This window comes from Aythya fuligula, chromosome 12 (assembly GCF_009819795.1).
Source record: "Aythya fuligula isolate bAytFul2 chromosome 12, bAytFul2.pri, whole genome shotgun sequence".
NCBI lineage: Eukaryota > Metazoa > Chordata > Aves > Anseriformes > Anatidae > Aythya > Aythya fuligula.
The window spans coordinates 18,581,690-18,652,032 of record NC_045570.1 but is presented as its reverse complement, the minus strand read 5'-3'; the positions used below and the strand labels follow the sequence as shown (position 1 = coordinate 18,652,032).

General features: G+C 47.9%; 4 protein-coding genes across 4 annotated transcripts in view; 3 read left to right on the top strand and 1 right to left on the bottom strand.

Annotated features, from left to right (window-relative positions):
- The window catches only part of FOXF1 (forkhead box F1), a 3,083-nt gene extending 326 nt beyond the window's left edge, over positions 1-2,757 (top strand). Inside the window, exons 1-2 of the mRNA XM_032195876.1 lie at positions 1-737; positions 2,597-2,757. The exon at positions 1-737 is cut by the window's left edge and continues 326 nt beyond it. Of these exons, the coding sequence (XP_032051767.1) occupies positions 1-737; positions 2,597-2,757 (898 nt within the window). The remainder of the gene's footprint in view (positions 738-2,596) is intronic.
- A 10,192-nt stretch (positions 2,758-12,949) lies between these two features.
- Positions 12,950-29,199, bottom strand: MTHFSD (methenyltetrahydrofolate synthetase domain containing). Its single transcript, XM_032195636.1, has 8 exons — positions 29,145-29,199; positions 28,863-28,966; positions 27,686-27,799; positions 26,981-27,094; positions 24,821-24,911; positions 23,943-24,055; positions 23,655-23,780; positions 12,950-15,610 (listed from the first exon to the last, which is right to left on the bottom strand). Exons 1-8 carry the CDS (start codon positions 29,170-29,172, stop codon positions 15,089-15,091), a joined length of 1,212 nt encoding a protein of 403 aa, XP_032051527.1. The 5' UTR covers positions 29,173-29,199; the 3' UTR covers positions 12,950-15,088.
- A 6,240-nt stretch (positions 29,200-35,439) lies between these two features.
- On the top strand, positions 35,440-37,313 carry FOXC2 (forkhead box C2). Its single transcript, XM_032195652.1, has one exon. It carries the CDS (start codon positions 35,806-35,808, stop codon positions 37,264-37,266), a length of 1,461 nt encoding a protein of 486 aa, XP_032051543.1. The 5' UTR covers positions 35,440-35,805; the 3' UTR covers positions 37,267-37,313.
- Positions 37,314-44,091: 6,778 nt separating this feature from the next.
- Positions 44,092-45,030, top strand: FOXL1 (forkhead box L1). The gene has a single exon (XM_032195331.1). It carries the CDS (start codon positions 44,092-44,094, stop codon positions 45,028-45,030), a length of 939 nt encoding a protein of 312 aa, XP_032051222.1.
- The last annotated feature ends 25,313 nt before the right edge of the window (positions 45,031-70,343 follow it).

Sequence of the window (70,343 nt, the reverse complement as noted above, 5' to 3'; positions counted from 1 at the left end):
GCAGAGCCGCTTCCCTTTCTTCCGCGGCTCCTACCAGGGCTGGAAAAACTCGGTGCGCCACAACCTCTCGCTCAACGAGTGCTTCATCAAGCTGCCCAAAGGGCTGGGCCGCCCGGGCAAGGGCCACTACTGGACCATCGACCCCGCCAGCGAGTTCATGTTCGAGGAGGGCTCGTTCCGCCGCCGGCCCCGAGGCTTCAGGAGGAAATGCCAGGCGCTGAAACCCATGTACAGCATGATGAACGGGCTCAGCTTCAACCACCTCCCCGACAGCTACAGCTTCCAGGGCTCGGCAGGAGGGCTCTCGTGCCCCCCCAACAGCCTCTCCCTCGAGGGGGGCTTGGGCATGATGAACGGCCACTTGGCCGGCAACGTGGACGGGATGGGGCTGGCCGGCCACTCCGTGCCCCACCTGCCCGCTAACGGCGGGCACTCCTACATGGGCGGCTGCACCGGCTCCTCGGCGGGGGACTACCCGCACCACGACGGCTCCGTGCCCGCCTCCCCGCTGCTCGCCGGCGGCGGCGTGATGGAGCCGCACTCGGTCTACTCCAGCTCGGCCTCGGCGTGGGCTCCCTCCGCTTCGGCCGCCTTGAACACGGGAGCTTCCTACATCAAGCAGCAGCCGCTGTCGCCCTGCAACCCCACGGCCAACCCGCTCTCCTCCAGCCTTTCCACGCACTCCCTCGACCAGTCCTACCTGCACCAGAACAGCCACAACACCGCCGAGCTGCAAGGTGAGGCGCGGACACGCGTGGGGAGAGCCCCGAGCCCGCCGCGACGGCTCGGCCGGGGGCTGCCGGCGGAGCTGAGAGGGGGATCGGGGACAGATTTTAGGCACCCCCCCGCCCCGGGAGAGGCCGCCGTGCCCTCGCTCCTCTCTTTCTTTCCCGGGGGAAGCGGACGGCCCCACGGCGGTGCTGCCCGGGGCGGTTCGTGCCGTCGGGGCTCGCCCCGTTGCTGCTGCGGGGCCGGGAGCCGCCGAGCCCGGGCTCCGCTCCCCCGGGGCTGCTCTGCGGCCGGAGCTGCCCCGGGCCTAGGGCTGGTGGGCTCGGGAAGGAGCGGGGGCTGCGGGAAGGCGAGGCCAGGGATGGGTGTCGGGGGTGCCGGGGCTCGGAGTGAATAGGTAGGAGAGCGCAGAGCGGTGGGGACGGAGCAGGGAAGGGGCGAGGGGGGAGGACGAAAGGGTGCCGGCAGCCCCACAGAGACTGACGGGGAGCTCAGCTCCTGTTTTCGACCTCTATCGAGGCCTTAGGGTTAGGGTTATCGAGGGCTCCGGAGGCTCCCAGCAACGTCGGAGGGAGAAATGGGGGGCATTTCCCCCTTGGGGTGCCTACCACTCTGTTCCTCCCGGCCCCGGCCCCCGCCGCCCCCACGATCCGCTCCTCCCGGGGCTGTGTTTTCCTCGGGGCTGTATTTTCCAGGCCCGCCGCCTCCCTCCGGTCTCCGCTCCTCCGCCCATACGGAAGTCGGAGGCTGGGGCTCCCTGCGCCCCGCAACTTCGGCCCGGCCTCGCCCCCCCCGCAGCCCCGCTGCTGCTGCCCGGAGGAGGCTTTGCCTTGGCCCGAAGAGGAGATGTCGTTTTTTACGGCCTCTGCTGGACCACGGAGGCCTTGTGGAGGGCCGTGGAGGCCGGGGCTGGCCTTCGTGCCGAGGCCCAAAGTCCCCTCGGGGAGGCTGTCGGGGTGCGGGGAGCGGGGCTGGGGGCTGCGCAGCATCCCCGCGCCTTCGGGGGAGCGAGAAAAGCCCCGCGGGCAGGCTGTAAAACAGCGGCAGCGGGGCAGGAGCGCCGAGGGAAAGGCGGAAAGGCGCTGGAGGGAGGACAGCGAGGCCTGGCCCGGGCACAGCGCCGAGCAAAGCCGAGCCGAGCCGAGCCGGGCCGTGCCGGGGACAGCGGCCGTCTGCGGGGTCCCGCCGGGCTCCAACTTCGCTCCCCGCTCCGCCACCGAGCCGGTGGTTATCTGCCGTACACAGCTCGCTGGGAAAGACCTTGAACGAACCCCAGATGGCTGGAAAAAGGAGCAAAAAGCCGCCCGGAGAAGGCGCCGGGGCCGCCCGCGGCGTGAGGCCAGCGGCTTCCAAAAATCGACCGGGTTCCCAGCGCCGTCCCGGGGTCCGCGGCTCCTTCCGAGCGCACCCCAAGACTTCGGGGCCTTTTTACGTCCCCAGGCGGCTGCAGAAAAGGCAGGAAAAAATCCGCCCTCGGCTGCTTTTCGCCCTCGGCCTCTCCGGCCGCTTTCTGGGGCCGGCCCGTCGGGGCTGGGCTGAGAGCGGCCGCATTGCCCCGCTCCGCACCCCGCGGGGAGCGCCCGGCACCATCCAGGGCGCAAAGAGTTGGTGGGAAAAAATAAAATCAAATCAAAGCAACCCGAGACAAAACCCAGACCATCTCCTTGAAGTCTCCTCGGGCCGGCTAAGAGAGAGCCGAGGCCGCGGAGGTTTCTTCGGCGCCACCTGCCCTAATATTGAGGGGCAAAAACCCCAAATTCCCAACCGGGCTGTGCGAGGCGTGGACGGCGGCTTCTCCGCCGTGCTCAACCTCTTTTACTGACTGTACCCACGACGGCTGACACTTCTTTTTCCCCCTGTCCCGCAGGCATCCCGCGGTATCACTCCCAGTCTCCGAGCATGTGCGACAGAAAGGAATTCGTCTTCTCTTTCAACGCCATGGCCTCCTCCTCCATGCATTCGGCGGGCAGCGGCTCCTATTACCACCAACAAGTGACATACCAGGACATCAAGCCGTGCGTTATGTGATACGGGGCGGAAAAGCCACCTCCCGGGGCCGCCGAGGCCTGACCCGGGCACCGAGCCCCCCCCCCGGACCCTGGGGGCGCAGGGGGGTCTCTCCGGGCCGGGAGGAAGGGCCGGGAGCCCCGGGGACCGCCGTGCGCGGCGGCTGAGCACCGGCCCCGGCCCCAACACGTGTCTTCAATCAGAGACGGTCTCTGCCTTCTTCTGCTTCTCCGCTTGGGTCGGCTTGGGGTGAGAGGAAAAGCAAAAGCAGCCCCCCGAAAACAGCCACCGCTGTCGCCTCCTCACCCGAAATCCCCGACTGCGAGTTTGGGTTAAGAGTTTGACAAATGAGGTTTTGATTATTTCCTTAAAAAAAAAAAAAAAAGAAAGAAAGAAAGAATGAAAGAAAGAAAAAGAAAAGAAAGAAAGAAGAAAAAGAATTTGCTAACCATGTTTTCTAAGTCAGTGCATTGAGCGATGCCACCACCACGGTGGGTAGGGGCAGAGCCGCCTCGGGCCGGGGGCTCCAGGGACCCCCCCGGTGCCCGCAGCCGCTCCGCGCTGTCCCCCCGGTCACCTCCGGGCTTCCCGGCCCGGCCCTTCGGTCCCGTCTCACTTCGAGCCCCTACTTCCGAGAAATATCTTCTTAGTTTTGTTTCTTTGCCGGCAAACACACAGCGGGCAAAAATCTCTCAGAGGGATTTTTTTTTAACTATATATATAATTTTTTTTTTTTTTTTGCCTGCATAAAGACTGCAGGATCAGACCCTATGCAGAGAGAATAAGGCACTTTGAAAAGAGACAGCCATGCTCATTCTGTTATTTATTCTACATTTTTTTTGTTGTTGTTGCTAATAATCGAGACACGAGTAGTCTCAGTTGATCAGTATTAAAGCGGTGGAGCTCTGTTGGCAATATTTGCCATATAGATTTTTTTTTTTTTTTTTAGTTAACCTTTGTAAATTTTAAACCGATCATGGTCTTTGTGTAAAGACAATCTTCCATATGTTTTTATAGAAATATATATATAATGAAGGATTATTCCCCTCCGTCCCCCCTCTTTTTTTTTTTTTTTTTTTTTTTCTTTTTTTCCTTTGTACAGTTCGGTGTCACCTATTTTAATTTCTTTCTGCACTGTATAAAATTGTAATTATGTGGTTGGTTTTGTTTTTGTTGGTTTATTTTTTTTTCACCCTGCCCTTTTGTGTACGTTTCGTCCCTAAGGATAAAAAAAAAAAAAAATCGAACCGAAATAAAACATGTATGTTATTTGTACATGGGCTTCACGACTGTATGAGCAGCAAATAAACGAGCATGCGGTGTAAGACGCGTAATTATATCTGAGGAGTCTGGGGGCTCCGCGGGGCGCGGAGGGGCCGCCCGGCCGCGGAAACTTTCGGGTGTTTGGGGCAAGAAACCCCGAGAAGAATAAAGAGAGGAGGGAGGCAAATCGGAGGCGATTTTTATTTTTATTTTATTTTTTTTTGCTGGAGTTATCGCCTTGCCCAAGGAGAAAGCGAAACGCGGTGCCCGACAGCAATTTGCTTCTTGCTCGGGGACGTGGCGGGTCGTTGCGGAGCCCCAGATCTCGGCTCCTTCTTCCTCCTTCTCTTCCTCCTCATCCTCCTTCTCCTCCTCGGGGCCGGCCGGGACCCCGGCGGCTTCGGGCACCCGCGGAACCTCCGCGGCAAGGGGAGAGCGGCCGCGGGCCGGCTCGGCAAAGCCGCGTCAGCTGGGGCAGCGCCGTGGAGGCGCCCCCAGGCTTTTCCCTCACCATGGGAAAAATTAAAAATAATTTAAAAATCAAAATAAGAAATTCAAGCGGGTGAACAGGGGGCTGGAGCGACTCCCGAGAGGTCACCGCGCTGCGCTCGGCAGGGACAGACCCGCACCCTCAGCGCCTGTGGGACAGCGGGTGGCTGGGGATAGGGACAAGGATGGGGACAGGCTGGTGGCTGCGGAGGGGGGGTTTGTTACCCGCTCTCCCAAGGCAATTCCCCTTTTACGATACCCGGAGGCCAACGCGCCCACATCAGCTTACACTACGAAGCCATCCATAGAGCAAAAACAATAAAAACCGAGATGCATACGGCTAAATCTGATCCCTTCGTCGGGTATTTCTTTCTTTTTACAGGCAAATTAGGTTATGGTGTGCTAATTAGCCCAGCTTTATGTAATGAGCTTAATTAAAAGGAAACTCAGCCGGTAACAAACCAACAAAATATCTAATTGTTCTTCTAATTAAGGCAGGTGGGAAAGGCTTTTTCAGAGCTGGTGGAGGCCTCTCTCCCAGATTTTTTCTTCTTGTTATTGTTTTTGGGTGTTTCTTTTTCAAGGGTAGGTCTGGGTAGGTCAGTGGTGATCAACGTGCAACATTTACTGGGGTTCCACTGTTTTTACGCCTTTCTGGACAGATCCTTCCCTCTGTTCCCTGCACTGTTGACCGTCCCTGCTGGAGGTGAGCCGTGCTGTTACCATCTTTTTAATGTACAAGCTGAAGGCTGAGGTTTCGCTCCTGATGCACATATCTGTGCTAGGTGTGGTTGAGATAGAGGCTCAGGGTGAGGAGTTCAGTCTCTGCCAAGTGGTTTTTCCTTCCTTGAAATCTCACTATCACTCCTAAGATTTGTTTCATCCTTCAGATTCATGTTGAACTTGCTCCTCTACGTGTACTATCGATCTGCTCACAGCTTGGTGCACGCAGGGGATGGAAAGGGCAGACAAACACCTTGCAATCCGTGGGTCCAGGCCGAGCAAGGTTTGCTATCTGGTCCCCAACAAAGGTTCTCATGATTCATTTTTCTCCCTCCCATCAGTTCCCCTGCCCCATGCCGCCAAACCTGGAAAAACAGAACCACCGCATACCGTGGACGCCACATACTCCTCAAGCCAGTGAGCGCAGTCTAAACAGGCAGCTCTCCATCTCAGACACCTCCACCGGGGAGGAGAGGATGAAACCCTACGGGCTCCTGTCCCTAGCCCTTGTTCTGCACGAGACAAACCCGCTTTTTCCCTGCACGTGGTGTCCCAGGGGATGGCAAAAAACCTAGCTGCTATCACAACCGGTCCCTTTGTAGCAGCAGCTCTGCGTGTATGTCTTTGTGGTCGGGTGGGCTCTGCTGGGAGGCGAGGAGAAATAAGCTTGTTCAGAAACACTGGTGGAGCCTTGTAAGAGGAGAGGAGAAATAGGCTTGCTCAGAAATATGGTATTTGCTCACGTAACGGCCTCCCCCTGCCCAGCTCTAAGCCGTGGTCAGATGATGTGGCTCCACTGAGCATCGGGGATCTGCTCAAAATTCCCCATCACCCTCTGCCCCATCCATAGGTGATAAAACTACCTGTTTTTCTTTGGTTTTGGTGTTTCTACTATAGGAGAGTTTCTCACTGCTAATACCCTGCAGTGGTCCGTGAGCTTTATACAAAGCTGTTGTGCTGAAATTCGGCGCGCAGCAAGAAACAGGCCTGGTGCCTCCGACCAGATGTGGCACAGGGGAACCCAGAAATCCCCAGGCACCAGGGCCAGGTGGTGCCACTGCAGAGCGTTTGGGTGGCAAGAGGCCTTGGTGGCCCCGATGCTTCCCGGGTGTTTCCTTCCCCTGCCACGGAGCTGGATGTGCACGCTTACTGCCCTGTTCCTTGCACGCTCGTGTGCGCACGAGGGTGGGGGGGGGACACACAGCGGTCCCGCACGGGCAGGGCGCAGAAAGCCCCCAGGGTGCGAGAGCTACACTTGGGAACCCCACGAGAGGCGGTGCGAGTCTGAGGTCCCCGCCGGGGAGGGGGTGTCGGGGGGCGATGCTGGGCTCCTTTGGTCGGGGGGCGGCACCTGGGGAGGGGGAGCGGGCCCGGGGGCGGCGCGGAGCCGTTCCCTTGGCGGCAGCGCCACCTGGTGCCGCGCACCGCGCACCGCTCCGGGAGGCGTCTGCCCAACCCTCCGTGCGCCCTGCTGGGGCGGGTGCTGCAGGCTTGGGGGTTTCTTTTCTTTTCCTTTCTTTTCCTTTTCCTTTCCTTTTTATTTTATTTTATTTTATTTTATTTTATTTTATTTTATTTTATTTTATTTTATTTTATTTTATTTTATTTTATTTTATTTTATTTTCTCCTTCTGCTTTCTGGTAGCCGGAGGTCCAAAAGAGAACGGCCCTTTTCCTGCATCTTCAAATTTACCATCGAAACTTTGGCGCTTCAGCACATCGGACAAACCATCTTTATGGGATGCTCCTGGGTCAGGCCTGTTCTACCCCCAGGTGGGGCAGATGGGGATACATGGCATGGAGAATCCCATGTATACTCAGCACGTGATGCTCTTGGTTGGGGGTGGTTATGCAGACTAGCAGAAAACCAGGCACTTTGGAGACTTTGCTGGTGGAAACAGATCCTTTGAATCTTTAACGGGTATTTAGAAGGCCAAGTTCTAAGTTTTGTCTGTACTTTTTAGCAGGTGAAGGCTCAGATCCATCAGGATAATTGGGTGCCTGATTTCTATATTGAATCCAATAAATTTGGAACCTACATGCATCAGTGGACATCAGTGACAGTAATTTTCACTTTTCAAAAGGGGACTTTGACTTATTTTGGAAGACCACATGCTTTCAGAAGACCTAAGCTGGACATTTGCTCACTTTCCATGCATGCTTACACCCCTAATTCCTGCCTGATACCAATTTCTGCAGGAAGACAGTGCTAGGGTTGTTCCTGCAGGCTTGGCATTTGTATGTTTGTGCCAAAAAATCTTTGGCACTGGCAGTCAATCTCAGGGACATAAATGATGCAGGGGAGAGTGTGTCTGGCTGACAGAGACCCCCATGATGAGCAGGAGATGCCCAGAGTGCTAGCAGCAGCTCTGCAATCGTGAGCTGATGTTATTCATAGCCACAATTATCAGATTGGCTCAAGAAGTGAGGAGAGGTATGCAGCTCAGTTGTTTTTAAAAAAAACTTTCATTGCCAGTACTCCTCCTGCCCAGTAAGTAACTAAAATCAGAATATTAGTAAGGAACGATAAAAGAAGGAATAAAACTCATTGTTACTGATCTTCCAGGATGGACAGCTGTCTATTTGCACAGGCTTATGAGAGGTTCTTTGAGACCAATTCCCCGTTATCTGAGGCAAACATGAATCTCCTCTTCTCAGACACTTCCTGCAGGATCTCTGAGAGATCCCCAGAAGCCTGCAGGTCAGAGGTTGAAATTCATGGTCACAGGCACATATATCAGAGCAAATGTCAGTCCTAGAGATCAGATCTGCTTGATCAAGGACTGAGATGGGTGGATATTGGCAGTGCCACCTCACTTCAGTGTTTCTTACAGTGACATAAATACTAGAGGCTGGACATAGTCATTTCTTTATTTGAGGCAGCGGGAGTTGAAACACCCAGAATGGTACAGAAAGTGCAGTTCTGTGGCTCAGCTCAGCTTCAGGCTAATTACTGAAAAAATAAGCAAACACACCTGAGAAAGCAGTATGTCAGAGCCTGGAAAGTTTTGCAGGGACTTAGAGTACCAAGAGTTCACTTGGAGCTGGACTTATTACAGTGATTGTGTTCCTATATGGTGGTAAAGAAAAGACGCTGCAGATCAACTACCTGAGTAATCGCTTCCTTCAGAGAGGTGGAAACACCAGACTTTGGAATCTGAGCAGTGCAAGTGCCTGGAAAGACTCTGAAAACATGATATCCCCCTGGAAAAACTGTAAGTATTACTCTTGTCTGAATGATTAACTTTATTCTAACAGATTGCTCAAAGATACTAAGGAGTGGCAGGAGTGGATACACTAATGCCTAGAAATGTAGAGGTTTTTGCAACCTTTCATGAATGTTTCACTTCCTTCCCTGCCCCTTTTTTCCTCTCATCTAACAGTCCTGAATGTTTGCCTTATTTCTTAAAGAAAAAAATTGCCCTGCTTTAGCCCCGCATGTTTCTGCATGGGAAGGGTGGACCACAACATAGTTGATCTGCTAGACCTCTGGAGGAGGCACGTCTCAGGGAAAGGAGCTCAGATTCTGTTCCCCATCTTGTCTCATGGGGTGAGAGCGCAGTGATTTATGTCCCTGGGCTGGAGACAGGCTTGCAGTTGAGTGCCTTGACTGACCAGAAGGCTCTTCTGGAGCAGGAGGATCCAAAGGATCACAGGATCCCCAACCACAGCAGGGCTGTGTGGAAGCAGAGTGTCTGCGAAGCTGCTGCTCCGTTGGGAAGATACAAGATGCCCACCTGTCATGTAGAAGAAGCCAAAAGGTCACCACGCTGTTTTTCTTTTTTGAGGGAGAGAGCTTCTGATGAGTTTCTAACCTGTCCCGCCAGTTGTTTCCCCAAGTGCTGGGAATTACCAGTCGCATCTGATCTAGCAGGAGCCAGCTCTGCCTTCCTCGTTTTTCCATCTGTAAAACGTGGATGTTACTGGGGCCACCATAAAGATTGACTAGATAGGTCCGTATCCTGAAGTCATTTCTCCCAGTGACTTCAGTGAGATGCCCAGCCCAGAACAATGGCAGGATACACGACCCTAAACATTTCTGCAGTGCTTTGAAAGATGAAAAGCAGTGACTTTTCTACCTATGTCAGTGGAGGGGCAGAGAAACTTTTCATGATGTTTACAGCAGACACTGCAGACATTATACATGAAAACATGGGAAATGGCGCACTTTTCTTGTATAGAGATAATCTTTAATAGATGGCAATGAGGAAATAGAGGCATTCATACACAAAAGCCTACCTCACAGAGGGGTACGTTTCCCTGACTAACGTGGTCACAGCCACAGATGTTTCCTCCAGAGCCAGAACTGCTGCATGGGGCTGTTCCTTCTAAGGAACCGGAATGAGAGAAATCCCAGCGCATGCTTTTCCTCCCCCTCCTCAACCCTTGCTGCAGTTGTAGAGAAAAATGCAGAGCCAGTGCTAGATTTTCAATGGAAGCATTTTCCTAAAAATGTTTGTTTCTCCCTTTGGAGCACTATAAGATGATTAAATTTAAAACAAAAAAAAAGACATGACTTGAAGCCAGTATTTAACCATCCCTTTCCCCAGATATTTTATTGGTCTCCAATGATAATGAGCTAAGTCCTCTGTCCTTAAAAACTGCTTTCTGGGAGGGAACCAGGGACAAATGTGAATGGAGGCGCTGGAGGGCTGGATGGGGACCTGGCTGTGACACAGGAGCAGGATTTGCTGTCTTCCCACCCTGATGTTGAGACTTTTTCTTCCTTTTCTCTCCATGGAAACAAACAATCTCTGACTCTTTGTCACTCAGAGGAGACTCCACAGCAAGATGGCTTGTTTACTCGCTGTTGTCTTTGGTGGATTGAAGCTGTGTGGCCTTGTCCTTGTTCCAGGAAATGCATGGACATAGCTGTCTGAAGGAAAACCCTCATGATTGTATAGTTTTCAGTGCCGAGTGGCATTTAGCCACCTCGTTTTTATTGTTAGCAGATCACAATGCTGCCTCACTGCTCTGTGCCACACACCATGCTGTGACTAATATCATTCAACAAAAGAAAAACCCCTCCAAAGTGACCATGTTCTCGAGCCTAGTGGAGCTGGTGGAGGCTCCATTCATCCGATACTGTTTTCTCTTTGCATCTCTCCCACAAGTGGGGATAGAGGAGGAGCAGAGGGGGCAGAATCGCTCTGGGAAGCTCATACACACGCTGTAACACCTAGGGTGGTCGCTGCCGGACTCTGCACCCTCTCAGCTGCCATGGAAGTTGAGCTGGGTTTGCTCACGCTGACCAGCCTCTGGAGCTGTTCAGCATCTTTCCCCATTGAACCCTTAAAAAGAGGGGCAGGCAATAACAACATCCTAACTTGTTTGTGCCATGAAAGGAGCTGGAAAGAATGCATCGAACCACATGACAAGCGAGGACATCAGGCTGCACAGAGAATAGAAAGACCTCATTTTTAATTACTTCTGAACAAAGTTGGCTCAGTAAAGTATTTCCCATTGTACTGCTGAACTTTTCTTCTCATCGCACAGCAGTGAAACACAGGCTCTTCTGCTGCTGCAAGTGAACTAAAATCAAGTCTGTGTTAGGGATCACTTCATTTCCTATTAAATGCAGACTGCACATCTATCACAGGCATTTTAGACTTCTTTTTCTTCAGCACCCTGGCAGTTCTTTCTCATTGTAAATGTTTTTATCATGAGAGTCATAAAAAGCAAGGATATCCCACCATTCATACAGAAGGAGGCTGGGGGTTAAGTGCCTAGAAGTACATTCCCTCCATTGTTCTGGGCATGAGCGGTCACCAAATGCAATTACAGAGAACAGGGTTGAAGCACTGAGGCTTTTGCAGCCCTAGACGAGTGCTTCAGTCACAGCAATAACAAGGGACTGTAGGGGCCAATATCCACCTGAGATTAGGCACAAACCCTATCCATGTATACGTAGCCAAGTTCATCCTAGGTGCTAGCAGCAGGGCCACAAATATAACCAGCAGAAAATGAAGAGTTATTACTTTAGTAAGGGTTCTCATCTTTAAAGCTTGTTAATTCAGACTGTAAATTCTTCAGGGCATGGACTTTGTGGTTTGATTGTTGCTAAAATATCTTGCGTAGTCCTGATCTGGCCAAAGTGAAACATAAGCAGGCTTCAGTTCCTCGAGTTTCATTATGAGATCAGAGTCTAAGGATTCACTAAAAAGCATTACATTTCAGTTTTGTGGATTCAGAGAAAAGTCAGAAGTGACTCATGTATAACTGATGTCTTCCTGAGCGTGCAGAGAGCCTGAAACAATAGATCTAAGAGATGCAAACTACCCCATTCACTTTTTCTTCAAAATCTGCTGTCTCCCCAAGTAGAATTTTGGTCAGCCTGCAAGAAAAAATCCACATCATACAGCTAGAGATGCCAGAAAGCCATGTAGGCTTGTGCCTTGGGCAGTCTTACATTACTTAATTAAACAGCAATTTAGCATCTTGCATTGAAATGTCTCTTAGCTAAAGATGAGCAACTTCCCAAGCGGCAGTAAGGGTACCATCCTTGTCACTGCTTCTCTTGCTGGCCAAGACAGAAATCACAGTGACTTCAGCATGTGCAAGGTCAAACTCCTACTGAAGATGTTAATATAGCTCATACTGTCTGGAATGCATTGTATACCGTGGTGTACCTCACAGGTTAGCTTGTAGAACAGCTTTGCTGCAAGTCATGCTGCTTTTTTTTTTTTTCCTTTTCAAAATGTAAATACTTAAGTTCCTACAACATCACTTCTGGTTCTCACTGTGGGAATCCTATGTCAATCCGTAGATGTGCTAGGACTCATTACAATTTTTCATTTCTAAAAGGGCGAGGTTATGTTCTTGAGTCATATTTGCCAACAGAAAACCCTGGTGAAAGTAAAGTACCCACCCTAAGCCTGCAGGACTGTGGAGACCACACTTGAGTTCTGATGACTGCTGCTCTGCCTTCATATAACAACCTCTTACTACTAAACCCTCCACAGAGGCTCTGAACCCTGGTGAGCTTTCTGTAGCAGCAGGTTCTGTTTTCAGCAGCTGCCTGTACTAATTTGTTCCTGCATGATGTTGTTCGTTTGTCATCTCTGCATTAAGAGCTTGTACCCACGCTAGCTACTACTGATTTGCTGAAGCTGCTGATACAGATGGGTTTGCAGTGGGCTGCCAAACTCTGACCTGGAGCAGCTGCTACCTTGAATTAAAAACAAGTTTTAATGACTTTATTAATGACTTTACGATGCCAAGGCCCAAAGGACCTTGCCATTTATTAACAACCTGGATCAAAACTGACTATTTAAATTGGATATTATCATAGCATCAACATTATTCCAGTTCATTCAAACTGCTAATGAATGGTCCATTATCTTAAGCGTATAATAATTATTTTTCTTCTCAGAGCCTAACTGCAGTTACATATCTCTGTCTAGTTAATATCTTCGCAGTAGTGTGGTTTGGACTGTTAATTGCCTTTTGGGAAAGTAACAAGTTATTATGTATTGCTGTGAAATGTGGCCTCACAAAGCATAAGACTGAAAAAAGTGACAGGCTGGAAGATAACTACAAAGATTGGCTACATGGATATAGATCTAGCACAGCTCATGCTAAGGAACCACAAACATAAATCCCCTGGCATAATGTAAGATTTTACTAGCAGAAGACAGAGAAAACTGGTATGAATGCCTTTTTTTCATTACCTTTGGAGGTCAGCTGACCTGGAACTATATGTTGTGGTTTCTGGCGATCAAAAAACCAGATGACCAAGGTTAGCATAAAAAAAATATCTTAGGAATACCTTCAAGTATTTATTTACACATGAATACAAATCATTTATCACTTATAAATTTCTTTTGACTCATTCTGCCTCAGTGAAAAGCAAAAAAACCACATTATTTTCCTCCCAAAAAACCCTAAGTGGTCATTCTTATCTGCACTGAAACTTCAGAGATTAAAAAAAAAAAAAAAGAAGAAATCGGAGGATGAAATTCTCACAGACCATAGAAGGCTGGTTCAACCTGCAATATAACAGGGGAAGTTCAAGACAACTGAAGTTTTCTCTGGCAGAATAATGCTTTTTAACTGCTGAGGTCACCTGGGCGTCATCACCAACACAAGCAGTATTGCAAGAGTCAAAAAGAACATCACATGATCATGTTACTTAATTCGCCATCATTTGGAAGGGGAAGGCAGTGATGTGCAATTATTTTTTGTTTTTCTTTCCTCCGCTTTCTAAGCCAATGATGTAATGAGTATGTTTCAGCAGTAGCATAACCCCTGACTCCTATCCTTGAAGCATGCAACTACTGAAACAAGATGCAGAGGCCCCCGAAGTGCTCATGTCTGAATTCATACAAAGTGACACTGAAAATAATTTTGAGCTGGAGGAAAAGAGAGCTCAGCAAAGCACAGCACTACTTCTTCAGAAACCTATCCTACGTTGACCTTCCAGGAAGTTGAAGCAATGCTTTCCTTGAGTCCCTCCTGTGCAGAGCACATGATAACAGAGTTTTTTATTTAACTGTATGAAATGTCTGACCCTTGAGGCATAATAATGTACTTAAAATATACTTAACAGTACCCTCTGGCTAAAAAGAGTTTCCAACTTATACATTAAAAAAAAAAAAATCCATTTGGATGCTTACTTTGACTATGTGCCCAGCAACAATGGCAAAACTGCTTCTGTTTAGAAAGGATGGTTCAGCCAAAATTCAGCTTGTTTTTCAGGAATGAAGAACTGAACAAAAATTGTAATAAAAGCCATACCACATAAATCATCATTCTCCTCTACACTGGAAGTGTTCATGTGTGTCTAAAAACTTACTTTAAGCTAGTAGTTGATAGCACTTCTGCAAATAAAATTTGTCAGTGCTGCTCCCTAATGCTCATCACTGTCTGCTGCTGTGGGTGCAGGAAGACCACACTGGTGGTGACAAAAACACAGCAAGAACGGGCTTTGCTGCTATCTCCAGCAACTTTTCAAAGAACTAGGACTAATCATCAACAAGTTTTGACTGTGGTTTGTCTGCTTTTCATTTCCACTACAATGAGCATCTATTAATGTAATTTCACAGAGGCAATGGAATCACACCACATTATAAGAGACAAGACAATCAGGAAAAGAATCTGTTTTATAATTATCTACATCCATCAAAAAGGCACCTGAAGTGTTTTGGGGGAGAAGTAGGGGAGAAAAAAGTTTCCTCTCCCAGACTGAAATAAAACATACAAAGTTTAGAGAGGGCTGAATTAACAAAATAAACCTGAGAAGGGGGCTACCTTCTCTTCCACCTGATGTTAATAGTTATTACTAGAACGTGGGGGCTGAGCCAGTGTTTTTACAGCAGTTCTTCAAGAGCACAAATAGGCCAAGGTCCCTTCCCCCATTTTTACGAAAAATATGCTGAAAACTCGCATCAGGCAAACACCGTTTCTTAGTAAACATAACTGTAACCTTTAAGACAGATTTTCTGCAGCTGGCTTTAAAGCTCGCAAGTACAAATCTGCAGGTACAATCTGTAGATGACAGAACATAACCACCTCGCTCCATGTGGCTGCGCACAGCTACCAAAGGGCAGGTTTTTGATCCAGGCCTAACAGATGTACACTCTGAACAGCAAATCAAACCAGGGCCAATGAAAAACAAATATACGCAACGTGGGTAGTTTGTGGACAACCATTTAGAGAAAAGGCTCCTCTGTCATCCATCTTGACAAACGCACTTTGCATGTACAACTGCAGGAATGGGGCAGGCAAGTCAGCTGTGAGATGTATGCCTCGTTTGTTTGAAAAGCTGGCTTTGTCTTTGTTGTTTGGCCTGCAGAGATCAGCGCATATACTAATAACCTTGAAAACTTAGGTCAGCTTCTTGCAAAACAATAAAAACACGCCTTTTTTTTTTTCTCCATTCAAATTAATTTCTGACTATTGATTTCTACTTGCCCTTTGTTTCTCTGATTCTTGGCCAGCTCAACTCGCAAAGTATTACCCCCAAGGCTCAAGCCTTTCAAAGAGGATACAGCACTCTCTGCAGCTGCTTTATCCTTGTAATCGAGAAAAGCCCTGTGCTGTGCTCCCTGCCAATTCACTTTTAAAGGAGTTGCATGGAATTCCCTTAAAGCATATTTCAGCTCGCTCACTCTTACGTTGGGAGGTATGTTCCCCACATACACAGTAGTAATCGTGCCAGATCCCTCTAATCTGGGACTTAAAGAATCACTTTCAACATACTGTTGTCCCAGTTGAGCCGAGCCCATTGCAGCCTGTGGTCTTGTATTTCCAGGCATTGCCTTCTCATTTAACGCTGCTGACTTGTTGGTGTTTGCCAAGTCTGGATGTTCGTCTTGGAGGGTAACATCCTTGCCTGTCTGTTTCTCTTTGTATCGAAGACTCTTTAGGATGGGGATTTTTGCCAGCATCTCATAGCTGACCTAAAAAAGGAGGAAGACAGATACAATTATGAGATTTTTCTTCCAGAAAAAGATGACCATCAGGGCCCATTTGTACCATAAAAAGAGCGGAACTTTATTATATTGCTGCCATTTGAAGTGCCAGAGCATTCACAATGCTACTAATTGTTGGCTGGATTCTGAAGATGCTCCCTAAATACACACTGCAGGACAAAAATAAACATTAGTTACTCTTTAAGCGAGCAGTACAATGTAGATCCAGCAGGAAAATCAAAACCAAACCCAGAGCTATGTGATTTTGACATTTATTTATCAGGGCGTTTTCAGATTTGCATTCTCATTGTTATCCCTTAATATTTGCTTTGACCAAGGGCCTGTGCTCCTGCTCTGGCAGAATCTTACATGCCTACAATTCATCAGACCATCAGGCACTTTCATTCTGCAGACCTCCTTGCTTTCTTTTCCCCCCAAAACAGGATATCCCGTAGGCTGGGTCATACAATGGGGAGGGACCATGGTGTTAGCTTGCAGCTGGGGAGCGTGCCTTGTAGCGGGGCTCCTACGAGTGTGGGCCCAGCTGGAGGCACGTTCTCTGGTTGTGGCACATCACCACAGCCCCTCTCTTGCCATTTGACCTCACACACCACCCGCAGCTACTCATCAGATCCCACACCACTCTGCTGGGCTGGATCACAGAACGGAAGAGTGTCCAAACACTTACTTCAAAACTGTGAACTCTCTGTCCCTCCATCCAGCCCCAGTTCATAAGCAGCTTTTCTGGAAGGGCTCTTCCTCTCAACAGCTGAACCCTATCCATCTCAGGCATGAGATGCCCCAGGCTGCACTCAGTGACTGGCAGGAAACGCAGTGGTTCCCTAGCTAATGTGGTCTAGCTCTTGGCTTGCAGACTGCAGTTGGAAGCAGCAGTAATTCGTACTTGGCTGCTGGACAAGCAGAACATCCATCAACACAAGATCCAATTCTTAAATTTAGGGAGCAAAACAGAGCCTGGGGAAGTGATGCCTGAGCTAGCAGAGTCCCAAGCTAGTAGCCCACACAGTGCGAGCAAGCCACTCTCGCAGGGTGTTGTGCTCAAGAGTATGAGCCACGACCTCGGCAGGCTGTCCTGGACCAGCACCAGTGTACCCTGGCCAGAATATACCTGCAGGGCTCAGCTCAGAGCCCCTGAACTCCCGGTTCTACAACGCTGTCCAGGGGAGCTTCGATCTGACTGCACCACAAGAAGTCTAAAATTCACAGATCTCTAGGGAAAGGAACCCAACTTTGACGTGACTGGAGTAAAATTGAAGACAGGGTGGGGGCAATGCTAGGCTTAGGTAACAGGAAAGGCAGTCAGCAGGAGTTCCTTAAATGTTTCCAGGCAGGACTCCTCTTCTGAGGAGCAAACAAGTAAGCTTGACTTCAGGCTGAAATTAAATACATACATTTCCATACAGCCCAGCTCCGCCTCGTTAATATAATATCAAACAGCAGAACAGAGCTAACCATCACGGGCAGAGGCAACCTCCATTCTGCCACACTGCAGACCCAGAGTCAAGGTGTTTGGGATCAGGCCCTTTAAACAAGCAAACTTTACGGCTGAGAATAATTTCTGTACAAATCTGGCCTGATCTGGCAGCCAGTACAGAGAGGCAAGGACTTCCTCTGGGGTTCTGGGAGCCTCAGCACTCTGAAAGGTACATGCCATTTTCAGATTTTGAAGACTTATTGCTCTGTGGATTCCTGGACTAATTTGTTTTTCTCAGCCAGGAATTCAGACTGCTGGGTTTGACGGCAAACTCCCCTTCCCTGGGCAATACAACATCAAACCAATGGCTGAAGCCATCTTACTTTGTTTTTACTGGCCAACAATTAGGAACATTTGTTGTCCTCTGTCAAATTTATATGTGAAACGTAAGCTCTATGCTAATTAAACCAAACAGGAAAAACATTTTTCTATTCTCATGCAACTAATCACTCCTGGACCCAAAGAACAACCTTAACCTATTACCAAGTGTGTGCACAGTTCCTTTCGCCCTGAAATTAAATTCAGCTCCTAAGGCATGGATGGGGAGTTTAGCAAGAAAGAGCAATACTACCAAGAGCAAGTCCTCACCCACTTAGCAGATTAAGGGAATCGTTGAGCAGGGCCATTCAGAGGATGGAGCTGGAACTCCCAGTCTATGAAGGACAAACTGAAGAGAAGATTTAGATAATCCAGGGTCAGCATACTTTCTAAAGGAGAGTTCAACTGGCCAGGCTGCAGTACAGTCTCTCTTCTCACTGGAGTGACCAGCAGTTTTTGGTATCTGACTGGAGCTCCTGGTTCAGGATCCCTGCAGCTTCAGGTAGATCTACTTGCAGTAGCATGTATGTCTTCAGAAGGACTATGAACTGATTTTCTATAAGAGCTGAAGTTCTGATCATCAAAAAACACCACAAAATGAGCCTATCATTACCTGAAATGCAGCCCTGGGTAGGCATACTAGTGAGAAACCTCTAAGCAGCAAAGACAGTTGATTTGGCACTTAGATTTGTTTGCAAAAAAACAAACAAATAAAAAAACCCACCAACCAACCAATCAAAAAAATACATTAAACTAGTTCTAATACTGTCAACTGACATCCTTCTGTCACAGAGTGACACAGAATTTACCTTTAAGACTATTTTCCCTGGAGTCTAGGAGAAATTTTCATCTGGGCCAAAGCTTTCAAATCCTTCCCTATTTTTCGCTCCTTTTATGTCAAAGAATGGCAGAAAAACTCAGTTTGGGAATTCAGAATATCATTTCACCACCTTTTTTGGGGCGCAGGGGGTGAGAGACAAAAGGGCAAAAGGGGCAGTGGGTGGCACAGGAGGGGAAAAAACTTGCTCTGCTCTGTTGCAAAATACCAAACAAAAGAACTCCTTTGTGGTAGTACAATGTGTTGCTAATTACGATCACGAAAAAAAGTTTCTTTTGTCTTGTGAGCTGGGGAGGATTGCAATGATTTATTTCCATGTGGAGAGAGTCCAAAGATATTCCTCCTCTCTTTCAAACAAGCTGCACGTTTCTTGGTCCTGTGCCGGCTGGTCACTCCTCCCTAGCCTTGCTTAGCACTTAGAGCTAAGCCAGGACACAAGGGACTCGGGCTCTGCCCCGTGTTTTGTTGATCCCATTATGCAGACCTGGGCAACCCCAGTGGCGGAAGCTCCTTCCCTCGCTCCCCCTTTCCCTATAAAGTCAGAGCCAAGCCATTTATTGATGTTTGTAAACTTCGTATTGAGTGTTGGGATTTAGATGATTGGCTTTGGCAGCGAAGCCAGCTGAAGAAGTTTCCTATTATCCCTTGACCACCAATTCCCAGGCCGCTTCCACGCTTCAGCCTTCTGGGGTCGGACACCAGAAGTGCTTCTGGGGCTGTGCTATGAACTCAGTAACTGAAGTGATTCAGGTTAAAAATAACTCCACCAAAGGCAATTAATCATTTAACAATCCTGCCTACTCCCTGCCATGGCTGGGAGAGCCTTGGGGAAAGAGGACAGCAGGGTAGATGAATTCTTCTGGCACACAATTACCGGGCTATGGGAAAGGAGCTGAGAAGGGAAATGTGGCCCCTCTCTGACAGAAACCTGAAGCAAACAGACTCTGGGATGCTGCCTGCCAATAAAAATCTCCCAGCACTTAACCCTGAGCATCCACTCTTACGACACCTGGTTTGGTCCCAAAACAACGTAGTGGCAGATGGACTTCTGGAAAGCCTCTGCTGGAACGTCGGGGCTCTCCTCAGCCACTGTTATTCCAGAAGAGCGAATGTAGCCACTTTCAATATTTTGCTGGAGAAAATGAAAGATGTGTTTGTCCTCCGACAGAATGAGTAATGCTGACCCCTGATACAGTGCAGGCCAAGCCAAACACCACTTTGATTTCCCTGGCAGCAAAGGCAGTGCAGTTCTGATGTAGGGCCCATAAAGCAAGGACAGTTATAGATCGCAGAGGATGCTTAGTCTGTTATTTAATTCTGCTTCTCATAGCAACCCATCTGGGCACACCAAATGATAGAGGAACACGTGGCTCCCAATGGATACAGGTGTTGCTGCCCTGCCCTGCAAGGCCAAGGGCAAGACCAAACGATCTTTAGTAGAGCAGATCTACCAACCCTTCCAAGTACCAAGGCTGGAATGCCAAAAATGTTTACAAGATTCATTTCTGCCCACGCTGGGGGATGCCTGACCCAAGACTCCTCATAAAGGCCTCCAGAACAGAGCCCACTTCTCATGTTGTCTCCTTCATCAGTTGCTTGTTTCAAGGAGTGCACTGCTCACAGGGGTTTAAAGCACAAAGCCAAGACAGCTAGGACGGGCCAGCACAGTCGAACATTTTGTGCAAATGAATGATAAAATGTCCAAATATGTGCACGCAATCCGAGGGCATATTTCTGGGAGCTGGCAGCCCATGAAGTCTGCGAGCGTCCCTCAGGAGAAACTTATGCAACCCACATTTGGAATCCATCAGCAAAAACCGAGTCCCTGGACTCTGCAGCAAGGGTCAGATTTGCAAAGGTGTCGAGATGTTTAACCATGCGTGGAAGCCTGCCCTGCTCACGCCATCCCTCAAAACAAGCCCACCCCAAAAACAAAACAAAAAGCCCAAGCTAAACCAACAGTAATTTTTTTCTGATGGCAATGTGTCCCTGCTAAAGGTTTTGCCAGCTTGATTGCGTGAATTTTTTGAGCTCTGAACCAGCATTATTTTACTTCCCAAACATTCTATCGCAGACCCAAATCAAAAGCTGTTTGTTGTCAGTGCCTCTCTGCCACTGCATATTAAACTCTTCCAACATCAGACCCAGGGATGCTCCTAGTTCATTTCATTTTGGGAAAATTTTTTCCTACTTCTATAAAATTCTCAGCAAAAGAGTGATTGAAAAAAACACAACAAAAAAAACAGAAGGAAATGCTTGCTAGAATCTAGTGATTTTTCTACCAACCATTCTCATTTCCCTCTTCATACCCCCAAGTATTTTAATTGGTCTGTACAGTTTCAATTTAAAATAAGCACAGCACAAATAACTTCACAATTGTGACACACATAATTGACAGCATCGCAGATAAAGATCACAGCTACCCATACAAAATGCTAAATGAGAAAGTAAGTTGGTTCATGAATTTAGAGTTCCCAGAAACAATGGGTTGGATTTTCTAGGCAGATGAAGCCAAATAACTCTCCACTGGTATCCAAATAAAGTTTTCCAGAGTGCTCAGCTCTTAGCGGCTCTTGCTGCCCTCCAAGAGCACTTACACATTTTTCAAACCCCTCAACTCCAGTGCAGAAAGCTTACCTGTATACAAGTTCCAGTATCACCTTCGTAATTTAGACGTGTTTCTAGAGTGCCTAGCACTTATTTTGATAATGCTTCCTTGGTACTAACACTGTAGCTCTTATACTTCCTTTGAAGTCTTTAAAAATCAGCATTTCTATGACAAAAATCATAGTATGTAATTATTTGCACCTGTTCCCATACTTGACTCACTACTTCCTTCCTACACAGCATGTAAGGACCACAAACACTCCAAGAAAACACAGTGCCTCTTTGAGCACAGAAACCTAGCCTGGAGATACGCATTTTGTTTACTCTGCAGGTACCCTTTTACCTCATTATGAGCTGAAAACAGAGGGTACCTATTAATGGCTATTTATCCTAACAGCTTTAGGAAAGCACATCCTTTGCAGCAATTCTTAGCAGTAATCCCGTGTTTGCAAACACCTTTAATTCATTTTGTAAGTCATTGTCTCGGCTTGATCCAGTGAAGGATGATTTTTTTTTTTGCAATGTACTTTACACATCACCCACCTTAAAGCAGTTAAGCTACTTTCTGTTGACAAAACACCATATTCAGAAGTGGGGTATTTATTTACTGACTACCTCTTGATTCGTTTAGTTTTGCAGAGAGGAACAGGAATACAACAGCAAAGCCAGGATTTGAAGAAGAAAAGGATGAGAAAATAATGTAGTAGCATCCAGGTAAAGCTGATGGACAAACACTTAAATAGCCCCAACCAAATCCTACCTTTTTAACAACCTGACAATTAACTAGACCTCCCACCTCCAAGACCCTCTGTGCAGGAGTCGATCACAGTTACCTCCACAGCCACAAACAACATGTATACAAGTTGCTCAGTTCCCTGTGCAAGAATAATGCTAAATTCTTTCTTCTTCATACAGAAAACACTTTGTTGTTGTCCTGAAATAACAGAAACATAATTATCGCCATTGACTAGTGTTCTCCAACATTATCTAGTCAACACAAGCTCTGAAGAACAGCCAAAAGCTGTTTTATATGTTAAATTAACACTCAAACACTTAAAGCTTGGTCATGTAAAGAGCTCTGTTCTCAGTGAAAGCTGTAAAAAGTTCAGTGAGAGCTGCATTTTTCAGACACCACCACTAATGCAGGGATTACTACAGAAAAAAAGTTTCACTACGAGACACAAACTAGCTGAAGTCAATGTGGTGCAGGCTTTAGATAAAACTCTACTAAGCATCTCCTCAAGCTTTAGAAACAAGGGGTTGAGACAAATATTTTGTAAGCTTTTGAGCAACATTCTGTAACACAAATCTTGACTTTTTCTTTGCAAAGCAAAGAAATGCAAAAGAAACATTGAATTTGATAAATTGCTTGGGGATTGACTTGACTTTCTACCAGTGGCAAAAAACACGTGGAAGATTCAAGGGCCCCTGGAATAGACTGTGCCCCAGACCCTTAAATAATGTTGCTAGCAAAAGGAAGGAGACAGGAGGTGGGGGGGGAAGCATTAGCAAGGCCGCTTACTGAGACTGGTCTGACACTAAGAGAGACAGACTATAATCAAAAGTATGTTGGCAAGATGGATGGAGCACAAGGAATAGGCCTTCAAAACAATTACATTCAATAATACCCTAAAAATTATAATTCAAAAATAATTCAATGGAAAAAATGCACTAGAACAGAGAAAGCTTTTATTTATTTAATTTTAACCTCAAATCCTCAACCACAGTCAGGGTAAATCACTCTCTCACCATCGGAATAAAAATAGTACTGGCTAGAATTGTTTGTTGTAGATACATTACCTTAACAAATGCAACTTTTTACTTTGTTCACCGCTTGCCAAACAACTGATTTCCCTAGAAGTATTCAGCGGTATTTCTCCAGAGCTTTCTGCAGAGAAAGGGTACGCTATGCCTCGTTTTAACATTTATACTGCTACCCAGTCATGCAGGATTAGGTCTTCTCCCTAACCGGATGGCTTTTTGGAATGAAAATCTAATGACAAAGAAAACGTTTTCCCAGAATGCAATTCCAGTAGAATAATTTCCTAAATGCTTTTCCAAAACCATTTTTGAAACCACTGAAGTTTCTGACAATTACCAGAAGAAAAAAAAAAACAAAACACAAAGAACTCCAAATGCATAATACAATCATTGTCAATAAATAATGATACGTGATTTAAAGCAGTATTAAGTCACTGTTCCTCCACCTGAAAACGAGCTCTGTCCTCTGGAAGCCAACCCCATACATTCGCTATGTAAACAGCAATGTATGAGCCACTAAGTCATGCTTTTCTTTTAGAACTGGAGCAGCAAGTATTCCACCCATTCCGCACAATCTAATGCCATAAAGTTGTCTCCAAAGTACTGCCTTCATAAATTGAAGGCAGGCAGTTTTATTAAGCACTCAAGAATTAGATATAAAACAAAATGGAGAAGTCCCTCGTCTTACATAAGCTGTTATATTGCAAACAACTACAAGAAATGATGCCTCTCTTAAAACTCCATGAACGATGGTTTTGGCAACTCTCACCCTATAATTCATTTGATACCATAACTTCAGCTTCAATAATATACTTCATCACTATCACCATCTACAAACCACTGAACATTTACACTGTATTTTTGTTTCATTTAACAAACACATTTGCTCCTCTTCCAAGTATTTCCAAAGTAACAAATGTGTTTATATGTAATTTTCCCTACGGGATTAAAAATGGAGAAATTATCAACAGAATGCTGGTACCAGTAAGCCATTGTTAAGAGAGGTAACTTGCCTTATGCCATATTATTCCCTGTGGTTTCGGTCGTTTGCAATTAGTCTTGATAGTTCTTGTTGGTGTGAGTATATAATCAACGGTTAAATCATGATCATCAAGAAGCTCTTCTGCTATGTCAAGCACCTACAAGAAGCAAGAGATTGGTTAAAAACAAATTCATTAAAATTGTGTATAATTCCTGATGTCATGTAACGTGCAAATCTAGTAGTGACCCTGGAAACAAAGTAAAGGTGCTACCCCAAAATCATTCCAAGTTGTCACTTCAGAGCAGATATTTTATCTTACCTGGCAGTCATGCACAATAGTAACTACAGGTGTCTCCTCCTTCACTGCTCCCATTGACACCATCATTGCATATTCCATGTCTGCATAGCCTTCACCTTTTCCAATTCTCCAGCCTAAAACACACAAGAGTAAAAGGTGATGGTAGACACAAACAGCACAGTGGAAAGAACGGTAACTGTCAAAAGCATGTGATTAAACTCTGCAGCCTGCAACAGATAAACCAAGCAGAGAGTTATAACTTGGCAAGAATTCAGATCAATGTCTTTCACAAAAAGCAACTTTACTTGGAATTAAAACTGAAATTAAAGTTAAACATTAGTTTCAACAAACACTTGGAAGATGCCAGGATCCTTCCACTGAGAACAAACCAAATCCAATCTAATTTGGTTAACACAGCAACCTATTTACCCACTGTAATTAGAACCACCTACTCACATCAAGCACAGTTTAACTTCATGTAAGTAAAGAGGAATCTGGGTCACATACAAAGTGCGTTTTATTTTTAGGCAATGGGTGAAGTCAACAGTTTTTCACCACCAACGGTTCTTCAAAAGACTACAAAATGCAAAATCTGATCCCCAAATAGGTACTGAATCAACAGCTGCAACTGAGTAATTCTCCTGAAGGCCAGAACAGTGGCCTGCATGCTCTAAACCACACTGCTGCCTGCCCATCAAGTCTCCGCAGCATTGTTGTAAACCAGGCATTGAATCTTCCTGCTTGGACTGGGAGCAGTGATTTGACACACAGAAAAGACAGAACTTAAGGCCACAATTAAGCTCCAAGGAGATTTTCAGGTCTGCCAAAATGAAGATGTAACACTGCGAATCACAACCTTAACACCCTCCTCCTGGAAAGCTTACAAGGCTTTATCTTACCTTTTTCGGAGACAGCCACTGATCCTACAACAACCAAGTCCACTCGTACTTTCCCATCAAGACCTACAGGCACACTGTATTCTTTTATACCCTGCAAGAAAAACATAGCTTTAGGTTCACACACTGCAGAGTCTTCCAACCAGTGAGGCCGAAATCCACGGTACTTTGATAAATCCAAGTGACTCCCCATGTTTCTAAGTGTTTCTTCCATGTATAGCCAAGTTGTAAATGTCTGGAAAGGGATTCCCCCTAGGGAATCCTAGAATACATTTTCTACTACAGTGACAAGGATTCTGGCACACGTCAGGCAGAGCTAAGGGAGGTGGGCCATTTTCTAAACAAGGCTGCTTTTTTAGGATCAAAACCTTACATTTGAAACCCTTGATTCAGCATCTATTTCTGAAAATGAGGGCAAATGAAACTTACCCTCCCACATAAGATATAGATTCATGTTCACGAGCAACGCCAGAGCAGTACAAATTCTTAAATTAGCTCTCACATACAAATCACAAGGTTAATTTAGACAGACGGCTACAGCCTGAAGACGTTAAACTGTACCCAAAATGCACAACAAGGTACAGATGCTGGATTACTCTCTTTTTCACACTGTATACATAGCACTACCAGCATCTCCAGACCCAAATCTTTAAAAGCACATTCTCAAGATGCCTGTGTGTTCCCTGAGACTGTATTCCTCAACGCTTTGCTGTGTGATCACCATTCAGGATGTACCACTGCCAAGCTAAGCTATCTTTACCCAAACTTCCTAACTACAACACCAATGAACAGAAAAACACATTGTTCCTGACAAGTGAGGAAAAAAAAACACCTTACATAGCCCTGTCAACCTTCTTTAATTCCTCTTGCCCCCTCGCCCCCTTCAGGATCCTCTCTAAAGGACACATCCTAATAAAATTCTGTCCAGAGTTGCAGAAATTAAAAACAGAGCTTTATTTTAGTTTTCCAACATCAGACGTTTAGAACTTAAAGATATCTCGGTATTAATTCACTCTTAATACACGTATACAGCATAAAAAATCCTCTTCATGCCAACTCAACCCTGTGCTAAATTAATCCTCACAATATAAAAACCAAACATTTTCAGGATGAAGCATAAAACCAAGAAAATTGGTAATTTTTGGATGACTCCAAGTAATAAGGCTCACCATCCACTTCACAGCAGTGTGCCAAGATCAGTTTGCACAGTGCTTTGTCAATATAAACTGCTAATAGCATTTATTCATTAGTAAGCCTGTTTGGGGAAGAAACAGACGTGGTGGTAAGATCCTAGATCAGGCATGAGGCCTGAAGCAGGTCAAAAGAAAGGTCCCTTTCAAAAAGGTGCTCTTCAATCCTGAAAAGCTTAATTAATAACCTTAATAGAACTTCCGACAAAGAAAGCTGCTACTAATTACCATCCACTTACAAACCTCAGTTATATTCTAGGTTACTCTAGAACTTTATTGCCTTCAGCAGGAGATAAAGAAGAAAATAAAACTATATAGCAAAACTATTCCTTCTGTAAAGTTAAATTATGACATCAAATGATGATGCATGTAAACCAACATAGGTTTCTCTGCCAAGTGACTTTAGCTGTACAGTATGACATTTTAACACCAGAGGGCAGCAACACACCACGTTTCAAAGAAAACCACCACGCACCCACTACATACACATTATTTTTATACCGTCAGTTGAGGCAAAACACAGAATTACTGTTTCTTTAAACTTAAGACCGTAGAAGAACCGATCTTTCCTACTGAGTAACTCCTAATATTTTATTGACATGATCAGGCAAAAACCATAAACACTAAAATACTCCTTATAGGCTTTACTAGCTTAAAACTGCAGAAATAATAAAGGAATAATATTTATGAAGCTTAAAGATCCAAGCCACCTATGAAAGTTGTTCATAATGTTCCAAAAAGCATTCACAAAATATACTGTTCTATTCATAAATTAAATAGACCTGAAAAAAATAAGTTGCATCATGACTTAAATACTGCCAAAAGATGTGTGGATGTGTACACAACACCAGGGGCAACACACTAACAGAACAAGCTGTCAGGTAGCAGCTTGTATTCCAACTCCTAGTTGGACTGTCATAACACAACAATCTCCCACATGCTAATTCAGACTTTGCCCATTTTGTGTCCCTACTCGAGACGTAGAACATATCCGCAGGATCTCCTTGGTGGCACCTGCAGGTGGAACAATCCTATTGAACAGGCCACTTCTCAGCCGCGGGGTGGGAACCAGCAAAGTCTTCCTTGCCTGTGAAACAGAAGGAGTTACCACATTAAAATGAGGCGGGCTTGTTTTACACCAAAGAAACATTTTTACTGCCCCATAGATCTCCATGTGGCCAGTCATCTTATTTGCTACGAGTTGTTAGCATCGGTGACTGTGTAGTGGTGGTCGATGAATCCTCTACACTACAGTACAGCTACAAGGATCTATTTAAAAAATACAGGGCAAGACACGTCTGTTGGTCTAAAGTATGTGTGCACAAATAAGCTACTCATGATAGTAAGCTAGCAAACAGTCATAGGTCTGACATACATGTATGTCCTGTGATAAACGTGTGGCAATTTGAGGCAAGGCCACCTGACGTGTTTCTGGGAATTACACCACAAAACCATGGGAACAGCTGTCGGTCTGCAGAAGTGCACTACTTTACCAAAACTCTATGTGCACCTTTGTAGTTTGCCCAAAAGGCAAGGACACAATGACATAATCAGCCCTGTGGAGCTCAGGACTGGTAAAACTCCTGCAGGAAAAATGGCAGGAGTTGGCCACGAGGTGCTACCAAGCACCACACTGTTGTCCCACTCTCCTCCTCAGGGGTGCAAGGCGCTCAGTTACCTGCAGTGCGGCTAGCCGAACACCTTCCAGAGGCTTATCAGGATCCACTTTGATCACACTTGCTCTGCTGAATGCATCGAGCTCTTTAATAGAGCAGCAAGCCTGGTGGGACCCCTGTGTGAAGAAAGGAATTGGGAGAGAAGGGAATGCATTCACTTACTTCTAGTGTTAGAAAGCGAGCATTCTTCTGGGGAGCATCGGGATTTATTTTTACAGTACTGGCAGCTTTGAACTCCTGTAAAGCCAGAAGCCTTGTCGCAGCATGAGAGGCACCCTGTTTTCATAAAATAACCGTACATCACCAAGGAGTTCAAAGCAGAGAGGGGAAATTTTTTACTCTTTCATCCTGTAGAGACGCTAACTTCCCCAGATTTGAAACACGAGGGACACACTGCTAATTTTGTGATCTTCTCTATGCAAAGGAAATGCGTACCAACAGTGGCTGAAGGCTTGACTAACATCTTGCAGGGCACAGAAAAAAAAGGGGATCCGGGTATGCTCACTTTGCCTAAGTCGGCCTTGTTCACACCTGATTCAAAGCTGGAGGGCAATTTCCCTACTTAGCTGACAAACACAAACAGGTTCCTTTAAACACAAGACACAGAGGCTGGTTTTGGAGGAACCACTTTTGGGACGAGTCTCTCTTTGCAGAAACTATATGGAGCTCAAGAAGTTAAGTTCTTAGAGTGAGGTGCAAAAACCCAGTGAGGCATGAACAAAACGCAGCGCACACCTGCCACGGCATGTCTGTGGGAGATGATGGAATGGCTCGCGTGGGAAGGGACCTCAAAGATCATCCAGGTCCAACCCCCTGCCATAGGCAGTGACACCCCCCAGTGGATCAGGCTGGCCAGGGCCCCACCCAGCCTGGCCTTGGGCACCTGCAGGGATGGGGCAGCCACATCCTCTGGGCACCCTGTGCCTCACCACCCTTACAGTGCAGAATTTCCTCCTAATACCTAGTATAAATCTTTTCTCTTTCAGTTTAAGACCCTTCCTCCTCATCCTATCACTACCTGCCCAAGCCGAGCCCCCTTCCACCCTCTTTTTCACCCCTTGTAGCACTGAAACCCTGCAGCGAGCTCTCCCTGGCTGCTTCCCTTTGGCAGCCTGCACACCCCCAGCCCCTCCTCACACCCCTCACCCCCTCCCCACCCCCAAACTCACCCCCCCTCACCTTGAAGTTGGGGATGCGGCCGTGCACGGGCCGTGGTGTGTCCGCCAGGCCGCTGCTCTCCAGGTAGCCCCACACCAGCTCCCGGACGCCGCCCTTGGATGTCCCTGAGGGGCCGGGGGGGCAGCGCTCAGCCCCCACCGCCCCCCTCCCCTCTCCCACCCCATCCCCTCAGCCCAACCGTCGCCCCCCAACGGTCACCCTCGCGCCCCCCCGTGACGTAACGCGCCCCCCGTGACGTCACGCCTCGCGCCGTGACGTCACGCCCCGCCCCCCGCCGCTCACCCACGCGCGGCCCCGCGCCCCCCTGCATGGCGGCCAGAGCCGCCCACAGGAGGGGCTTCCGGGTCCGGCTTGGCTCCGCCCACCGCTCCGGGAGGCTACGGTGGGGCGGAGGGGACAAAATGATGTGAGGGCGAAGGGGAAATGGGGGGGAATGGGATAGGGATAGGGATAGGGATAGGGATAGGGATAGGGATAGGGATAGGGATAGGGATAGGGATAGGGATAGGGATAGGGATAGGGATAGGGATAGGGATAGGGATAGGGATAGGGATAGGGATAGGGATAGGAATGCCCCCAAAACAAACCCCCTCTCCTGCCATAGCCCCCTCTGCAGTGCTACGTGCTGTGAGGAAAATGCCAGCCCCAACCCAGGGGCCTTTTCCCAGGACGTGCCTCAAAATCCCAGCCATGTCCCCATGCCTTGCCAGCCCCCGAGGGGCTGCGTCTTGACGTAAAGCTCAGAGCAGAAATCAGGGAGAGCTTCTGTACGGGAACAGCATGGCACAGCCCCCAAGGATCCTATAGTCTTCTTTTCAGTCATGTGTTATACCTGGAAAAAAAAGCACGCTTCTCATAAAATAAACTCCCAAATCAATTATTGAATCAGTTATTTTTCCATTTGAAGTCACCCAGTCATACATGAAGCACAACCCAGCCTTTACGTGGCATTCCAGGCCCACCAGCACCCACAAAGCACAATTCGCTCCCACATTTAATGGGACAGCAAACGATTTATTCATCCGATTTATTATTTACGGGACGGACGCATTCCCCAACCACCCCGAGCAGAGCAGAGTGGGACAGGAGGGCCGTGGGAGCGACGAGATGCAGCTTTGTCTTAAAGCCTGTCAGAAAAGGATGGGACATGGCTTTGGGGTTCAGTTTCTGCTCTGCTCAGCTCGGGCGCTGCCTATACACGTCCACGGCTGGAGCTGACTGTTGCTCTGCCAGCCAAAAAAGCGGAACAAATTAGGATGCTCTTCTCTGAATAGTTGCAGATGTATCGCCGGGCAGATGCAAGCGCATTTGCTTTCTGGGGCTGCTGTCGGTTGCTGAGCTGTTTTTTTCACAGTGCAAAGCAAAGGCCACGGCTCCGCTGGGCCTGGGAGCCTTTCCCCCTCCAACGATGTGTTTTTCAAGCTTAGACCGATACTGTGGACGTCGGCTAAACGTTGTGGTGTGCCTTGGGCTTCACCTTCACACTGAAACCCCTCGTCAGCATTTGGAGAAAGAACTCAGAGCCCTGGTCCCGCAATGGGGTGCGCTGAGGAGGAGCCTTTTCACTACCTCCGAGTGCTGCTGGAGCCAGTGGGAATCCGTCCAGGCATAATAGACCACCCATGTGGAGCTGGGCCTAAATGTTTGAAGCTCATTCCTCCACTTCCTACTCACGGAAAACTCCCAGCGACTTTGATATCTCAGCGGGGAGTTCGGGATTGGGCCTTTGGTGAGCCATTTACGGCCTCTCTGTAAGCCAGCCTCGCGATTTGCGCTGCCGGCAGAGGAAATGGAAGCGTCGTCCTCCATCCCGGGAGGGCACAGGGACCTCACGTGGGCTCACCGTGCTGGGACACGGGGTGGAATTTAGCTCTCCTCATGTCCATTGGGGCTGCAAGAGCCAGCACTGTCCACTGTTGCCCCAAAATCACCGCCCTGCAGCTCCTGGGATGGGTGCAGCTCTGCCACACTCTTCCTCCTCTCCTCTGAGGAAGGGAAAGCAAATGAGAGCAACTGCATCATGATAATTAATGCGTTAGTGGTCAGGGGAGGCTTCCAAACCACCTACAGCTCCCTCCAACCTCCCTGCAGGCCGCTCAGTCCCACATGTGGATTTGCCTTCCCAAAATGAGCTGTTCCTGCAGCAATCAGGATACTTTGCCCTAGGACTCTGCTGCTGGGTGACATTTATTTCAACTGCTTCAATTCTCCGCTTTGATTCCATGGCTCTGAAATCCTGTGTGCTCCAAATTGCATTTCCAGGGCATCTTTTTTTTTTTTTTTTTTTTTTTTTTTTTGTGCAGCCTTTCCCATTAGCTCTCACAGCCTCACGTGGCTCGCACATATGTCACTGGGAAGTCCCTTTGTAGCAGGGTCACCAACACCCCGTGTTACTGGAGTTAGTCCACTCGAGGTGACTGCATCACTTCTAGACTTCATTTTGCAAAACTGAATAAAAAACTCTGGTTTGACCTCTAGAAAGAGGTAATAAATTGATCCAAGCATTTCATACGGAAGACAAAGCTCTTGCTTGCAGCACTCACAATTTATGAAAACCCTAAAAAAGGGAGTGCCTGCCTCATGCAGGCTGGGATTACAGACCCTGGGGTGCACTGCAGACAATGCAGAAAGAAACTCCTTGTGCTGCAGCAGTCTTTTCCTGGAGTACAGACTGAACATGTAAGGGCAGCCACAGAAAATGGACAAAATGTACCCCAAAATGAATGCTAATCTATGTATGTTTGTCTTTCAATATTGAAATTAAAAATCAGCTGCAAGTTTTTCAGGCAAGCTGTTTTGATGATAAATTCATTCTTGCAGGTGCATTAACTGGGGTATTGGCAATTTGTATTTCTGACCACTGTGAAATGGATTTCCACATGTGAATAAACAGCCTGTGACCGAGTCACTGCACTTACTAAATAACACCCCAAAGCAGGGTTGTTGGGGCTGGTGTCTTGGCCTGGACCAACCTGCCTGAGCCCAGCATCCCTACCCGCTGCTGCAAATAGCCGTGGGGTTTGTGTCAGTGCCCTGGTGCCCTACCTGCGGTCAGTCCCCAGTACAGAGGTGACACTGGGGTGTGAGTGTACAGCCAGGAGGATCAGTGGGGCTTTCCGGGGTGGTGCCACTGTTTGCATTGCCAAGGCAAAGCTTTCTTTTTCTTTTCCTTTTTCTTTTTCTTTTCCTTTTTCTTTTTCTTTTTCTTTTTCTTTTTCTTTTTCTTTTTCTTTTTCTTTTTCTTTTTCTTTTTCTTTTTCTTTTTCTTTTTCTTTTTCTTTCTTTTTTCTTTTTCTTTCCTTTTTCTTTTTCTTTCCTTTTTCTTTTTTTTCCTTTTCCTTTTCCTTTTCCTTTTCCTTTTCCTTTTCCTTTTCCTTTTCCTTTTCCTTTTCCTTTTCCTTTTCCTTTTCCTTTTCCTTTCTTTCTCTTTCTCTTTCTCTTTCTCTTTCTTTCTCTTTCTCCTTTCTTTCCTTCTTTTTCCTTATCTCTCTCTCTTTTCTTCCTCTCTTTCCTTTTCTCTCTTTCTCTCTTTCTTTCTTCCTTTCCTTTTTTCCTTCTTTTTTCTCTTTCTCCCTGTTCCCTTTCTTCCTCCCTTTCTCATCTTTCTCTCTCCCCTCTGCCACTGTCCCACATCTGCCCGTTGTTCCTTCTCCATTCCCTTTCCCTCTCACACTCCCTTCCTCTTTCTCTCTCCCTCTCTCCCCCCATCTCCCTCTGCTTCTCCTTTCCCCCTCTCCTTCCTCCCCATCCCTCACCCTCCGGCTCCTCTCCCGCAGCACAGCTCCGGCTCCCACGGGCAGCCGGTGCCGGTGCGGTGCTGGACGGGCGGTGCAGAGCCCCCGGTGCCCCCTGGGGGGCAGCACACGCCGCGCAGTGCTCCCGCCGGGCAGGTGAGCGCCCGCCGGCACCGGGCAGCGCCGAGCACCGGCACCGGGCAGCGCCGGCACCGGGCGGCGGGGCCGGGACGGGGGGGAGCCGGGCTGGGAAAATTCCCCGACGGGAGGCACCGACGGGGCTGAGGCTCTCGGCTCCGGGACAAAAAGGCAAAGAAAAACCGGCAGCAAAACCGGGGGGCCGCTGAACTCGGGCAAACGGCGCTACCGGAGCCCCGGAGGGGGGAGAAAAGAAAAAAGGGCCATGCCCGGGGGGCGAATGCTTGCCCCTGCCTGGTGCCTGCAGGGATTCCTCTCTGCTCTCCCCTCTTTCGGAAGCATTTTTTTTTCATAACGTTGATTTTTCTTTTTTTTATTTTTTTTTCCTCCCCGCGGTTGAAGTTCGGGCTTTTGTGAGCTTGTTGTTAGTCTCTCTAAAGTTCCCAGCTGCAGCGAGCAAAGCCCCGCGGCCGCTCCTCGGTTTTCTGTAGCAATTCATCTCGGTAAAGTTTTCAGCTGAGGAGAGGTAAGATTCAACCCAGGTTATTTCTCGAGAGCGGAGCAGGCTTCTAGGAAGGGACAGCTCTAGGACGCCGCAGGACGGGGTTGCTTTGGTCAAGCTTTTGCAGTTAAAAATTGCTGGCTTCTAAAAAGTGGCATTGTTTAAAAAATCCCGTGTGCTTATGTAGGCTTAGAAAACGCCCCAGTTTTTTAATGAGAAATATGACTTCTTTGAAAACTGAAGATGAAAATATGAAGTCGTTCGCAAATTATTCCAGAAAAAAAAAAAAAAGTTTTCTCAATAGTCGTAGATTAACAAAAAATATATATATATATAACCAGATCTCGCAGAGTTTACTATTTCTTTTCTCCCAAAAATATCCTGCAAGTTTGCACAGTTGATGAAACCCTCCGGCTAAATTTCCGTTTATTTCCATCAAAATCGAATAACAATTTCGAAGCGTCCGACGAAAACTTCCCGAATACTTTTCCATCGCAGATAATTTTTAGCGATACCTCCTTGCAGGGGAGCTGCCCCTGATTTTCTTTTTTCGGCAATCGCAAAAAATCGTTTCCTTTGGTACGAAAAAAATCACCGACAATCGGCGGCCCCGCCGCGTTCCCACGGCCGCAGCCGGCTGCGGTCTCGCCCCGTCCGCGGTGGCTGGAAGCGGGGAAGGGACATTTCAGCCAGCAAAATCCCTCTCTGGCTTTGGGAAAAAAAAAAAATAAAAAATCTATTTTTTTTTAAAGCCTCACGGTGCCCCACAAATCGCAAAGAGGGAAAGGCGGAATTATAGGGTGAGAAAGCAAAAAAAAAAAAAAAAAATCCCAGCTCAGAAATCAGCTCAGGAGCAACCGGGCTGGGGGAAGCACAGGGAAGGAGCCCCACCGAGGTGACAGCGAATTCACTCCGGTCTCATCTGCTCCCTCCGGGCTCGAATCGATTTTGCAGTGACTATTTTCGTGGCCGAGCAGGGAGGGGGGAACCGGCTCTTTCCCACCTTCATGTCTCCGCTCGGGCAGCCCGGGGCACCTCGCAGCAGCAACCCCAAGCACCCGAGTTTACACTTGGCCACCATGCGTCCCTAATTGTCCCGCTCTGATTGCCTCTAATGAAATCATTAGAGAGAGGCAGAGGGGCGGATTTCACATGCACGAGAAAATCCGCCTCAACGGCCGGAACGAAAAAAAACACCTAAGAGCACTGGAAAAACTAAATGCCCCCCTCAAAGTGTCCCGGAGAGGCCGAGGAACCTCTGAGCCCCCAAAAACGGGGCCCGGGGGGCATCGGGCCCGGAACGGGGGGCAAAGAGGGGACAGAGCGGGGACAAACCAGGGGCCGGGTCCTTTCTCCGCCGCCACCGGGGAGGGAACCGGCGGCCTACGGCGGACCGAGGCGGGGAGCCGCGGGGCTATTTCACCGCAAACAAATTTATCGAGGCAGGGGCAGAGCCGGCCGGCACGGAGCGCGACGAGGTGGGATCCCCAACCGCGGTCCTGGGGAGCCACGGGGCCGAAAATGAGCTTAAAAGTTAAAAAAATGGGCTGGTGGAATGCGGGTGGAGGGCGAGCAGGGAGCAAAGCGGGGACCCTTTTAATGAAATAATAATAAATAATAGTAATAATAGTAATAAAAGATTAAGACATAAATAACATATTTTAATAAGAATAAACTACTTCAATAAGATTAAAACATTTTAACAAGAATAAAGACATTTTGATAAGAAACAGATTCAAAAGAAAAGACATCAAAAGTGGAGGAAAAAAAATATATCTATAGGGTTGGATGTATAGATTACAGCACGGCCAGGGTGGCCGCGCGCGTCGGGGCGCGCGCCCGCGCGCCATGCCCGGCGCGCCACCGCATCCCGGGGCCGCCCTCCCATTGGCTGCGGCGGCGGCGGCGCGGCACGCCATTGGCGGGCGGCGGCGGCGCGGGGCGGGGCGAGCGGGGAGTAAAAGCGCGGCGGCGGCGGGCCGGGGTTTGAACGCTGCGCAGCGCGGCCGGGAGCTCGGCGGCTCCGCGCACCCCTCGCCGCCCGCCGGGAGCCGCCGCTGCTCCTGCTGCTGGCTCCGGGAAGAGTTCGGGCGGTTTGGTTGTCAGCAGAACTGGGTTTCCGCAAGGCTGCTTTTTCTTCTTCTTTTTTATTTTTTTCTCCCCCTTTTTTTAAATTTTATTTTTTTTAATTCGATTTTTTTTTTTTTATTTTTCCGCGAGAATATCGTATTTCCCCCTCCCCTCCCGCCGGCATCCCGCTCCGCAGCAGCGCCCGCCGCCGCCGCGGGGTACTGCTAGGTGTGTAGGTCAGAATCACAGTCATAAAGAGGGAGGGAGAGGCCGCCAGAGACCACCCTGCCCCCGGCGACCCGAAGGATGCTGCTGCGGCGCCGCTGCTAGAGGACACGCTGGGATTCAGCTCGTGTCCGGGACTCGCTCTCTCCCTCTCTCCCCTCTTCCTTGATCCGCAGAGGGGTCCCTGCCGAGGGTGAGGCCCTTGCACCCGCGCCCCTCTTCCTCCTCCTCCTCCTCTCCCCCGCGGCTCCGCTCCCCGCGGGCAGCCCTCTCCATGATGCAGGCTCGCTACTCCGTCTCGGACCCCAACGCCCTGGGAGTGGTGCCCTATTTGAGCGAGCAGAACTACTACCGGACGGCGGGGACGTACGGCGGCATGGGCAACCCCATGAGCGTCTATTCGGGCCACGCCGAGCAGTACGCGGCGGGCATGGGGCGCTCCTACGGGCCCTACCACCCGCACCAGCCCGCAGCCCCCAAGGACCTGGTGAAGCCGCCCTACAGCTACATCGCCCTCATCACCATGGCCATCCAGAACGCCCCCGACAAGAAGATCACGCTCAATGGGATTTACCAGTTCATCATGGACCGCTTCCCCTTCTACCGCGAGAACAAGCAGGGCTGGCAGAACAGCATCCGCCACAACCTCTCGCTCAACGAGTGCTTCGTCAAGGTGCCCCGCGACGACAAGAAGCCGGGCAAGGGCAGCTACTGGACCCTGGACCCCGACTCCTACAACATGTTCGAGAACGGCAGCTTCCTGCGCCGCCGGCGCCGCTTCAAGAAGAAGGACGTGTCCAAGGAGAAGGAGGAGGCCCGCGAGAGGCTGCTGAAGGAGCAGCCCAAACCCCCCGGGCTGCCCGGCTCCGAGCTCTCCAAGGAAGCCTCCTCCTCCTCCTCTTCCTCCGCCTCGGCTCCGGCCTCCGAGAAGAAGGTGGTGATCAAGAGCGAGACGGCATCGCCGGAGCTGCCGGTGATCACCAAAGTGGAGACGCTGAGCCCGGCCAGCGGCGGGGCCCTGCGGGACAGCCCCCGCAGCGCCGCCTCGCCTCCCGCCGCCTCCCCCGAGGGCTCCCTGCCCGAGCATCACCCCGCCGGCAACGGGCTGCCGGGGGGGTTCAGCGTGGAGAACATCATGACCCTGCGGACTTCCCCCCCGGGGGATCTGAGCCCGGTGAGTGCCGCCTCGGGCCGGACGGGGGCCGCAATGCCGCTGGGCTACCCGCCGTCGGGGCAGCCGTCGGGTTACAGCGCGGCGTGCAGCCAGGCGCTGGACGCTAGTGGGAGCTACCACTGCAGCATGAGGGCCATGAGCCTGTACAGCGGCGAGAGGCCGGGCCACATGTGCGTGCCCCCAGCGCCGCTGGAGGAAGGCCTGGCCGAGCACCCCACGGGCGCCCCGTCGCCCCTGGGCGCCCTGAGCCTGCCGTCGGGGCAGGAGGGAGCGCTGGGAGCCGGGCATCCTCACGGCGGGGGGGCGGCGCAGCCCGCAGCCTCGTGGTACCTCAATCACGGAGCCGAGCTGAGCCACCTGCCCGGGCACACTTTCGGCACCCAGCAGCAGACTTTCCCCAACGTCCGGGAAATGTTCACGTCGCACCGGCTCGGCATGGAGAGCGCCTCGCTCAGCGAGCACCAGGTGAGCAGCAACTCCGCCTGTCAGCTCCCCTACAGGTCCGCGCCGTCCCTATATCGCCACGCCGCCCCCTACTCCTACGACTGCACTAAGTACTGAGTAGCCACCAACCCCCCCCTCCCCTCTAGGGCAATCCTCAAAACAAAACCCCAAAAAATGAGAGAAAGGAAAACAAAAAAAAAAAAAAAAAAAGGAAAAATTCGATAATAACGCTTCCCCCCAAAAAATCAAAAATCAGGTGAAATAAAAACACACCAAATCCTTCAGACTGAGGACAGACCTCACAGCCTCTCTGTGGACCTGCGAGCCACGGCGTTGGGAGATCCCAAGCCCCCCTCCTTCCCCCCCCCTCTTCGGGCCTCCTGAAATGCAAGTAAATTTTACTTGAAAAGGGGATCTCTCCTAAAACATAAAATTAAAAAAAAAAAATAATAAAACAAATTATATATATATATGTCTATCTAAACAAAGTGGCAAATTTTATATGCTAAAGTATAGGGGGTCTCAGAAAATAAGTTATGGACCAATATCGCAACGACCATTTATACGATTTTAAAGAAAAAAGGTATATAAATATATATATATAAATATATGTCCTGGGTATTTTTTAAGTTCTCTGTTGTGCTGTAAAAAATGTGTGGATTTCTAATCAGGCTAATTTTCAGAGCCATTAATATAATATTTAAAGTTGAGTTCACTGGATTATTTTTGTCGCGCCCAACGATTCCTAACTTCCAAATTAATGACAAGTGATTTCTTCTTCTTCTCTGTACAATTATGCAATAGAGTTTCTTTCGTTTTAGAGCTCTTCTTTGCGCAAGACGAGGAAATAATTTATTTTTTGCTGGTGGATTTTTTGAAAGAAAAAGACAAAGTATCTGATACTTTTTTATTATTATTTACGACGTGTGATGTTTTGTATAATAGATTTCACCTTGACCATTCCTAAGGACTATTTGCTTTAACCTGCTTCGAAGTTCGTTTGTCTTATGTGGTCTTAATTGTTGTACTTACCTTAAAATAAATCCATGCTGTTTTTTCTGCTCCAAGTCTGGCGCTTGTGTGTGTATATACGTGTTTTTTGCAAGTTTTCTCCCTCCACCTTTCCTTCACGCGGAAAAACGTGGCACTCGTTGTGTTTTTTTTTTTTTTCCTTTTTTTTTTTTTTTTTTTTTTTTTTTACAAACCAAGTCCTTTTCCTGCAGCACGAGGGTTCGTTCCGAGTATTCTGGGGGCTGTTGGGTGCTGTGGGGCCGCTTTCCCCCCGCCCCAGCCCCTGCAGCGGGGCATCTCCCAGGCCCCCAGGAGTTTCGGATTGCTGCCGCTGCCTTTCCTCTTGCCCTGTCCCCGCAACCTAGGCCCGGGCTCCGCTTTGCAGCTGCTTCCACGCGGGGGGAGGGGGGGAAAAAAAAAATAAAGAAAAACCCCAATTCCCCTATTTTAAGGAAACCCCAAGGGCTGCGAGCAAGGGCGGGTGGGAAGAGCTATCGCTTAAACCCGAGCTCGCCGCGGAGTCTAGAAATAATGCGGGAAGTTCACTTAGGAATCGTTTTACAGTTTTTAAATCCCCTCCCGTCTGAAGGTTTGCATGGGTTTGACCTTCTCTTTATCTACCTAAGCCGCTTTTAGGGCCGGCTTTTTTTTAATTATTATTATTTCCCCCGCCCCCCCCCAACCTGTTAAAGCAACTTCAGCCGGGGGCAGCGATGCTAACGGCATGCTGCTGGCATCGGAGGGGGGAAAAACTCCCTCCCCAGGGTTTGTAAGCCCGGTTCTTTGCCCTGCTGCCGGGGCCGCCTCCCCTTTTCCCTTTCCCCCCCGCCACCCCCCTGTCCCGTGTCGCCGTGGCCGGGTCGCGGAGCCCTTCTGCTCGCGGAAGGCTGTTAAAATCGATGACACAAATTGGGTTTGATCGGGTACATTTCGCATGCGCTGGAAAACTGGCAAAAGGCACAGAAACTCTCGGTTTGAAATGAGAAAAAATGTCCGACACTCACTTGATCTGTATTTTAAGGAACATTCTTGTAAAACTCTTGCCCTTTTTCCTGGCTCTCAGAGGGTAGTTTTTCTTTTTTATTCTTTTTTTTTTTTTTTTTTTTTTTTTTTTCGTGCAACAAAATCCAAAGAGCTATTTTAAAGAGGAAGAAGGTAAAAAAAAATAATAAAAAAATATAAAGAGGGGAAGATTTCTTCCCCTGATTCAACCGTCTTTCCCCGCAGGCTGGGGAGCAACGGGGGGGGGGGGCGGGGGCCTGTCCTGCTCTGTGCCTCCCTTCCGTGCTGCTGCTGGACAGTTCCTGGGGGGCACGGCGGGGCTGCAGCAGGCAGGGTTTGGGGGTCCTCTTTTACCCCCGACAGGTTTGGTTTTGCTGCCTCTGTCCCGTCCCGGCGAGGAGCAGCCCCGACGGCAGCAGCAGAGAGAGGGGCAGCCCCCCCAGCCCAGCCCGTAGCTGTCCCCGGTGCCCCCCGGGGCTGGCTGAGTTTTTCAGGGCGAGCTGTCTTTACACCTCCACTAACAGCCGATGTCGGCAATAACTCTGGAGGGATGTAAAGAGGGAGAGAAGGCTCTGCCCGGTGGGGTGTGCGGTGTTCCCAAGCCCTCTCCCCCTCCCCGCTGTGCTGCCATCCTGGGGTGGCAGGATTTTAGCAGCTTGGCGTTAAAATAAAAGCCCTCTCGGAGGTGCTGAGAGCAAGGAGCCCGGGAGCTTGCTTCCTTCAGGATCAGGCCTTCCCCCAGCCGGGAAGAGCATCCGGGGAAGGGCGGCCTCCTGGCTCCCCCCTCGGAGGAGGCTGGGGGCTCAGGACCCTTTGCTGTGCCCCCCTTGTGTCCTGGGAGGGGGGGTGGTCAGACCTCCTCTGCCCCTTTCTCCGAGCCCTTCGCCTTTCCGAGGGAAACGCTTTTGGGGCTCATTTTGCAGGCGAGGCGAGGAGTGCGGGGCTCAGGGATCTTTCCGTGGCTGCATTTAGAAGCTGAGCTACGGGGTTCAATGCCACGATAGGAATTTGTCGCGACAGGTGACTTCAGAGAGAGGGAGGAAGGAAAGAGGGAGGAAGGCACAGGGCAGTGCCTACGGCCTTGTGACGGCACTGATGCGTGTTTTCCCACCCCAAATAATCCCCCACCACGTCCTTAGGACAACGTTTGCAGCTGAAGCACCCCCAGAGCACCCCTCCAAGCAGGTCTGGGGGCCAAGCTCAGCCCCAGCGGGACCGCCTGAAGCTGAAGGATGCCCCGGGATGGGGCCCAGCGCGGTTCCGGGCAGCGGATGAGGATGGTGGATAGTTTTTTCTTGCTGCTTTGCCATCAGCCTACGTTTTTGCAAACCTGTCTGAGAGCCCAGACGGCTGCGGGGCTCGGGAGGGGAAGAGCCGGCGGTTTCCCAGCTCGTCCCCGCGGCTCTGCCGGGAATATCCCCACGCCGGCGGTCACCGTGTCCCGGCCGAGGGCACCTTTCCCAAGAACTGCAGGACCCAGTTAAAACACACTGCCTTTAGGAAAGTTCCCGACCTCTGCACAGGCCCGGGCACGGAGCTGTCTGCCTTCCCTCCACGCCATCCTAAATCCCCTAGAGCTCGGCAGGGAGCCGTGGGAAGGCGTCGGACAGGAGCTTTTGGGGCAAGGCCGCTAGGTCTTTTGTCACTTCACAGGGGACTTTGCGGACTGTCCATACCAGGCAGTGAGAGGCCAGGAGATAAAGAAACGTACCCCCAAACTGTGCCCATTTCAAGCGACCTTGCAACTGTACAGCGCCAAGCACCCGGGGTGAGGGGTGGGCGCTTGGCTGCGGCTCGGGGCTGCTCGCATCTGTCAGAAGGGGGAAGGGGCTGGGGCAAGCCGAAAGCCACTGCCTCTGGTAAATCTGCGGGGCTTAACCCCTTCTGAAACCGCTTTGCCAAGGGCTGGACGGGCCCGGACCCTGCTGCGAGGCGGGCAGTGGGGAGCATTAGTTTATTTATACCCCGTTCCCGACCAGTACGGGCTGCGAAGGGAGTAGGGAGCACTGATTTATCCCCGTTCCCCACCTCTATGGGCCGCGGAGGGTGTGGGGAACACTGATTTATCCCCCGTTCCCCACCGGTATGGGCCATGGAGGGAGTGGAAAGCACTGATTTATCCCCGTTCCCCACAGTTATGGGCCGTGGAGGGAGTGGGGAGCACTGATTTATTTATCCCCCGTTCCCCGCTATTATGGGCTGAGGCGGGAGCGGGGAGCACTGATTTATCCCCCACTCCCCCGGGATCCCCGGGCGGGAGCGCTCCTCGCTGCTGCTTTAAAAGGGGCCTGTCAGCTGGAGAGGAGGGGAAACACGTCCAGGAGCGCCTCCGTCGCCGGCTCCGCATTTCTTCCGTTCGGGGGAAGAACAACAACAACAAAACAACAAAAATCCCTCTCCGCAGCGTTGCTCGCTCTCGTCCGCTCGCTTCCCCGGCCAACCCGCAGCCGTCAGAGCCGCCTCGGCTGCAGGCACGTCCGAGGGCTGCTCCCGGGCAGATAACGCGGAGATGCCGCTGGCAGGAGAGACACCAGGCAGCACATGGGCTGGGAAGAAGGAGCAGACAGAAAAGCCGCATCTCCGCCTCCAAGGATTTCCTACCGCAAAGAGGGGGAGAGGAGGGGGGCGAAAAAAAAGGAGGAAGCAACAATTTTCCTGGGGGAGGGAGCTCGGGAGAGCCCGCGTGCCCGTCTCCTGCCGTCCACGCGAGTATTTATTGTTTTAATAACCCTTGTTTGGAGTGGCTTAGGAGCGGGGCGACTCCCGGAGGTGGGGCAGTGCGGAGCAGGGGGGCGACGACCCTCGGCCCAGGCGAGCAGGTGAGAGCAGTCGGGCTCTGCTCCATCCCTCCCCGCTGAGGATGCTACTTGGGGGGGTAGAGGGGGTGGGGGGAGACTGCCCGGCAATCCTGGTCCCCACTGTCGAGGCGCTCCTCCCTCCGAGCCCTCCTTCTGCTTTGATTTATTTGGGCTTTTATTGCATTTATGGCACGCCGGATGGCGCGCCGGGGACCGGCGGGTGTGCTCAGCGCGGGGGAGGGATGCGGCGTTCCCGCAAGGGCGGTGTTAGTGGGGTGGGTTTAATCTCCCCCTTCTCCTTTTCCCCTTCCCCACCTGCCTGGGACGAGCCAGTGAGCGGGGAGAGCCCCCAGCCCCGCTCCCCGTCAGAAGCCACCTCCCTGGGCAGTCGGGCTGCGCGTCCCGGGATGTTGATGGTGCTTTATGGATTTTGGGATCATTTGCGGCCCCATAAAAATCCCGTTAGTTTTCTGCCCGGGCGTGAAAGCCCCTCGCCCGCTGCATTGCTCGGGGAAACGGCAGAGGTGGGCGAGAAACCCGACGGGAGGAGAGGGGGGGCACGGCCAGGGCCGGGCTGTGCAGGGGGCACCCCGGAGCCCGACCTTCACTTCCTCCCCTGCCAGGTCGCTACAAGCGGGTTTTTTCCTCTCTGGACGAGGCTCCAAGGAAGGGATATCCCCTGGGTCAGATCTTGCTCCCCTCCTTAAATAACCGGGGAGGGAACATCTTCCGAGCCGACGTTCCCTCTCCTGAAACCCTCCCTTTATTTCCGCGGCCCTATAACGGGGACACACACACCCGTACACCCCCCATCCCCTGCCTCCTCTTCTCTCCCGCGGAGAAATGATGCTCCACCGCCGGCTACAACGCAGGTCTGAGCCACGGTGGCCTGGGGAAAGAGCCGACACCTCCAACCGCATCGGAATACCTCAGGGCTTCGGATTAAAGCTGTTACATCAGTAAATTAAAAAAAAAAAATAAAAATCCAACAACAGAAAACACAGACCCAAACCTGGACGTTTATACAGAAAAAGAGCATCACAAATTCCTAATGTAAGCACCGGCCAGCTGTGTGCACTTGTAAAGTTGTTATAATCCCCCTCCTTGTTATAAACAGGAAAGTACATAATATAAAGCAACAGGCCCGCATTCACAAATACTGACCCTCCTCCCCGCGCCTGCCAAATTCCCCTTGTCTGAAGCTCGCTGCAGCCCCCGGGCGTCTCTCCCGGCTCAGCCCCTGCCCGCACGGCGCTCGCCGGCCACGGGGGGGGCCAGGGCCGGGCTCGGCCTCCGCCCCCAGCCGGTCCTCGACGGGGAGGCTGCGGCCTCCGGCCCGGAGCCGCTCCGCACCTGGCCCCCGCACACAGCCCTTCCTCCGGCAGGGAGTCCCCTGCTCCTTCCTCCCCTCCGCAGCGCTGCTTTCTCCTCTCCTCGATGCGGTTTTCTTCCTTTTCTCTCCATTTTTTTTTAAAAATATATTTTTATTTTTTTGCTTAATGCCCCCGTTTTCCTGCGGGGATCCTCGCCCGCTCCTCCCCGAGCTCCAGCAGTGCACATCCTGCTCTGCTGTGTGTGCTTACAGCGTCAAAGGGTGGACGTGATATTTCAAACATCAGATCAGTGCGTTTATATATTGGGTGCCCGGAAATTTTTCCAAATAAACACAGCTTGATTCGACTTGGGTGGGCAGACTTATCAACAGACTAATTCTATAAACAAATGAAGGAATAACCCGGAGACCATTGGCTGGTACCAGCAAGACACGTGGAGAGAGCTTGGAGTTTTGTAGCAATGAAATTTTAATTAATGTGGGTGGGCTGAGAACACAAACGACTGTTTATCAGAGACAATTTATTTTCCAGTGCTAAGTCAACATATAATAGCAAACTTACAACAATTATTTAACTTCTCCCCCCCCCTCCTTTTTTTTTTTTTTTCCTTTTTTTTTTTTTTTTTTTTTTTTAAGAGCTATGAAGCAGGGACAGAGGCAGAGCGAGCTCGTTGAGGCAGGGCTGGGATCTGAGCTCGCACAAATAGCTCCCCGGCGGACTCGCCCCAGGTTCCTGCCCTGCCCTGGCCCTTCGCTGGGCTCCGAGGGGGAAGAGCCGGAGCTCCACGCCCGCCGGCCATGAGCCACCTCTACGGCAGCCACCTCTCCCCCATGGGCAGCCCGTCCATGCTCTACCTCCCGGCCGCGCTGGGCTTCGCCCCCAGCGGCGCTCTCTCCAGACAGGACCCCCCGCAGAAACCCCCCTACAGCTACATCGCCCTCATCGCCATGGCCATCAAGGAGGCTCCGGAGCAGAAGGTGACCCTGAGCGGCATCTACCAGTTCATCATGGACCGCTTCCCCTTCTACCACGACAACAAGCAGGGCTGGCAAAACAGCATCCGCCACAACCTCTCCCTCAACGACTGCTTCGTCAAGGTGCCCAGGGAGAAGGGGAGGCCGGGCAAGGGCAGCTACTGGACCCTGGACCCTCGCTGCTTGGACATGTTCGAGAACGGCAACTACCGACGGAGGAAGAGGAAGCCCAAAGCCGCGGGACCCCCGGAGGCTCGGAGCGGTGCCGTGCCCCCCGACGGCGGCCGCCCCGACGAGCCCAAGCGGGCCAAGGGGAGCGGAGCGGGGCACAGCCCGGCGGCGGACTCGGGCGACGAAGGGGCTCCGGGACCGGCTGCTGGTGGTGGTGGGGGAGAAGGGGTTGCCCCCGGGGGACCCCCTCGCTGCTCCTCCGCCGCCGCCCCCCGGGCTCCCGCCGCCTCCGGGGGGCCGCCCGCCGCTCCCCCGGCTCTCAAGAGCGGTCCTCGGGGTCGCAGCTTCAGCATCGAGAGCATCCTCGCCCAGGGGTTGCGGCAGCCCCCCCCTGGGGCCGCCCCCAAGGCCCGGGAGAGCCCCGTCGGTTGCCTCGGCGGCTCCCTGGTCGCCAGCGGGGGCTTCGGGCCGGCCCTCAACGCCTCCCTCATGCTCGACTCCCAGGTGCACGGCAGGCTCTACCACATCGGCATCCCCTTCCTCTCCTGCTTCCCTCTCCACTTCTCCGAGGCCGTACTGAATTTCCAGTAGGTGCCCCCCACCCCCTCAGCCCCCTCGTTGCTCGCTGGGGGGGAGAGCCCGGACTCGGACCTCGCCACGCGGGTAAAAGACCAAAAAACGCTCTTAGAGGTGACTCAGGATTTCAGGGCATTTTCAAGGCACGTCTCACTGCGGAGAGCTCCTTAGGGATTGCTTCTCCCCACCCCCCAGCCCCCCCCACCAGATCGACTGCGCAAGGTAAAGCGGTTTTCTTTTCACCTCGGTGGCGGAGGCACAGAGAGGGGGCACTGGGGGGGTCCCAAGCTGGCCTCCATGCCCCACCGGCTTTGCTCTGCGGCTTTCACCTTTGCATCCATCACGTTTCTTAGACCTGCTTTCTGCCACCCCCCTCTGGTCTCCAGTCTTCTTTATTTTTTTTTTCTTTTTTCTTTTTATTTTTTTTTTTCCTTTTGAAAACCCAAACCACCCCTTTTATTCTCATGGAAGGATGGAAGGGGGCTGAGATTTGCATTGCCATGCATACCCACGGGTGCCTGCTGCACACCATCGCTCCTGAGCTCAGCTCAGCCCTCCGAGTGGGTAAAAGGCAGGTAGCCAAGAGTAACCGGAGCTGAAACAAGGGCAGACAAAATAATCCAGGCTCATTCTGCGCAGTCCTGCTTGCTTTGACTCAGCACTGTATATAACTCATGGCGTTAATGCAAGATGTTTTCCTGCCCAGCACTTGTGCTTCTCGAGTATCGCGATAGTGATGTCTCACTTCTGTCTCGCTCATTTGGCCTTGGAGAGGGGGCACGGATGAGCAAACACGTTTTGAACGTGGAGAAGCAGCCCGTTTCCCTGGGTGGCTGGGATCGGTTGCTTCTGACCAAAAAAGACTGAAGCCGGGTTGTGGAGGCTGGTCTTGGCATTTCAGAGGAGCTGTGTTAACAACCCGGACAACTACCAGGAAAAAAAACCTACAAACCAACAGAAGCCATCAACTACGTTTCTCAAAGTTTTCTTCTTTTCTTAAAGAAGGAAAAATCAAGACTCTTTAGGAGCAATCAGGAATATTTCTTATTTTTTTTTTTTTTTGCCATGATAGAGGCTTTCTGTATATTAATGGATAAATGCCCTTTTGGAAAAAAAAAAAGTCTATATTCTCAATTTTCATTATGAAACCAACCTATATCCAATAAAAGCATTTGGTCCAGGACTGTGGCTGATGCGTTGTCAAACTCCCCTCGCCTTGTGCAGCCTGGTGGGGTGATGCTGTCAGGAGGAGGTAAAAGGGGATGGAGGAGAAATGCAAGGGCTTGGGGAGTGACCCATTCCTCGTGATTGTGATCATGTTTCCTGAAGTGATTCTGCCTCTCTCCTCCCTCCATCCCACCCCTTCTCATGGCCTTACCTGGGCTATGGAAGTCTGGTTTCTCAGGTGAGCTGTGGGTCAGCTTTTCCAGAGGATGGCAGGCACCTAACACCTCGCCTGCCTGCCTTGACGTTTGGACCAGGAGCTTAACAGGGCTCAGATCAACACGAAGGAAAGAGCTCTCACATGGGAAAGTACAGAAAATCTCTGAAAGGTGGGAATGGTGCGGAGTTTCCCAAAAGGAAGATGCTCACAGGTGGATCCCTGGGCAGACACAGCTACAGCTTTTCCCAGGAGTGTGCCAACAACCTCAATGAAAAAAAAAAAGGAGAAAAAAAAAAGGACGGGGAATATTTATACAGATTTGCAAGATAGACAAAATAACATCCACTATATGCTTCCTGTTTCTGACAATTTCTATTTAAATAACCGTTGAGTCAATTTTTTTAAAGCTATGGCACCAAATCAGGAAAATCTTGTGATAGTGAAGGTGTCACTGCCCGCTCAAAGCCACTTGTGCCCCCACCATCACCTACAGAGCTGGGCATTTCTTGGGAGGGTTCATCAATTCCCTTGGTCCCACAGGAGAGATGCTGGATCTTTCATCTCCATTCAGCCTAATATGGAGAAGGGTTTAGTCCCCAGAAAGTGGCTATTGGTGCTCTCAGTCACAAGGCAGTTTACAGACAGAATTTTTTTTTTTTTTTTTTGTGAGTGAAGCCCCTCCTGATGCATGGAGGATGTTCCCACCAGCCCTGGGGAGAGCTCTCCTGTTGAAGCTGCACAGGGCATGGTCCCTGGGAATCTGCACACCTCCAGGGTACGCTGGCAGGTGGCCATTTGCTTCTGTGAGCACAGAGTGTGGGGACAGCCACATGCAAAGAAAAATCCACTAAAGCCCCCCAGGAAGTCCCATCACATGTTTTTACCTGTGTCTCCAGCCTTGGCTGGATCTCTTTCTCCTAACTTGGCCCCCAACCTGTGGTGCCCCAGTCCTGGGACCTCTCAGATCCTGTTCCAGCTCCCAAAATACCTTTTTGGTCCTGCTGCCTGGGTTTTTACCCTTTCCCTGCTCACATAGGTGTATCTAGGTGCATGGGGGAACCATCAGCAGCCACTGCGACCATTTCCTTCACTGATGGCCTCCACCTTGAGGCTCTTTATGTACAAGGGCAGACCCTGCTCAAAATAAATAAACAAATAAAAAACATCTGAAGGAATAAGACTGAAGTTGGACTGCAGCTTGACTTGTATGTTTTTGTCACAGGCATGTTTTGGGGAGATTTAACCTTTTCTGCGTGATAGGAGTTTGTTTCCTTGAAGCTTTCCTCACAGTGACATTTATTTTTATGTCTGTTTTGTTAGAGTGGAGTGGGACCGAGCCCAGCTGCAGTATTTAAATGCTACACCAGGCCTGAGTTTGGTTTCACTTGGGAGAGAAAAATTAACAGGCTTGGTGTGTTCTGCACAAGGGTGACTCTAACTTGCGTGAACTCAGAACCAAGTAAATAGCTCTGAGTGGCAACTCAGAATTAATTGGGATCAGGCCATCGGTGTAACTTGCAGGAGAGGAACACTGAGAAAAAGGGTCTTGTTGCCAACTCGCAGAATGACTAACTACACAAGGCTTTTGCACGTCATATGTTTATATATAGAAGAGCAGAACTAATGGTACAATAAAAACAACTGCAGTTCGGTGCTGAGAAAGAAGTGTGCCTATCAATATGCCAGTACCTGGCATCTGCGTGGGGCTGAATGTCCTCGATTCCTCTGCACATCACCCAAACCTTGGTGCTGTGCCGTACAAAACAGACACCGTGTCCTACAAATACAAAGGGCCTGACAAGCTGCAAATATTCAATGTCAATGGTTTCACACCTGTTCCATAACCAAAAAAAAAAAGCAGCTGCCAAACACAAAACTGCCACCCAGTATTTAACTCATCCCTGGAATCTCCCCCCACTTTGCTTTCCCAACCTCTTGGGCTTGGCTATAAACACAAGTCTGCAATACTGCGAAGAAAAAGGAGAAAATAGCCTATGATGCAGTATAAACAGCATACTCCTTGTGTGGGCGATATATATGCCTTTCCGTTCCTCCGGGGAGGAATGACCTCTCCCAGCTGAGCAAGGTTTCACGTCGCCGAGCTCTGCAGCCAATTTTAACTCGTTGGAGCACAGAAGAGCTGGAAGAAGTTTGTGGCGGACCTCTTTGGGTCATGGAGCAGCCTTACTCTGAACAGAGGTTTCCAACGAGGGGAACTGAAAACACTGCATAGCAGCCTATTAAAACAGTTCAGGAGTTTTATTTCTCATAAGTGGGGCTTCTAATCTTGATATTCACACTGTGCATGTCCTCTTAAAGTTGGTCCCATAGCATATATACACGTGTATTTATATATATAAAAAACATCAAGTATTTACATATGTGCAGAAGCCACTTTCAGGACTTGTCACTCAAGCACATGCTTGATTTCAGGGTGACATAACCCAAAGGGACTTTGTAGCTGCTTCTGTTTCATTTTGGTCCCTTTTAATAATTCCTTCTCCCTTCGTCCTTTCCCAAGGAGGACACGTACTGGAGAGGACATCCCTTTTCACACCAAAACCCACTGGCCTCCTGCTAATTGCTCTTCAGACGGTTGTAAAGAGCTGTCAATTCCAGAAACAAGAGGGCAGGAGGATCTGCTCCATTGCTTGATTCATAGCCCCGCACACCCAGAAAACAGGTCTCCTGGGAGACGGCATTTTGGATATTAAACAGATCGCATACTTGATTTTCAGTGAAAGACCAAGAAGACAAGATCACAGGATGAGAGAAGTTACAGATGGAAAAGGTCTATGAGGTTATGCAATTCATCAGTCTGGACATTGCATAATTGCTCCCTACAGTATATTTTTAGTGCTTTATCCAGACAAATCATTAAGTGCTTTAAAATGGGCCAGATTCCTCAAATGCAATGCGTGCTAAATCACAGCTGATTTCACAGAGGCTCGTAGCTCGCAGTGTCTAATAAGACACCAGAAGAAAGTTTTGTGTGGTCAAGGAGAGCTGAACTGGCCCTTCCAAAAATAAATACTGATCTGATTCAGTATTCCTTATAGGAATCTTTCCTAAATTGGCTGAATTAGACCCCTTAAATCTCATTTTCAGATTATACTGAATAATACATTATTACTTATTCAGATGTTCCCTTAGTCCAAAGTAAAACATTGTTAATGTTCATGTGAACGCAATTTGTTTTAAGCCAGCTTCAAAGCCAGTTCAGTAAAGCGTAAAGAATGTTTATTTAAAATATAGTTGCTAAATTTAGCATGAGCTTGGTTAGCCTAAATCTTAGCGACATTTTTAGAGAGCACATTGCAAATCAGGAATGCATGGAGAAATAAATAAACTTTCCCACATTTTTGGAAATCGAGTAAGAATTTGCAAGTTATTTCTTGCACGGGCAATTTCCGTGGATTGGAAAGCCTTATGAATAATGCAAATTTCCCACTAAGCAGACAGTTTAAAACACAATGCTAATAATTCTCATTGTAATTTCATTTCAAGGAACACTCCCTCAAGGAGGAAACAACGCTAATAGCAGTCAGCTATTGTTATAAAAATTACACAGGGCATTAACATGTTTCAATATTTACTCAAGCTCTTTGCAAAGCACTGAAAAGCTCAGTGGAGCTGCGGTTGGCCTCAAGCCAGATCCAAACCCTTGCAAAGGAAATCTTGTGTTGGAATTGGGTCCTGTGCTCCTCCCAGTCCTTAGGACACTGGATCTGACCCCTGCCCCTTGCCCAAGTCCTTGCTGGTTTTGATGCCAGCCTGCCCACAGATGGTGCTGAGCCATGCCAGAGCTGCTGTGTGGGCATGGGACTCACCTGAACTGGATTCAGGCAGCAGATTGGATGTGTGCTCATTTATACGAGCCCTTTTTTACACTCCCTGCACAGCAAAATAGAGGACACGGAGCTCTACGATGGCCTCATTTACATTACCATGAGCTAATTCAGCTGGACGGTGATTGAAGCAGGAGAAAAGGCAGCCTTACTGGAAATTACAGCCTTCTGCCCATTTAGACAGCAGACAGATGATTTTAAGCTTTTCCTTTCCTTTCTTCCAGCATCACCTTCCTGAGTTCACCTGGGGACAAGAGGCACATCTGGGCCACCTTTAAGGTATGGGAGTTTGCCTTAGAGAAATGAGGCAAACAGTTGCAGGGAAGATGAGCAGACTTGTGATGGTAAGGAATTAAATTCTCCTTTTCCAGGTCAGTATCCGGGGGCTGGAGCAGCATCTCCATCCTTTCCCTCCATATTTCCCTGAAGAAACTGTCACAGGGTTGGTTGAGCTCCCTCAGCCCTGCAGGTGAAGGCTTGGGAACACATGGGCCCTATGCACTAATTTCTGGATCTGCAGTGAGATGGACCCCTTAATTCTTCACTACCTATCTTCAACTGCTTACTAAGTCGCTGTTTTCATTACAAAAGCAATATGTAATAATAGTTGTTAAAATAATTGTATTTCTGTTTTTACATCTGTAAAGATTAAGTTAAACAGTATGAAGCCCATTAAACTATTTCATGTCATGCTGCCATAAATTTCCTCCATTCCCATTGCTACTATTATTCCAGAGTAAACTCTGAGATCAAGCTGCTGCCACAGAGAGTTATTTATAGGAGCTCATTCATCAATAAAAACTTCAAAAGAAATCTGTTACTCTTCTATTGGGAAGCCAAAGAAAACTAACATAAAGACAACCCCGTTAAGAAACAAAGCTAAGGAGACCACAAGACATTTAGTTAAGGAAAATCCTGATTTCTAACAAATACCATGCAAGGAAGAAAAAAAAAAAAAAAAGATTGTTGGCAACATGAATCCTTTTAAGTTACTTCATTTTCATTGGACGGTTAAAATAAACTGTTAAACAGTTGTATTTGTCCTGGCTCGGCCCCCTCATTAGGCTTCATGTGATGGATTTGTGATCTCGCAGTGCGTAAGGAGCTCTTCACCTATTGCGAAAGCTGGTGCTGTCTTCCCACTTGTCTCAGCTGCTTTTCCACCCGTCTGTCAGCACCACAGAGAGCTAATGAGTGAGATGCTGGGTCGGCAATGGAGAGCTCCTACCTCCCAAGAGGTGGATACACAGAACAGGGAAAGGTAGATTTCATCATCCTTATTCTTACTTTATCTCCTGTGCATGTGAGCTGTGCAGCATTCGGTTCTACAACACTGGCAGAGCTGGTCCTTGGGTGCATGAGGGGTCTCGCGCCATGCTTCACTGCCCTGCTCACATCTCTCTCAGGACTGTTTGGGGCCACATCAAATCTCAACGCTTGTCATTTATATCATAGCAATTGCCCATCATTGGGGAAGCAATATTCTTCTCCTTTTTGCTCCTGTCTCACCAAGAGCTTCACATGAGTGAGGTTTTCCTCCTTACACTTTTTTGTAGGAACATCAGCTCAGTGATCTGCCAGATCCCATCATGGTAAGAGCGTCCCCAAACAGTGCTTTCTGAGCTCAGCAGCCAGAGATTTGCTTGTTCCCACTACAGCAATCTGAGCCCCAAAGGCAATACGGGGCTCAGGCACAAGTTGTATAAAAATGTTGTGGTCACATCCTCAAATATCAAAGCCCAGAGGTGGGGATACTATTTCCCAGAGATCTTTTTACCTCTGTCATTACTCATGCAAACCTAACTAGGGCAGTTTGTGTGGATTTCATCTCAATCAACACTAGTTGTCTGACAGCTCAACACCTGATCTAAGCTGGCCATCCAGGCCACCTCCCTAATTTTCCAGGAAAGCAAAACACCTTCAGAGAGCAGATCTTCCAATGACCATAAGCCCAAGCTTTAGGGAGGTGAAATCACCCCTTGGTTATATGCAGAGAAGCTGTATGACCAGCTGATATGAGGTCTGTGGTTTAGAGAATCAGGGGAGAGGAAATCCATCCACAGCAGATTGCTTCTTCCAGACTAGATGTCAGCCTGCCTGGCAAGGGCAATAAACCCCTTTTGTCTGAACAGAGCTCTCTCTACACTTGCCTCAAAAGCTCTTTTTGTATTTATTACAAGCAGTTTTTGGTTGGGTTGTTCTGCAGTGGAGGTAAGAAATCATTGCTTTCCTTCTACTGTAAATTTAGACCAGGGAGTCCCAAGTGGACCGCTAATGATGTGACTTAAAAACAGCCCAGCAGCTGCTTCCCCAAGCTCAGGTACTAGACAAAGAAATTTGCAAAGGCTTCTTATAAGCCACCAAACTAGGGTCCCAGAAAATCTCTTTCCTCATGAAGATCTGGAAGAGTTACCTTTACTTTTGTCCATCATGTGCTTTGCTGCAAATTGAAGCTCATGTATCCAGCTTTGCACTGATATAATTACAGTCACTGAAAAAGGGAGAGAGCCAAGTCAGTCATGTTGACCAAATTACACCAATGAGAAACATTTTCATACATTGCTATAGCTTATATTTGGAATAGGTCTGAACAGCAGGGACACAATGATTATTAATAAACATGAAATGTCTCTGTATACAAACCAGATTTATTCCAATTGAACTGTACCTACTGTTAAATATAATTGCTTTGTTATGAAAAGGGCAAAGAGAAGCCCTTAATTGTTGTGTCTGCTTTCAGATTAGACTCTACATAAACTCGAAATAACAACAACAATTGTGGTCCACTTCTTATGGAGTATTTTTCATTGATTTCTCCTAAAGTGCTTTGCAGGGAAGGTCAGTAGAAAACCCCATTGTAAACACGGGGAAATCTCCTGATTATTTGTTTTGGATGACTATAGAGGAAATTGCATATGCTTTCATGGAAAAAAAAAAAAATCCTCTATTATTATTATTATCCTCCATCCTAAAAGGGAAGAAAAAAAAAAAAAAAGCCTGATGACTCTGATCTTACTTTAAATTGTCTTCAAATAAATTCCAGGCAAACCAAATTAAGGCAAATGACTCTGGGTTTAATGAGAGTAAATAGTAACAGACTAAGTAAAAGCTTAAAACAGGCACCTAGCTGCTCTGTGCTCCTTGTAGCATGAAAGATCTCTTGAAAATTTTGACTGAATAATTTTTTGTAGCTTATTTCAGAGCTATTTTACTTATGGCTTTAGCATCAATAAGAAACCGCAGGTCAGCTGTTAGCAAAACAAAGTGGAAAAATCTGTAGCTTAGATAAAATCAAGAAAATAGTTCTGTTTAGAGTGTGAAGTGCAATCATGTAGTGAAGCATTCAAAAATACCTTTGTGCAGTAGTTTGGGGCTGAGCAGAGAGAGCCCAAGACAGAAGAGAGATGTGAGTCAGCCCTTTGAAGTCTCATGGGCTGATCCTTTTCACATCCAGGTATGATTTCCATTTCTGGGGAAAAAAGACCCCGAACTAAAGCCGCTGAGAGAGGGAAAAGATATTAATTTTAATTAGAGATGTCTCAGAGAACTGAGGAATCTGGTGTTCGCAGGTCTGTGCAAGCTGCAGCATCCCAGCTCTGGTGCAGAGCAAGCAACTCCTTGGTGGAAGCACTATAGGGACAGGACTGGGAGCTGGCCTTGGAGGTGTTCTCCTGTCACTTCAGCCATGGGGACAGGGATGGCTGTGACCCTCCCGCGGCCAGGAGGAGCCGCAGGCACATTTTACAGGGGTTCTGCCTCTCCCACTGTCAGGACTCAGGCAAGCATCGCTGAATGCTTAATTTGCACTACTCTGGCTTTGTCTGGGCAGGCATCTAGCAGGGCTTTCTTGGATTGTTCACTCAACCTTGTTCTATCAAATGCTTTTCTAAAGTCTTTAATCAAGACAGGACTAGTCATCCTCCACCCTGATAGCTCGGCAAATGCTGAAGACCTGGTGGCCTTTCACAGAATCACAGAATCACAGAATTTTTCTAGGTTGGAAGAGACCTCAAGGTCATCGAGTTCAACCTCTGACCTAACACTAACAGCCCTCCACTAAACCATATCCCTAAGCTCTACATCTAAACGTCTTTTGAAGACTTCCAGGGATGGTGACTCCACCACTTCCCTGGGCAGCCTGTTCCAGTGCCTCACAAAGATGTAAGCACATGGAGAGAAGCTGGAGGGTGGGAGGCCTTGGTCCCCCTATATAGAGATGCACTGGTGCACATGGACAGGGAATGTGTGAGCTACCCAACCCTGCCCCAGTCCAGAAAGAAAAAAGGGATTAATTTCTTTCTGCTCAGGTAGCTTTAATAAATCAGTTCTGCCTTCAAACTCACTTTTCTATCCATTATATTGAGGGATAACAGTGAATCCCAGTTCTTTTCCAGCTCTTCATTAAGATTTCCATGCTAGGACACGAGCGTTAAATCTCCAAAAGAGATATGCTGCTTCTACTCTCAGCTCCTTGCTGCTTACTTTAAAAGTCATTATCTTTCCTTCCAGTAATAAAATAAATCAATAGGGAAAAGATATTTTTCAAATGTCTAAGAAACGCAGTTTCTCCTCGAGAGCATTAAGGTACGGAGGAAACACAAAGTATCAACTTTGACACACTTGACAAATATTGAAAGGGAGCTGAGGCTAAAAGGCAACTCCTTGAAGATTTTGGATCATTAAGAAACTACACGAATGGGTTGAAATCCTTGAAAGAAAACCTATCCCAGGCTTACTTGGCTGGACCGGCGCCAGGGCTGTGCGTTTACCTCCCAGGCTCTCTCCCACTAATGATGTCTAAGGGAAAACCCATCCCCACTTATTTCCTAGGGGTGGGAAGGATCTGTGAGCCGACGAGCCGGTGGTTCCCGTGCACTCATTTGCTTGTGCGTGCCGTGCTCAGGGCAGCACCTGTCAACCCCTAAATCCCGGAGCACTTGGCCTCAGCGAGGGTAAGACCAGCAGCTCGGTTTTGACCCACAGGATGACTACAGGGAGCCAGGCTGGGCTGCACAGACCTTTCCCAGGCTCAGCTTCTCCCCAAGTTTTGTTGCATTGATTGGAAAGTGCAGGCATGCAAGAGGGAGGTCAAGGTTTTACAAAGTCCCAGGCAAGTCTCTCTGGGGATGTGGCATGTTGTAAAGGGCTGCATCTTCTGGTGATGCCCTCTGCTGTTAGATGGGCGCTTAATCTGCTGTTAGAGGTGAAGTCACCACACTTTCTGTCCCCAGTGAGAAAACTGGGGTCTGCTGGGTGGCCTGGGAACAGCCTGGCCCCTCTCCATTGGAGCTCTTAGGTTCAGGCATCACGGCAGGCGTAGGAGTTGGGCCCCAAGTAAAGGGCCGGACCAGAGGGTGACCTCCTGCACCACGGAAACTTCACATCTGAGCTCTCCGAGACCGCGCCGTCTTCCTGTGTCTCCGCACAGCTCCTCGCACAAAGGGTCCAGTGTCCCGGGCTGCACACAACGCCCCAACAACAATTAGGTGACTCAACTCCTCCGGCACGGACGTACGGCCCCGACGGAGAGGACCACACTCAAGGAGAGGGCACGGGGAGGTTATTCGGGGAAGCGGGTTTGAGGGTGGTTTGGTGTGGGCACCCCGTGAGGCCGTCCCTGCATTTGGCAGCAGAGGGAAGGAGGTGGAGGGCGCTGGGGCTGAGTTTTCCCAGGGCTGCCGCAAGGCATCGCGCAGGATCGGGCTGCCTCTGTCCTGGCATCCAGGCTTTAAATCTCATTTCCAGCTAGTTTACTAGAAATAGTCTCCACAGCCCTCAGGATGAAATATCCCAGGCTGGCGAGCTAACGGCTTGTGCTTGCTGCAATCTGCGAACTCTGAATTTCACAGCTGCGGTGAGACAGTATTTAAAATCTCAGAGACAGAAATGGCCCTCTGTAAAGCAGAAATTATAAGTTTTGGCCCTGTCTCTAACCTTTGGAGAGTTGCCCAGCTTCTGACAGTCTGTGATGATGTCTCTGTGGAGGAAATCCTACGCTGAAGAAAAGCATGTTGCTTTCTCCCAAAGTTATATCCTTTCTTTTATTCGGCCACCAGAAAGGACACTCTGTCATCTTGACAGATCTTAAATATTCCCTCCTAATTTTAAGGGAGGAAGATATGGGGACAAAATTAATTTTTTTTTTTCAATCTTTTTTTTTTTTTTTTTTTTTTTTTTTTTTTTTTTCAGGAGTCTTATTTATGGCTGAGGATATAAGGGATTTGAATGGAAATAACAATTAAACTCAAGAAAAAATTCACACCACAGGTCACTGCAATCCCAACTTTTCCCCTTATGAACTCAAGCTGAGGAGGTTTTCTTCCCCTTTGTGATTTAGGCTTTGCTAAACTTCTCTGAAAATAGTTCATATATCACAGAGAAGAATTTCCATGGGGAACATAAATACATCCGTGGAAAGAAGGGAAAATTTTTCCTTGTCTCTGGGAATGGATGAGAAAGAAAGACAGTTGACGCCAAATATTAATGATGAGTGGAGGAATCCATCCAAAGAGGCGATCTGTGGAGAATACTTAAACTATCCTAAAGTCACAGACATATAAAAATCTGGTGCGGAACAATGACTTTTCCACTAATATCGGCCTGGAGTCAAGAAATATTTAAGCACATGCTTAAGTCGGTCCCTGTTCAGGATAGCCCTGCAGTGAATTGCTGAAGTTAACTTCAGCTTTATTGATGTGTTTTTCAGCTTGGTGGATATCAGTTGGAGTTAAGCATGCCTCGAATTGCTTAAGAACTGTCTGGCAGGGAGATGCTTTCTTCTGCTGGGACCATGTTAGAGGGTTTTCAGTTTCTTTGCTTCAGGAAGAGATTGTATTAAATTCCTCGTAGAGGGGACAGCGTTGAGGACAGTCAGGGCTGTGTGCATGTGGATATATATGGCCATGTGCACACCTGCAGATGTGCTGCTCTTCACAGGCTTCTCGCTTACATCCTGTGGGTGTCCCTCCCAGTGACGGAGGGACGTTAATAGCTGGTCTTGCATGGCAAACATCCCTGCAAAATCGCATCCTGGGCTTGTGTTGCCTTCACAGGCAGGCGAGCTTGAAGCCTCCCAAGCAGCTGAGTGGGGCAGGGAAGCATTCCTGCCTTCCTTCGAGGGATGGAAAGCAGAGACACTGCCATGCTGACCATGCGCAGGCATGTTCAGGCAGACCTGAGCCCTTGTCCCACTGCCTGCACGCAGCTGGTGTGGCAGCTGCCATGAGTGCTGTGTGCTCAGAGGGCCATGACCTGCTCCTGAACACCTCTGCCAGGGTTCACGCTTGATCCTGTGTTTTTGTGCCCATTCTCCTCCTCCCTTGTGCTGGGGAGGAGGCGGAGAGTGAATGCAGGTGGTGTTCTTGGCTTTGGTGGTGTTGCAAGGGCTGGGGATTTTCTCCTCACCCAGCTTTGCAGCATGGCAGGAGGAGTGGCGCTCATCACATCCAGAACTCGAGGACTTCACCAGCCTTTCTCTGGGGTGAAAAAGCCCTTGAACTCCTCAGAAGACAGCTCTAGATGTTAGCACCTCACTGCCTCGTATCGCGTGAGGTCAGGCTGATGATGGGCTGGGGCTGTCAGTCACAAGGACATCAGCTCTGCCTGCTGACACGCAGCGCCAGAATCACAAAGCAAAACACACAAGCCTCCCACAAGCGGTTGGATTTGACATAGCTGGATGAGCGGTTTAATTGGGTTATTAACACATCTCCACACTGACATCAAGAGCATTAAGCACTGTGCAAACAGACCGGTGCCAATGGCTCTGCCAAGGTGCTGGAGGTGGGGTGGGAATTCCGCTCTTTTTGCTCTTTGCAGCTGGGGCATCCCCTGGCTACAAGCAGGGAGGTGATAGGAAGGCAGGAGGTGAAACTACATCTCTTTTTGGAGCAGGGAGAGGTTTAAGAAGAAGGCAGGTAGGGTAGGGTCTGTACCAACCTCACCTGGCCTTCCTTCATCTGTAGGGCATCCTGGGTGCTGTGCTGAGGCATCCTAGAATAATACAGAGACTAAGTTCCTACCATAGCCCTCTCTGCTTTCATCCCCAGGTGGGCAGCGTGGTCCCAAGGCAGCAGTTCCTCCATCTGTGACCAGCATCAGCATTTGTGCAAAGCGCCCCAGCACCGCGCCACCTGCGCGCAGGGACGCGGCTGTGGCTCTGCAAACCTGCACCCCATGTCCCGGGGCAGCGGGAGGATTAGCGAAGAGCTTCAAAGCGTTGTGTAATTGCACTTTCACTCAACTCGCATGGCTTTGTTTTCTTAATTTTAAAAGAAATGTCAGGCCAGCCTCCAGGGACAGGCGAAAGGATCCCTCTCTTGGTGACAGCGGGTAAAACAGAGGCTGCACGTTCTTGCCCTCAAACTGGGCTGGCTGGGTCCAGGCTGAGCTGGTGCCTGGAAAGTGAGGGCAGATAAATCAGCTTTGGATTCGGCCCCTTTGGCTGTTTGGATCTGAGTGACAGAAGCCTGGCACAGGGCACTCTTTGGAGGCCCCACCAGCAGCTGAAGGGACACTGCTCACCTCTCCTCCCTGCCTTACCCTAAAGGGATGTTGGAGGTTATAAACTCTTCCCTTCCAGGAAAGCAGCAGGCTAGAGAAGAAATCGGAGGTGGGCAATGAATTCCCCGTGGCTGCTATCTCATGGCATACCAGCAGTGTCTGCGTTACAAGATTTACTTCCCGGTGTGGCTGTAACCTCTGCAGAGATAAGCTCTCCCAGGGGCAGAGCCTGCTGGTGCCGTCATAAACTTTTATGCGTATGCACCTCAGACGTCCTGCATAACACAGCTCAGATCATGGGATCCCTGATTTTGCTCTCAGACGTGGCAGGATTCACTTTTTTTTGCAAGCTCTGATGTGGAAAACAAATCATCCACCTTTTGAGGAGGCTTCAGTCTGCTCTTCAAAAGGTGCAGATTGTGCTGAAAATGCTGCTGGGGAAAAAAACTTTTACTTTCACACTGCTCCTAGAGAGGAAAACTATATGGATCATTAAGCCAAGTTCTCTCCAAGCACAGTCACTTGCTTTCATTTGATCTTTTTCCTAAACAAATCAACCCTATCTTAAACTTTCCCTGTTTTTTCCCCCTCTTCAGCACCATGGGAAGGCTCTGACAGCTAGAAATCTTCCTCTGACTTCCTTCCATTTATGATGGGGCATCTGCTAATGAGATACTGGCTCTGGGGATGCTCTCTTTTCCTTCATTTAATCAATCTTCTTTCTGGCAAGTGGATTTTGCAGGGAGAATGAGCAATTCACTTAGCAAAAATGAAACTGGTGCATCACAGAAGATAAATATGGGGAACTGGTTTATCTGGTTCAAAAGTATGTTCTGATTATCCTCTGCGCCTGTTCCTGGTGAAGAGCAAACTGTCTTCTCTGACAGCGCTCTGGGCTCTGCTCATAGTGCTTCTAATCTTGGTTGGGACTCAGAAGTTCAGAAAATGAAGAGAAAAAAATGCCCTAGAGAAACAAAAGAATGTTTTGAATGTTGAATCCTCTTGGTGGGATGCCAGCTGGAGGTGCTGGGTGAAGGTATGCTATTAAACACACTGCCTCGCTCGTCCCCAGATCATTTACTCCTTCCCAGTAAATCAGTTTTGCTTCTGGTGAACTCAAAGCTTCTCTGTCTTTACAAATGCCATACAACCTTCTCACATGATAAAGGTTTCCCCTGCTAACTGGAACAAGATCCATAGGATCAAGTCACAGATTTCAGCTCTTACTATTTTCACTCTTTAAGATGAAGCAATTTAAAGTCTGTTGGTGCATTAAAAGTTGCCTGTCTGCCCAGAGCATCCTTCCCTGCTGTGGATCCCAAAATACATGTCAGGACCTCTAGCAGGCTTGTGGCATTTAAACCTGAGCCTGCAAAGCCCACAGGAAGCTCAGCCTCTGAGGTGGGACCAGAAGGGTGCTGAAAGGTGTGCTCTTCTGTGAAAGGCGTTCAGAAGTTGTCACAGAAAAATCTGAGTTTAGTTTTGCTAGTTTCTGTCTTCTTATATATTCCTTTATATTTCCCTTTCTCTCTCCCCATATACTTGCTCCCTGTTTTCTCAGCCCTCATCCTAATAAATTAGATTATCACTCCCTATTGATTCTTTCATCCTAAAGAGCTGTAGCAGAAGCTGAAAAGCAGTCCAAATCAGAGGGTTGTGATCTTTTTTTAAAGACAAAGGCAGGGGAAATCCTTTGGTTCTCATTCTTTAGAAGACTCTTTCTTTAAGAAGTCACAGGGTTATATGATATTTTCCCAATTTCTTTCATTTACATGGGAAAGGAAGCAGACCAAGCATTACTCTGAAACCCAGCAGAAGCTTTCTTAACATTTCAGATTTTGACCAAAAAGTTAAAAAATAAAAAGCCCTTTCCCCTCCTTGTTTTTCTGGCCAGCCCTTGTTCATGGCATTTGGGAAAAGCAAAGCAGGCGACTGGAAAACACCACCCGTGGTTGCTACCACACAGCCTCTGCTCTCAGGGTTGGATGCTTTCCTTCCCCACATCCCGGGCTCCCACCCGCTGTGGGGGAGCTGCAGAAAAGCCATGCAGAGGGCATGGGGCTGGACAGAAGTGCTGCCTTGATCAACCCTGACCAAACGGAGGCTCAGGCAGGGAATTAACATGCTGGTTTGGGGAAATGAGCTCCTCCAAGATGCACCGGCTGCAGAGTAGTCACAGTTTGTATCTGGGATGCTCTGATCCCATCTGATAAGGGGAGAGTCCGTCCAAAAGCAACAGGCAAAAACACACTGCCAGGTCCGTGATCTCATCCGCCCAAGCAGGAACAGTGCAAAGAAGTGAAAAATGAACACGAAGAAAGGGAGAGATCCAGGAGACAGCGTGAATAAATCCTCAGTAACACAGGAGTCACCGACAGTAACAATAAACCACGAAAAAACAAAGCTCACCATTATGCGAGCCCCGATTCTGCTTTCACTTATGTCAATGGAAATCTGGCAATTGGTTTTGATGGCAGGAGGATTAGGTCGGGATGGAAATATTTGTGATCTGAACTTTTCACCTCGCAAGAACCTGTTCACACTTTAAGAGCAAGCTGCATTGAGTAGACGTGACATTCATGTGACAGCGTGACCTGTGCAGGGTCTGAGCATTGTGGCTTTGGCTAAACCTGGGTGATTGTGAACAAAATGATGAACATGCTGAATAAAGAGGAGAGCAAACAACTCAGAAAGGTTTTGGTCTCCTTTTCTCTGCATGGATTTTTTTTTTTTTAATTATTATTTATGTATTTTTTGGCTACCAAAATTTAGCAGAGCAAACCCAAGAATTAACATTTTGCAGTTTTGTGTCTCTTCCTAGCTGCAGGCTCAACCAGCTTCTTGAGGCAGTGCCAAACTTATTGTTGGAGGCTGAAATGAAGGATAGGGAGATGGAGAGACCCAAAAAGGTCTGATGGCAAGTGGGTAGCAGAGTTAGAAATCAAGAGTAAAAACTCAGTTTCCTTAATCTGAGTAACAAAAGCAACCACTTTTCCTCTTGGAGGGGCATTATGAGAAGCAATAGCAAATATTACAGGAAAAAAAGTTCCCAAGACCCTTCCATATCTTTGTAATCTTTCCCAAGCTTGTCACCCATAAGCACTCTATTTAACATGAGGTTTGTGCTATTCCTTCTAGGCTTAGGGAATACTGAAAGTAACAAATAGATGTAAATGCAGAATAAATGACAATTTTTAATGACATGGACTCCATTTTTCCTAGTGCTTGTATTAATTTCAGAGCTCCAATCTAACCTCGTGTGTTGCATGAAATCTTTGTTTATTCCTTGTGCCTGCCCCACAAGTGGAAAACACACAGCTAACAACAGTGGATTAATTTTGTGTCTTCAACAGAGATGCTTATCCCATTTATTAAAAAGATTGTTATACTGCAGAAGGAGGCAGAAAATTGATGTGCTTAAGGCCTTTTGAAAGCAAGACAGAAAACAGCAGGAGAAGAAGGGTGGAAAGTTTGCACAGAAATCGCTTCTGAGAAGCTGACACCGGGAAAACGAGAAACACATTTCTTGGGGGAGCTGGGACTTGAGGAGGACACGTTGCGAGCACACCGATTTATCTAAGCGGCAAGGAAGAAAATGATGCATTTCCTGCAAAGAACATAAAAACAAACAAGAAGTCACACTGCGACTCGAGCGAGAGGAATCAAAAAGCAACCATGACCATAATAAATAGTGGTGAATTCCTGGCGGAGCCAGTGATGGGGAGGAAAGGACAGCTGAGTCCAATCAGCCAGGCTTGGGCTTTCGTGCTCCTCCTGTCATGGGCTGCTACTTGATGTCTCTTATCATCTGCATCGGCCCCATCGAGACAAGCCGTGTTCTTAATGAGCTGATATACGAGACAGTGATAGCTGCAGCTTAAAGCCAATATTGTACCTTCGGAGGCACGATTTTTCAAAATGAACAAATGGTCTGTGAAGCTGGTGGTGACTCGGAGTAACAGATGAGATGTCTGGAGGTGGATTTTTTTTTAGGTGTAAGTGTAGAAATGGCATATTTTTAAATGAGCTCTGCTGCAGACCTCATGCAGATGGGCTGACCTGGTGTCCCTGCTGGTTTCCATACCTGCCATTGGGAAAAGCATCACTGGGATTGAGTGGCATAGATGGGGACATGTCCCACATCAGCTGATTGCTTGGAAAGCTGTATGGGGACAGGGACACTAGGAGGGGTTCCTTGGGGAATGGGTATCACCAGTCATCCCTCAGTTTATCTGCTACATGAAATCACCCATCAGCCTTCAAAAGGTCTTCTCTTTTACTTCTATGCAGAAATACTGAAGTATCTGTTTTGGGTGGGCTCACTTCAGGTGTCCATTTCCTTCCTAGAGCTCCCCAGCCCTAGAATGGGCACCTCCACCAGACCGGAACAGTCTTCTCAAACTGGAAGTCCCTGGAGAAAATTTGCAGCTTAACTCTTCTGGAGCTCTCACTTCTGAGCTCACGGACATGGAAACTTCTCCCATACTTTCCTAAGACATCAGAGCTTTGTGGGTGAAGAATTCCAGGTGAACATTTCTTTGAGAATCTTGTGAAGCTTCACTCAGGTGGCACTACAAACACATGTGATGATTTTCAAGTCAGGGGAAAGTAGTTCTCCAAGTTCCATTTCTTGAATAATCTGCAGATATCCCAAGGGAAGACTTTTTGGAGGCATAAGAGATGAATCAGATGCTTCTCAAGTCCAGCAGGAGCTATGTGCCAACCTCTCCGTGTATTTACAAGTCTCCCCATGCAAGCTAAAAGCCTTCTGCAAGGCAGTCATGATGCAGAGCCTGCTCGAGAGGCACAGCGTCATGGACACAGTTAATTTCCTTCCAATCCACAAAATGATTATAGTATTGGGTTTGAACAACTTTAAGAAAATGGTGCAAAGGATACAACAAAAGCTGCAGTTATCCTGAAGGGAATTCGATGTAATGATATTCAGGCCGACATAATCAACAGAATCTCTGAACTGTTCAAGTTTCAGCCAGCACTGGCAATTAAGAAATCATACCAAGAAATGTAACTTAACTCCTTATTAGCACTTGGATCTCTATCAGGAACACTACAAAAAATAGAAAAAAATATATAAAAATAAAATCCAAGAGCATTTTTCAAATTAGCAGCCTTGAGGGTAACATAATGTAAGTCCAGGCAGAGCGAATTGAATGGGAATAGTTAATTCAGTTCTAGGAAACTTAAGAATCCCTCCTCTCCTCATCAGCAGTAACTTGCTTGTTAAAGGGAGACAAATGAAAATGTTAATCAGCAAAGATGCTCACTGGGGAATTGCTGGGAAGGAATTGCTCTGAGCCGGCAGCCCTGCTGAGGTTGTGTGTGTGTAACCCCTCCGCCGAGGGGTGTGTAACCACCTCTCCCCAAAATGCCCAATAAGAGACCTGTCTAGCAGGGCGGCTTCGCCCGGAATCCTGACCAGAGCTCACAGGGTTGGCAGTGGTCTGAAACTGGTTTTATTGCCATGTTACTGATCCAGCTCTTGGTAAGGGCAGGGTAGTGTTCCCATTGTGGGATCCGATACTGGGTCCTTGGCTGGGTTTTGGCATGTTCTTAGCACGTTGTGCATCTCTGGGAAGGGAAGGCACATGGCCAGGTAAGCTAGTCTAAGGAGGAATTGCAGGACATTTAAAATCTTGTTGTTTTTTTCTTTTTAACAGAAAAAACAGCTCTGGCTAGTTATATGGACCTTAGATTTAAAAATAGCTGGGTTCCTTCCTGTCTGAGGTAGAGAAAGATATAAGCTTGATTTATTGGCTGTCCAGTGGACTTTATATTCAATTTCCTCTTGTCACATTCCTATCAAGGAACTGCATGAGTGTAGCAGAGACAGGGTGAGCCTTTATAGAATAAATACATTCATTTACGTGATGAATACCTATATTCACATGAATAAAGGTCCCTCTTCAAACGTTCAAACAAATAAATACTGGCTAAATATTGTTAGCAGAGAAAAAGAAACAAAAAAAGACATGAAGAAAACCCATTGCACAAATTTGAATTCTGTTGCAGGTTTGAGTTAGCAACAGTTTGTGAATGCAGATCCCTAGGATACATAGATGAGATGCACTGAAATTAATGTACTGCCTCATCCATGCAATGAGGTTTGATAAACCTCTGCTGGGCTAAAAAATTAGGAGTTTTGAAGGAAAAAAACACTGGAAAACTAAACATCAAACAAGAAAAAAACAAGAGTGAGAAGAAACAAAACACATTTAAGATTTTGAAAAGGGGTTTAATTAGCGTCTGATTTTCATCTGATGCCCGGTGATGTAAATCAGTGAAATCAGTGGGGTGGCACCCAAGCTAAGCTCTGGATTTGGCCCTGCATAAGGCTCATTGCTACGGTCAGTCCAGGGTGCCAAAATGTATCCAGCTTGATTGGTTATGGTGAATTCAAAAATACTTTCCCCCTGTTGTATTAAGTATAACTAAAGCATTCATTTAGATTGCATATTCTCCTGTACAAGTATGTTATTCTAATTTCCCCCAAGAGCTAAAAAAAGATTTTTTTTTCTTTCTTTTTTTTTCCAATTTGATATACATAATGTAGGCCGGCAGTATTAGTCTAAGTGTTTTCTATTCATGGTTTTCTGAAACTTTCTATTAGAAGTCTTTGAAATCAAACACCCTTCTTTTTATCATATATTACTTCCTCCCCTGGAACTGTTCCGTCTCTGTGCAGTGATCCCACTAGACTTTTAACTTTCATATGAAAAAAAAAAAAAAAGTGATAAAAATGTATCGATGTTTGAACACCATCCAAAACAGTCAACTTCAAAAACAACACACAGACACACACACACACAAATTCTGTGAATGGAAAATAGGAACTGAATTTACTGGGAGTGGGAAAGCTAGTTGCTATGTTTTATGGACTATCTATTGACTTTGGGTATACCCAGTACCACTAGTGTTTGCAACAGCATTTAAAGTAAAATTTCCAAGAGTGGGCCATGGGTTTATGCAAACCACAAGTGACACAAGTGACTTGCAGGCTGGGTGATGTCTGCAGAATTGTTTATTCTTGCAGCAGTCAAGGAGCACAGGACGGCTGCGGTTCTAGCTGCAAACTTAAGAGGTGGTATCAAGGAGTTTAAAATAGATGTGGTAGGCTTAAAGCTACCACACACAGTTTAAAAAATGAAAAGGTGACCTTAAATATTTTTTGTGGTGTTCAAAATGCTACTTTGGGATAAGTTTTATCAAATTTTTCTTTTCAGCCCCACCCAGGTGAGTATTTCAGCAGACTTGGAATATCCTCTTCCACCAGCATTTTCTGCATTCACGAGATAGCTGCTTTAATAATAACAGCAGTGTTGTAATGCCAAAGGCATCAATCTGGTATCAGTCAGTTTCTCAGCCAGCCTCCTGCACATCCTAAAGGATGGGGTCAAGTGTTTGGGAAGTAAATGAAAGCTCCCAGGCAGTAGGGACGGAGAGGAGGAAAGGCAAAAGACTTACGATGCCTGAACTGAATTATCCTATTATATATTTATTACTGGAGCGTACAGCTTTATGGTTTGGTATGTACATCTGAAATGAGAGTAGCAGAGGACATGAACAGTCCTGAGCTGGAGAGCCAAGATTTCCAGGCCACATTACTGCTGTAGAGCTGACCCCAGAGAGACCCAAGGCATGTCTGAGTCCCACCTTAACCCTCTGCATCCAGAATTCACTGATTTATGAATGCCAAAGTTTCCTCTTCATCTGGTGGAGCATTTCTGGTCAGTGTTGGTGTTCTGCAGTTTCCATGGGACACCAAGTCTGGACAGTAGGTTACACTCACGTAATTCTGTCCTAATATAGACATATGATTTTTGTTTGATGCCACATGACTACTCAATATGCATCAACCGAGACTAATTGGCCAGGTAAATCCCATGATGCTGCTTCTGTTCCTTGACTGGAAGTGCATCCAAATGTCATCTGTTAATTTAACACACGCCTTTCATGCATGCAACATCCACACCTGCAACAAAAATCATGTAAATGCTTTTGGTGATAATTTAGAGAAAAACCAAGAACCTTAGATGTGAGTTCATTAAAATCAAACAAAATGCCAGTGGTTGACATAATGAAGGGTGTTTGATTTGGCTCTTGAGCAATGAAACAGCTATGTGCAGAAAAGTGGTTGCAGCTTTTGTCCTAACAAATATGAAGCATCATTATTCTCTACCAGCTCAGTACCAATCCTCTGCTGTTAAAATCATTCAAACATTTCTTATTTTTTAGCTTCTTGTTTCTTGGTACTGCAAAACAAAAGAAATGTTTGACAGGTATTAATTTTGAAAACAAATGGTATATTTCCAGATCAGCCGCTGATGAGAAAGGAGGGAAAGAGAAAATTACAGGTTGTTTTAATTGCAAACTGGGAATTTTATAAACAAAATGCACACACGTATCATTTATAGTCATGATCCAGGCCAGAGCAATAATTATGATAAATCCTTTGTCAACCCCACTAAGAAGTCTTTCATGAAGTAGTAGGAAATTAATTCACATTCTAGACAATGGTTCAATAAAATGCTTTCCAGCTTCTCTGGCATATGGAATTCCACATGGGCTGCAATCAGATGTTCCCCAAATCACACTTTTTCATTGCTTAACTCCTTGACAGTTTAACGTAAACAAACACTGAATTCATTAAGTTGCATTTTTTAAGCTTTCTAATTAACTGAAACAGCTGAAGTTTAAATCTTCAAACATATGTTAAAAGCTTAATTTTCAAGACATAAACCACTGTAAAACCTGCAGATTATTAACATTTGAGGTGTTCAGCAGAGTACCTTTCCTTGTGTTGTTCTTCATGGTTCTGCAAAATGTAGACTTTCAGTGTTTTAATGTAAAGTAATTAACAAAACAAAAACCACCTCATTTTTATAATGAAAAACATTAGTCTTGATTTGGAAATAGAACCTTTTTGATTATGAGCTCCCCAATTATTCAAGTCCAATCCTATGATGCTATCTTTCTTTTTGATGAAATATCATGTGGTTCCATTAACAGCCTGTTGTTAACCACTGTTAAGTACTATTTTTCAGAGGACATGCACATCCCTGCTCTTGCACCCACATATTCTGGGTGCAGTCTTGACCTCAGGGAAGCAGTTGTGGTTCTTTTATCCATCAAAGTCTTTTCATCTTTGCCATGACATGAGAAACATGCTTCTGGAAGGGACTAGGCTTTAATCCTTCTGCAGTCTTTAATATATTCTATTAAAGAGAAAGGATTGGGTAGGTCAGGAAACTGATAATATGGCCTTATCCTTTGGACTTGTATGATCCTAGTGAGATCACAAAAATGATGTGAACACCATAGACATTTGGTTGCTCCAACAGTGCTTTTAGATTCAACAATTCTGAGCTTGAGATAGACACCTTTTAGTACAACAGAGCCCATTTGGAAAAAATCTGTGATGACCCTCTGCCACTTTGGAAGGCATTGAACAGAGCGGTGGTGGGACTCTGTTTGCACCAACAGACTGTTGTCCACATCTTTTCTCACATGAGATAATGAATCTGACCCAGGCACCAGGTGCCTCGTCCTGCTGACGGGTCTACGTGTGAATTGTGAAGAGAAGAGGAAACGACGGGAAGTGAAGTGCCATCAGCAAAACTTTCATGTGGGCTTTGTTCCCAGGAAACCACTTCCTCTGTTTGTACGGGGATGGGACTGCATGGGGACTCACGCTCTCAGCTAATTTAGCCAAGCCAGAAAAGCCATGGCACCCCACTAAAATTAAATGAGGTATTTCTTTTCTTATTTGTTTATATGGATTCTGCTGTCATAGACTTTTTGTTTCATGGGAATTTTCATCCTCTTACTTTTCTTTCTGGACTTTTTTTTATTTATTTTTTTTTACTTCTATCAAAACTGATTACAATGAAGTAAATTCTCATGAGTTTGTTTGGATTATAGAAAAAATGTGGACTCTTGTGAACAGGGAACCAAGACATAGATTTCTACCAGGAAGCAGCACAGTAACAGACTTTTTTATTAAACTTGGCTAAATGACATGGATCCTTAGTGAGCACCAACCTCACCGAACATTTACCTTCTGAGGATGGGAAATCAACCAAAGTCAAACAACCACAGTAGCTCTCTGGCAAAATGAGAATCTGTGTTCAGGTAAAAGTGTGCCTGAATCAATGTACATTAATATTGAGCCGTGATGGGAACCGTGAGCTGTGTTTGTCCTGCTGGGCAGTCTCCCTGGCTTGTTTTTCCCTTGGCCAACTGCCTCTCTGTTCCTCCAAGAACACTGATAACAGAGATGCTCCGTTTGGTATAATCCAATGATCACCATTCAGCTTCTTCAGGAGGGCATATCCTGCTGATACAAAACTCTTTAACAAGCACACACCAGCATGATGCTACAGGGGAAAAATCTGACTATCGCCACATCGCGATGACACAAGGACCACAGAAGCCAAAGGGGAAAAAATATATATATATATATTATTGGCTTTATTTTCTATGTGTAGGCAATAGCACTATGAAGACTCCAAATGTACGCTTAACTCCAAACCTGGGAGTGGTTTTATTGAAAGTTAGAGGATTTCAGCTTGTTAAACTTTTGCGTCTGCCTACAGGCTTTGCTAGGTCAGCACTTCTTGCCACTTGAGAGGCATTAATACTTGTGCACAACAGAGTAGCAAATGGAGGCTAGGGTGAGCTGGATCCAAGCACTGGATCACTATTTGGTGTGCAGTTAATTAGCATTAATAAATTTTCCACTGTGGAGAAACTCTTAGCAAAAGACCTCTATCATTCCAAAACATCTGCAATGGAAAATGTATGGACACTAAGGTTTTAACTGGATTCTCGGGCTACAGGGAGATTCTTATGAAACCCCCATGATTAAAAGATAATGAAATAAAAGTTGTTTAAATACATGAAAACATTGTTCATTATTATAAAATTCCTCCAAAGGAGGAGAAGGTTCATTTTTTTTTTCTGAATGAAAAGAGAAACATTTTTATGGATGACCCCTCCAGAAGCCTTGCTTTAGTTCCCACCACCACCCACAAATAATGCAGTTTTAAAGTAAAATTCCTCATTTCCCCCCCACAGAAACATCTGTAAAAGCTTTGTGTTGCCTCAGCCTACAGCACCTCTGTGACTAGAACAGTTGCAGGGGGTCATCTTGGGGACTGCTGGGTCCCCAAGTTTACAGTGGATTCCCAGGGCATAGAGTTGGTGCACTGTTGTTCCTTTGGTGTCCCTGAACCAGAAACTGGAGGAAGCTGTGGGAGGAAGAGGAAGAAGAAAATCATTTTATGGGTTGATTAAAAATGTATTTGTAACCAAAAAAAAAAAAAAAAAAAAACGGAAAAATTATGTACAGCTTTCATCTGTGGCCTTCATCTGTAAACCACAGAACTGGTTGAGGTATCAAGGGACCTCTGGAGGTCATCTGGTGCAACCTCCCTGGTCAGGCAGGACCACCAGGTTGCCCAGGACCATGTCCAGATGGCTTTTGAATATTTTTGAATATTTTCAATATCTCAAAGGAGGGAGACTCATACTAGCTGATAATGCTCCCACATACATCAGGAAGATGAATAAGAGAA

Bases quoted from the DNA above. Each gene is read 5' to 3' on its own strand.
- FOXC2 (XM_032195652.1), top strand. From the start codon at position 35,806: ATGATGCAGGCTCGCTACTCCGTCTCGGACCCCAACGCCCTGGGAGTG.
- MTHFSD (XM_032195636.1), bottom strand. From the start codon at position 29,172: ATGCAGGGGGGCGCGGGGCCGCGCGTGG. The intron at 27,095-27,685 runs GTAACTGAGCGC...TCTGTTTCACAG, and splicing joins TTCGGCTAGCCGCACTGCAG to GCAAGGAAGACTTTGCTGGT. The intron at 23,781-23,942 runs GTAAGATAAAAT...TGCTTCTTGTAG, and splicing joins CTATTGTGCATGACTGCCAG to GTGCTTGACATAGCAGAAGA.
- FOXL1 (XM_032195331.1), top strand. From the start codon at position 44,092: ATGAGCCACCTCTACGGCAGCCACCTCTCCCCCATGGGCAGCCCGTCC.